Source organism: Solanum verrucosum, unplaced genomic scaffold, assembly GCF_900185275.1.
Source record: "Solanum verrucosum unplaced genomic scaffold, falcon-dt-bn FXZP01000268.1, whole genome shotgun sequence".
NCBI classification, from domain to species: domain Eukaryota; kingdom Viridiplantae; phylum Streptophyta; class Magnoliopsida; order Solanales; family Solanaceae; genus Solanum; species Solanum verrucosum.
The window spans coordinates 2,195,958-2,268,046 of record NW_026019957.1 but is presented as its reverse complement, the minus strand read 5'-3'; the positions used below and the strand labels follow the sequence as shown (position 1 = coordinate 2,268,046).

The 72,089-nt window shown below is 30.5% G+C and overlaps 5 protein-coding genes across 5 annotated transcripts; all 5 read right to left on the bottom strand.

Annotated features, from left to right (window-relative positions):
- Positions 1-43,915: 43,915 nt before the first annotated feature.
- On the bottom strand, positions 43,916-44,700 carry LOC125814751 (glycine-rich protein A3-like). Its single transcript, XM_049494212.1, has 2 exons — positions 44,622-44,700; positions 43,916-44,124 (listed from the first exon to the last, which is right to left on the bottom strand). Exons 1-2 carry the CDS (start codon positions 44,698-44,700, stop codon positions 43,916-43,918), a joined length of 288 nt encoding a protein of 95 aa, XP_049350169.1.
- Positions 44,701-46,254: 1,554 nt separating this feature from the next.
- LOC125814700 (F-box protein SKIP31-like) lies at positions 46,255-53,507 on the bottom strand. Its single transcript, XM_049494173.1, is given in 10 exon segments — positions 46,255-46,526; positions 46,609-46,669; positions 47,347-47,468; positions 47,580-47,602; positions 47,604-47,751; positions 48,646-48,763; positions 49,174-49,249; positions 50,951-51,024; positions 51,176-51,595; positions 53,325-53,507. Coding segments are annotated over 10 exon segments (1,263 nt in total). The 5' UTR covers positions 53,475-53,507; the 3' UTR covers positions 46,255-46,455.
- A 703-nt stretch (positions 53,508-54,210) lies between these two features.
- On the bottom strand, positions 54,211-57,014 carry LOC125814693 (upstream activation factor subunit UAF30-like). The gene is made up of 2 exons (XM_049494165.1): positions 56,664-57,014; positions 54,211-54,584 (listed from the first exon to the last, which is right to left on the bottom strand). The coding sequence occupies exons 1-2, from the start codon at positions 56,904-56,906 to the stop codon at positions 54,459-54,461; spliced, it is 369 nt and encodes a 122-aa protein (XP_049350122.1). The 5' UTR covers positions 56,907-57,014; the 3' UTR covers positions 54,211-54,458.
- An 865-nt stretch (positions 57,015-57,879) lies between these two features.
- LOC125814698 (ABC transporter G family member 14-like) lies at positions 57,880-61,032 on the bottom strand. Its single transcript, XM_049494170.1, has 5 exons — positions 60,784-61,032; positions 59,441-60,233; positions 59,088-59,264; positions 58,802-58,989; positions 57,880-58,620 (listed from the first exon to the last, which is right to left on the bottom strand). Exons 1-5 carry the CDS (start codon positions 60,958-60,960, stop codon positions 57,976-57,978), a joined length of 1,980 nt encoding a protein of 659 aa, XP_049350127.1. The 5' UTR covers positions 60,961-61,032; the 3' UTR covers positions 57,880-57,975.
- An 8,680-nt stretch (positions 61,033-69,712) lies between these two features.
- On the bottom strand, positions 69,713-70,278 carry LOC125814750 (uncharacterized). Its single transcript, XM_049494211.1, has 2 exons — positions 69,877-70,278; positions 69,713-69,802 (listed from the first exon to the last, which is right to left on the bottom strand). Exons 1-2 carry the CDS (start codon positions 70,276-70,278, stop codon positions 69,713-69,715), a joined length of 492 nt encoding a protein of 163 aa, XP_049350168.1.
- Positions 70,279-72,089: the final 1,811 nt, after the last annotated feature.

The window sequence follows — 72,089 nt, the reverse complement described above, 5'->3', positions numbered from 1 at the left end:
CATGGAATTTTATTGATCCGATATTCTGGCGCGTTTTTGATCGAAATTTTTCGTGGACATCCGTTAAATCCTTAGTAATAGAGCCAGTTGGTCCCGACGGGCAAACTGGCATATTTTCAAGTTCAAACGAGCCCTGAGCAGGTAAATCCCCATTTTGTCGATTTTTGTTTGCTATAATCCATGAATTTTTGGTGATCCGTAATTTGGGCGTGTTTTTGTTCGAAATATTTTGTAGACGTTCGTTAAGACCTTAGTAATGGAGTCAATTGGTCCCGACGAGCAAACCAACCCATTATCAAATTTAAACGAGCCTAGAGCATGTAAACCCCTAGTTCGACGATTTCGTGTGCTATAGTGCATGGACTTTTGGTGATTCGAAATTTCGGTGTGATTTTGGCAGAAATTTTTCATGAACGTCTGTTAAAACCTTAGTAATAGAGATAGTTTGTTCCGACAGGCAAACTGGCCCATTTTAAAGTTTAAACGAGCCTTAAAATAGGTAAACCCCAATTTTACCAATTTTCGTGTGATGTAATCTATGGATTTTTGGTGATCCTTAATTATGGCGTGTTTTTGGCTGACATATTTCATGGACGTCCGTTAGGACCTTAGTAATGGAGCCAATTGGTCCCGACGAGAAAACCGACCCATTTTCAAATTCAAACAATCCCTAAAACAGGTAAGCCCTTATTTTGCCGATTTTCGTGTGATAGAGTCTATAGATTTTTGGTGATCCATAATACGTCATTTTTTGGTAGAAATTTTTCATGGACATCCCTTAAGACCTTACTAATAGAGCCAATTGGTCTCGACAGGCAAACCGTCTCATTTTCAAGTTCATACGAGCCCAGAGCAGGTAAACCCCTATTTTGTCGATTTTTATGTGTTATAGTCCATGGATTTTGGTGATTCAAACTTTTTTTTTGCACTGAAATTTTTCATGGATGTCCGTTAAAGACCTTAGTAATGTAACCAGGTGGTTTTGACGGGCAAACCAACCCATTTTCAAGTTCAAACATGCCCCTAGAGCAAGTAAACCCCCATTTTGCCGATTCTTGTGTGCTATTAGTCCATGTATTTTTGGTGATCTAGGATTCGGCGTGTTTTTGGCCGAAGTTTTTTATGGACGTCCGTTAAGACCTTAGTAATGGAGCCAGTTGGTTCTAACGGACAAATTTTCCCATTTTCAAGTTCAAACTAGCCTAAAGCAGGTAAATTCCCATTTTGTTGATTTTCGTGTGCTATAGTCCATGAAATTTTGGTGATCCAAAGTTTTCGGCATGTTTTTGGCTGAAAGTTTTCATGGACGTCCATTAAGACCTTAGTAATGTTGACAATTGGTTTTGACGAGTAAACCGACCCATTTTAGAGTTCAAACGAGCTCCAGAGCAAGTAAATCCCAATTTTGTCGATTTTCATATTTTATAGTCCATGTATTTTTGGTGATCCGGAATTCCAGCGTGTTTTTGGCTGAAATTTTTCATAGACATCCGCTAAAACCTTAGTTATGGAGCGAGTTGGACTCGATGGGCGAATCGACTTATTTTCAAGTTCAAACGAGCCCAGAGTAGGGAAACCCCAATTTTGCCGATTTTCGTGTGCATAGTCCATGGATTTTTTGTTATCCAAAATTCTGGTGTGTTTTTGGCCGAAATGCTTCAAGGATGTCCGTTAAGACCTTAGTAATGGAGTCAGTTTGTCCTGACGGGCAAACAGTCCGATTTTAAAGTTCAAACGAGCCCCAGAGTAGGTAAACCCCATTTTGTCAATTTTCATGTGTTATAGTCCATGAATTTTTTGTGATCCTAAATTACAGAGTGTTTTTGGCCAAAAAATTTTCATGGACGTTCGTTAAGACCTTAGTAATAGAGTCAGTTGGTCCCGACGGGCAAACTGGCCCATTCTCAAGTTTAAACGAGCCCAAATCTGGTAAACCCTAATTTGCCGATTTTCGTGCGCTATAGTCCATGAATTTTTATTGATCCAAAATTTTGGTGTGATATTGTCCGAAATTTTTCATGGACATCCCGTTGAAACCTTAGAAATTGAGCCAGTTGGTCTCGACGGGTAAACCATCCCATTTTCAAGTTCAAACGAACCCAAATAACGTAAACCCCTATTTTGTCGATTTTCGTGTGCTATAGTCCATGGATTTTCAGTGATCTATAATTACGGCGTGTTTTTGGCCAAAATTTTTCATGTATGTCCACTAAGACCTTAGTAATGGAGCCAGTTGGTTCCGACGGGCAAACCAACATATTTTCAAGTTCACACGAGCCCCAAAGCAAGTAAACCCCATTTTATTGATTTTCGTGCGCTATAGTTCATGAATTTTAATTTATCTGAAATTTCGGCGTGTTTTTGCCTGAAATTTCTCATGGACGTCCATTAAGACCTTAGTAATAGAGCTAGTTGGTCCCGACGGGTAAATCGACTCATTTTCAAGTTCAAACGAGCTCTAGAGCAAGCAAATCCCCATTTAGCTGATTTGTGTGTGCTATAATACATGGATTTTTAGTGATTCGAAATACGCCGTGTATTTGGCTGAAAATTTTTATAGACGTCAGTTAAAACCTTAGTAATTGAGTCAGTTGGTCTCGACGGGCAAATCGTCATATTTTCAAGTTCAAATGAGTCCAAAGTAGGTAAACCCCTATTTTGCTGATTTTCATGTGCTATAGACAATGAATTTTTAATGATTCGGAATTCCGACATGTTTTTGACTGATTTTTTTCATGGACGTCCGTTAAGACCTTAGTAATAGAGCCAGTTGGTCCCAACGAGAAAATCAGCCAATTTTCAAGTTCAAACGAGCCCAAAGCAGGTAAACCCTCATTTTGCCAATATTCGTGTGCTATATAGTCCATGAATTTTTGGTGATCCAAAATTCTAAGGTTTTTTTGGTCAAAAAATTTTCATGGACGTTCGTTAAGACCTTAGTAATGGAGCCAGTTGGTCCCGACGGGTAAACCGGCCCATTTCAAGTTCAAACGAGCCCTAGAGAAGGTAAACCCCTATTTTGCCAATTTTTGTGTGCTATAATCTATGGGTTTTTGGTGATCCATAATTCTGGCATGTTTTTGGCCAAAACTTTTCATGGAGGTTCGTTAAGACCTTAGTAAGGGAGACAGTTGGTCTCGACAGGCAAACCGACCCATTTTCAAAGCAGGTAAACCCCTATTTTTCTGATTTTCGTGTGTTATATAGTCCATAGATTTTTGGTGATCCGGAATTCCGGTCTATAACACACAAAAATAGGCAAAATGGGGGTTTACCTGCTCTGGGGCTCGATTGAACTTGAAAATGGGCTGGTTTGCCTGTTAGGACCAACTGGCTTCTTTACTTAGGTCTTAACGGACGTCCATGAAAAAATTTGGCCAAAAACACACCAAAATTCCGAATCACCAAATATTCATGAACTATAGCACATGAAAATCGATAAAATTGGTGTTTACTTGCTCTGGGGCTCGTTTGAACTTGAAAATGGGTTGGTTTTCCCGTCGGAACCAACTGGCTCTATTACTAAGGTCTTAACGGACGTCCATGAAAATATGATTTCAAATTGAGTTTTTTTAGAGTTACTAATATTTATGAACTATAACCTTTATTAGACCATTCAAAATTTTAAGTCTCAAAATCTTGAAAAAGTATGTCAAAAAGATAAAAATTATGAAAACGTATAAGTAATATTTAGAAATAACATCAAAGTAAATTTTATGTATAAAGTAAATTTTAAAAATTATATATATAATGTCGGGTTGGTTTGGTCTCGGGTAGACTTTTTTTATTTAAAACCAAACCAACCCAAATATAGTCGGATTTTTTCCAATATCAAACCAAGTCAAACCAAGCCAAACCATTAGTCGGATTTTTTCGGTGTGACTAATTTGCAGTTTGATTCAGTTTTCGGTTCGATTTTGTACACCCCTAATTGAGATTGTTGATGTTTTTTTTAAATCTTCTATCATGTTTATCACTTGCGAGGAATGAGTTTAAGTCACCACAAAAATCTTGGTGAGAGCATTTTGCATCGAAGTGTATCACATCAAATCATTAATTGACATTTTGCGACGACGACGTGTCAGTCAAAATTTTGATGAAAAGTCATCCATCTCACATTAATTAACAATATAAATGCGCCTTAAGGTGCTAAATAGTGTAAGGAGAGAAAGAGAGAGCGTGATTTATCGTACATGTGTACATCTTTCTTGACTAGAACAAAAAAGATAAGATAGAAGTATAACAAAAAGTACTTCTAATTTATAAAGACATTGGAATTTAAATGTAATAAATCCCTAACGTTTACAACCAAGTATAGACAAATCTGAAGTCACTAGGTGAAGGATTTTTCATACGAGAAAAATATATAGCAGAAGAATTCACCAACCAATTACAATAAATATCTGTCTTAAAGACCTTATGAAATCTACAAGGGCTCTTACGTTTATAAAAAACATCAAATTGAGTATACATTTGACCCCATGTAAACCTGCAATAAAAATGAGTAGTGCCCCAGAAATTCTCATGGAATGAGAAATTATATTTGTCACCTGGTTTAAGAGTGTGAACTCCAAGATCATCATCTCTAGAGTGACAATGAATATTAAATAGAAGAGTATTTTGAGAGAAAGCACTGATAAAACGTTCAGTAACGAATGGATTTAAACTCGAAGCATTTGTCATCACCATGATGTTGATGACAAATGAAATAAATAATGAAAGTTGGACTTTGGTGTAAGGATAATAAGCCATTTTAAGTGTGAACATGAAGTTGATTTCTTCACTAAATATATACAGAGAGATTTAACATTAAAAGTATTGAGTAATTAAACTAACAATATTACATTAATCTGATTTTGTTATTAAATAAGTGTAGTTTGACTTAAATTTTGTTGATAATTGATTTTGTAGATGAGTGCTTAAATTTTTATTGTATCTAAGAATTAAATTAGTTTGTAATAAAAGTTAACTCATGTTTGGTCAAATATTACAATGAGTTGCTGAACTATTTTTTTTTATATAGTTAAAACAAAAAATGGTTTAAAATACTCTCAAAATATGAAAACAAGTTCACATTTACCATTCGTTTGATTTTTATATCAAAAATATATTTCCGTTAATTTTTTGGACCACAAATACACTTACAAGTCTACGACATTTGCCTTGCCACATAAGTCATTTAAATACTAACATGTGAGCTTTTTTGAATAATTCGAAGGTTATTTTTACCTTTTTCGCGGTTAAAAAATCACTAATCACAATAAGGAGTAATTTCCCTGGATAGTCACCCATGTTTGGGAAATTACCTAGGAATATCACTTATGTTTGTTTTAGGACCACAATATCACCCAACTTTACCTCTTTTCCTCAATATATACTTGACACAAGAAAAATATTATCTCTCTCCTAATAGGATGCCATGTCACATTATTCCTTTTTTATTATTAACATTTTTTTAATTCCTTTTTCATTATTAACATTTTTTAAAATTCTTTAAAAACATTATATCATTTGTAGTTTGACAATATGGTTACCTTATTACTCTAATGAATTAAAATATCAACAAAACGGGAGTCTGAAGCTAAAAGGGTCACATTTTTCCTTCAAAAAACAAAAAGAGCACATCAAAAAAAAAAAATTAACCAAAAGGGCAAAATCCCTCCTGACGGATCGATTTTCTTCTGACAAAAATTGACGCCGTTCCGTTAAAAGAAATAAAAATTGCTGCATTTGGCAGCGATTTTCTCAAAAAAAATAATTATTATTTCTTTAAAATCGCTGCTATAGCAGGGTTTTTATTTTTTTTTAAAAAAGAAAAAGTGAAGGAATTAAAAAAAAACATAAAGAACAAGTTTTAAATTACATAAATTTCCGGCGGCAGCCATTTAAAAAAAATAATTTTTTTAAAGAAAAAATCGATGCCGAAGCAGCGATTTTCAATTTTAATTTTCATTTAAATCGCTGAAAGGGTAAAGATTTTTTTTTAAAAAAACTTTTTATGAAAATCGTTGGCAAGAGTTTTATTTATTTTTTTAATTTTTATTAAATTCTATGCAAGGGTAGAATTTTTTTTTAAAAAATAATTTCTTAAACAAAATCGCTGCTATAGCAGCGATTTAACTTCAGAACTTTTTTTTTAATTTCTTAAACAAAATCGCTGCAATAGCAGCAATTTTGCTTTTAATTTTTTTAATATAAAAACGCTGTTATAGCAGCGATTTTAAAGAAAATTTTTTTTTTTGAGAAAATTGGCAGAGATTTTTATTTCTTTTAGCGGAGCGGCTTCAATTTTTGTCAGAACAAAATCGCTCCGTCAAGAGCGATTTTCTCCTTTTGGTTAAATTTTTTTTTTGATGTGCCGTTTTTGTTTTTTAAAGAAAAAAAGCTACACTTTTGGCTCCGGACTCAACAAAAATGTGCCATTGCCCATTAGTGTCCGTATAAAAACATTATCTCGCTTGAAAAATCGGAGGTAGAAATTTTTGGGCTATGTAATTTTTTTTACTAGGTAATATGGGTTGTCTAAATTTTTTTAAAAAAAATGTTAATAATGAAAAAGGAATAATGTGACATGGCATCCTATTAGGAGAGAGATAATATTTTTTTTGTGTAAGTATATTTTGAGGAAAAGAGGTAAAGTTGGGTGATATTGTGGTCCTAAAATAAACATAAGTGATATTTCAAGGTAATTTCCCAAACATGGGTGACTATCCAGGGAAATTACTCTCACAATAAGTCATCTTTTTAACTTTTCTTTTAATAGTACACTTATATTGTAGAAATTTTCAATCCCCATTAGATCAACACTTTTTTATTATTATTTCTTATACTCTGCAAAATCATTTATTTTGGGAAAGGGACCATCCTCCAAATGTTGTTTTTTGGTCTATTATTTAACGTGAACTTTTAAGCTTGATTTTTACTGTTCTCAAGTATGTAGTGTTGAAAAACATAATTGTTGACCAAATAACTTGACAACAATGAATGCCCCTTTTTTCCTTTACATTTATATTATTTTAAAAATTCTAAATTCGGATTAAATTAAATTATATTTGCAATAAGGTGGAAAGAGCAACTCCAAAGTTTCATTACTTATTTCATGACTATTTCTAATCTCAAATTAAAATCTAAATATTCAAGATAATAAAGTGAGATGGAAGTATATGTTATAAAACATTTGACTCTAATTAAATAAAAAATGTATCACATCAATTAAAACAAAATCAATATCACTATCACTTTGATGCATTTGTATGTTTGTATAGGATAAAACAAGGATTGTGTCAATTAAAACATTAATTCAAAATCATCAATCTCACATTAAATAACAATATAAATTTCTCCCAGAATGCTAAATAGAGAGAATATATTATATATTAATATTTGTAATGTTTACAACCAAGGATAGACAAATCTGAAGTCACCAGGTGAAGGATTGGGATCACTAGTACGAGCAAAATAAAAACCAGATTCCTTCACCAACCAAGTACAATAAATATCTTTCATAGGAAACTTAAATCTACAAGGACTCTTTCTTTTAAAATAAACATCAAAAGCATTATTCTTCAAACCCCATGAAAAAGCGCAATAAAAATGAGTATTGCCCCAAAAATTCTGACGAAAAGAGAAATTAAAATTTTCTTTTCTTTGAAGTGTGCGAACTCCAAGATCGTCATCCTCAGATTGACAATGAACTCTGAGCGGAGCAGTATTATAAGGGACGTTACTGACAAAATTTTCAGTAACTTGTGGTTCAAAACTTTCAGTAACATTTGGTTCAAAACTAGAAGCATTTGTCATCATCACAAGATTGATGATAAATGAAATAAACAATAAAAGTTGAACTTTGGTGTAAGGATAATAAGCCATTTCAAGAGTGAAAAATGAAGTTGGTTTCTTCACTTTATAAAGATGATATATATAGAGAAATATTTTACATTGAAGCATTGAGTTTAATTTGGATTATTCAACTCACTGATGATTCTATTAATCTGATGTAATTATTAAGGAAATGTCATTTTTGGCTTATATTTTGACTGGTTGATTTCATAAATGATCACTAATTTTGACATAAATATTACTCAATTTTGGTCAAATATTATACAAGTTCTCTTAACTATTTCAGTAGTAAAAAAAATCACTCAATTTTGCAATCATAAGTCATTTTTTAATTAAATTATCTTTACCTCCCAATTATAAAGGGTTAAGTATAGACCCCTATATCATATTATTACATAAAATAAATAGTACACAAACAAAAGGTGGGGACATAAATATCTATAAAATTTAATAGGGGATAGTTTGATAAAATACTTATATTATTAATTATTATTTTTTAATGATGTGTCAAATCAAAATATGATAAGTAAAAGTAAACGGAGAGAGTATTATTTTTTGGGGGAAAGGGACCATCCTCCAAAGGTTGTTTTTTTTGTCTATTTTTTAACGTGGACATTTTAGCTTGATTTTTACTCCATCTGTTCAATAATAGTTGTCCACTATTGACTTGACACGCCTCTTAAGAAACAATAAACAATAGGGGTAATATTACTCTATTATCCTTTGACTTTATTAAATTTAATGCTTTGAAAAATGTGTTAGATGATAAATAATATTTAATAATAAGGGTAAAATAGACACAAAGTATAAATTATCACTTGATTTTCTAAATTGGACAAATATTGTTGGGCGACTATTTTTAATATAATGGATAAAAATATAATTGTTGACCAAATAATTTGGTCAACAATTAATGAACATTTTATTACTTTCTTTAATGGAACGCTCTTTGTATTTTAAAAATTCTACATTCGCATTATTTAAGAACTTTTTGTCAGTATTAATATTATATTATCGTTTGTAGTACTCTTCATTATTATTATTACTAGTATTCATGTTCGCGCGTTGCGCGGATTAAATATCATAATTTTTAAATTAAATGTAATATTAACTTATGCACGATTTAAAATATATTCCTGTTTTATTTAAATAAAGAATTTTAATTATTTTTTTAATTTTAAAATAGATCATTCAAATATTTAATTATTGATCTTTATCTTTATAAAAAAAATAAATTTAAAAAATGTTTATATCATGTTAATTTTAAGTAATTCTTTAACAAAAAAGTCACTTTTAAAATTTTAGTTTTGAATTTAATATACTACCTATTTATTTATATATATATTGTTAAACTGATTTCACTTACATGTTAATTACAATAAATATTTTAAATTTATGTTTTGTTTTTTTGTAATTAATCATTAAATAAAATTACATATTGCATAATTAATTTTGAATGTAGAAAAAATCAAAAAAATATGCTACAATGCAACTGTTGATAAATTGTTTAAATTAATGGATTTTTCAAAAATAATTTGTATAGATTGGTTGTGATTTGTATCCCTTGAAATAGTTTAAAAGTTCAACTGATAATAAAAGGTATTTCATTACTAATAGGATTGTAAGTTGTAACAATTAGAGAAAAATTAAATAATTTAATCACGACAAAAATTGACCTTAGAACTACTATTAAAAGGGAGTAAAAAAAACATGTTACTAACTTACTATTTTGTATAACCATATTTCGTGAGTTTGCAAATAGATTTTAATTTTTAATGAAATTTTGATACATTTATTAATTTTTTATTAATCAGTTTTTAGAATTTGTGTATAAGTGGAAATGTAATGGGATGTTTAAAACTCACTATTTAAATTTTAGTTATAATTAAAAATTTAATTTAAAAAAATGGTAATATTAAAATTTAATATTTTAAAACAGGTCAATTTTTTTAAAAAAAGTTTAAATTTTTATCTTTAAATTTCAAATTTCAATTTTTTTTATTTTTAAAATGGTTGTATACAGTTAATTTTAATTGATCATTTGATGAGAATTAATTTTAAAATATTTTAAATTTTAAAAAATAATATGTAATTATTATTATTACTATTATTATTATTATTATTACTATTATTATTATTATTATTATTATTATTATTATTATTATTATTATTATTATTACCTTTATTATTATTGTTATTGTTGTTATAATTATTATGATAATGCTAAACATAAAATTAATAAACTACAAAAATTTAGGCACGTAAATATCAAATTGTTGGGATGCTATTCAAAATTTTAAATGTAGTCTTTCAATTTTTCTAAAAAAGCATATATCAATTATATGATATTTATAAAATTATATAATTACATGGTACTTTAGTACTATATAATTCTTACAATCGGATTATATTATTATAAATTTATGTTGCAAAAAGGTAATTATTTATAATTTTCTTCTCAACTTAGAATTCAAAATTTAAAATTATTTATTTATGTTATTATTAATTTAAGGGTTATCAAAAAGTAATTTAGTGTTTGTATATTTTAACTTTTATAGACATACTTTATGAAATAACACGATATGTTATGTTATTTATATTATTACTTAATGTAGAATTCATGCATGCTTCTTTCTATGATAATTGCTAGTACAATGAGAGTAATAATTAATTAAACTCTAGCAAGCATATCATTATCACAATATAAGTAAATCTCACTAAAAAAATCAAGAAACACTATTAGTTTGATTCAAAAAGAAAAAATAACGACCAAAATTATTTAACATTATTTTTAAGATATCTTTTCTTGCAAAATTCTTGCTTTGATAAAATATAACAAAATATATTTCACCTCTAACTCTTCATAAACACAACAAATACCACTTTTTAAAAATTGAAAATTATTTATTTGGTTTAAGATGACTATGGATAAAATAAAATGTTATTAACATAGTTTTTCATTGTTTATAGGATTGTGCAACAATGGATGGGTAATGGGAAGTTATGAAACTTTTTTTTCATTAACATATTCATTATAGTAAAAATTTAAAGAGACTTGTAAAATTCATAATAACTAAAATTAATAATTAATAATTATGCATAAACAAATCTCTTTGAAACAGATTTTATTTTTACGTAAATTTCAAAATAAATTAGATTATTGTAATTTCGAATTGGTAAAATATCTATACACAAATAAATAGTAATGTACACAATTTTTTTATCTCCAATTTGTGGAACAAAACTACACCTCCATTCATGTAAATTACAAAAGAAAAAAGGACACCTTCAATGGTCATGTTCTTTACACAAACTCACTGTGTATCAGTAGAGTGTCATCCAATAATGTTTCCTAAGATGCATACACAGAATTTCACTTTGATAGATATTGTTCTTCTTCTTCTTGACTTTCACTTTTTCTTTGCAAATATATTCAATTTTTCTTCGGCTAATCAGAAAATAATCTATCAATTCATCCCAAAAGAAGATAAAGATAAGAAGAATGAAACTAATTCAACAAATAACTTTCCACATTGAAGAAGAATAGATCCATTCTTTATTTAATTGAATTTAGTTATGTATATATAGAGAGAATAGAGATAATGGGTGGAGCAATTTTAGATAACCACTTTAAATTCAAATTCAAAAAGTAACTATTTTAAATTAATATTACGTGTGTTGTTTAATTTGAAAAAAAAAAACATTTAAAATCATTTTTTTTAAAAAATATTGAAGTATGTCTTCATTTAACCGTTTCTTGTTAATTACTGGATAATTTTGTTATTTATTTATTTAAAATGGCTTATGGATAATGTTTTTAAATTTATTTATTATTTTTCTTCAGTTAACAGTTTTTTGTTAATTCATGGACGGTTTTGGTAATTTAAAAAAAAATTAAAATGGCAGATGGACAATGCTTTTTTTAATTTTATTTAGTCTTTTCTACCTTTTATAAAAATATAAAGCAATACTATTTAAATAATAAAAGATAAAATAAATCAATACTATTCTTTTAATAGAAGATAATTAGAAAATTTTAGAGATATAATTAATGTGGCAATATTTTTTCCCTTTTTAAATTAATGTTAATGTTAATTTACGTATGTTTTTTTTTCCTTTTTAAAATTGTTATTCTTTTAATAAAAGATAATAATTAGAGAAATTTAGCAATATAATTTAAAAGTTTTTGAGGACATATGGAACTGCAGATTTTTATTTTTTGTAAATGTATTTTTTTTTAAATTATTGAATCAATTATATGATATTTATAAAATTATATAATTACATGGTACTTTAGTACTATATAATTCTTACAATCGGATTATATTATTATAAATTTGTGTTGCAAAAAGGTAATTTTTTATAATTTTCTTCTCAACTTAGAATTCAAAATTTAAAATTATTTATTATTATTTATTTATGTTATTATTGATTTAAGGGTCTATCAAAAAGTAATTTAGTATTTGTACATTTTAGCTTTTGTAGACATACTTTATGAAATTACACGAAATATATTGTTATTTATATTATTACTTAATGTAGAATTCATGCATGCCTCTTTCTATGATAATTGCTAGTACAATGAAAGTAATAATTAGTTAAACTCTAGCAAACATATCATTATCACAATATAAGTAAATCTCACTAAAAAAAATCAAGAAACACTATTAATTTGATTCAAAAAGAAAAAATAACGACCAAAATAAAAATGATACTATTTAACATTATTTTTAAGATAGCTTTTCTTGCAAAATTCTTGCTTTGATAAAATATAACAAAATATATTTCAACGCTTACTCTTCATAAACACAACAAATACCACTTTTTAAAAATTGAAAATTATTTATTTGGTTTAAGATGACTATGGATAAAATAAAATGTTATTAACATAGTTTTTCATTGTTTATAGGATTGTGCAACAATGGATGGGTAATGGAAAGTTATGAAACTTTTTTTTTCATTAACATATTCATTATAGTAAAAATTTAAGAGACTTGTAAAATTCATAATAATTAAAATTAATAATTATGCATAAACAAATCTCTTTGAAACAGATTTTATTTTTACGGAAATTTCAAAATAAATTAGATTATTGTAATTTCGAAGTGGTAAAATAGCTATACACAAATAAATAGTAATGTACACAATTTTTTTATCTCCTAATTGTGGAATAAAACTACACCTCCATTCATGTAAATTACAAAAGAAAAAAGGACACATTCAATGGTCATGTTCTCAACACGAATTCATTGTATATCAGTAGAGTGTCACCCAATAATGTTTCCTAAGATGCACATACAAAATTTCACTTTGATAGATATTGTTCTTCTTCTTCTTGACTTTCACTTTTTTCTTTGCAAATATATTCAAATTTTCTTCGGCTAATCAAAAAATAATCTATCAATTCACCCCAAAAGAATATAAAGATAAGAAGAATGAAACTAATTCAACAAATAACTTTCCACATTTGAAGATGAATAGATCCATTAATTATTTAATTGAATTTAGTTATGTATATATAGATATATATATAGAGAGAGAGAGAATAGAGATAATGGGTGGAGCAGTTTTAGGTAACCACTTTAAATTCAAATTCAAAAAGTAACTATTTTAAATTAATATTGCGTGTGTTGTTTATATAATTTGAAAAAAAAAATACATTTAAAATCATTTAAAAAAATATATATTGAAGTATATCTTCATTTAACCGTTTCTTGTTAATTAGTGGATAATTTTGTTATTTATTTATTTAAAATGGCTTATGGATAATGTTTTTAAAATTTATTTATTATTTTTCTTCATTTAACAGTTTTTTGTTAATTCATGGACGGTTTTGTTTTTTTTTTTAAAAAAATTTTAAAATGGCAGATGGACAATGCTTTTTTTAATTTTATTTAGTCTTTTCTACTTTTTATAAAAATATAAAGCAATACTATTTAAATAATAAAAGATAAAATAAATCAATACTATTCTTTTAATAGAAGATAATTAGAAAATTTTAGAGATATAATTAAAGTGGCAATATTTTTTCCCTTTTTAAATTAATGTTAATTTACGTATGTTTTGTTTTTCCTTTTTAAAATTGTTATTCTTTTAATAAAAGATAATTAGAAAAATTTAGCGATATAATTTAAAAGTTTTTGAGGACATATGGACTGTAGTTTTTTTTTTTTTTAATGTATTTTTTTTAAAATTATTGAATCTATTGTATACTAAAAAAAATCAATTTTTTACTAATTTATAAATTGTATTTTAAATAAAAGTTAAATTTATTTTTAGAAATACTAACATTTGTCAGTATTTGTGTAAGTTGATGACATGTGTCTATTTTTATTTAATTTTTTTTATTTATAGATAGATAATAGTTATATAATAATTAATTAATTATTTAAAATTCCAAAAATTTATGGCGCTGACATGTGGCATTTTTCTTCTCCTATTATATATAGATAGATTATTATTATTACTATATTTTTATTTTTATTTTTTTAAAAAAAAGATCTATCTCCGGAGGTTAATTTTTTTGGTCTTTTTTCTTTTACTATTCTTTTAGTAATGTCCGTAATTATATTTTTTTTACCAAACGACTTGGGTGGGCACTAGGCACCTTGATATTAAATTACCATTTTTTTTTTCATTAACCTTACACATAATTGAATTAATATTTGCAATAAGGTGAAAGGAGAGACTAAGTTTCATTACTTATTCATGGCTATTTCTAATCTCAAATTAAAATCTTAATATTCACAATTTAGATAATAGTGAGATGGAATTATTTGTTATAAAGCATTTGATTCGAATAAAAAAAATGTATTACATCGATTAAGACAAAATCAATATCACTAGCACATAAATTCAGAATCATCAATCTCACATTAAATAACAAATATAATTTTCTCCCCAAAATTGCTAAATAAAGAGAATGTGCACGTTCGTGTTTCTTGAGTAGAAAAAAAAGGACGGGCCACAAGTATAACATAAATTAAGTAATATATTATATATTATATATTCGTAATTTACAACCAAGGATAGACAAATCTGAAGTCACTAGGTGAAGGATTCAGGTTTTTAATACGAGCAAAATATATATCAGAATCTTTCACCAACCAAGTACAATAAATATCTTGTTTAAAAAACTTAAATCTACAAAGACTTTTTCCTCTTAAAAAAATATCAGAAGTATTATTCTTCGAACCCCATCCAAAAGCACAATAAAAATGAACAGTGCCCCAAATTTTTTGATGAGATGAGAAATCAAATTTTTCATTCACTTTAAGTGTGTGAATTCTAAGATCGTCATCCTTATATTGACAATGAACTTTGAGTGGAGAAGTATTTTGAGGTAGGTCATTGACAAAAATTTCACTAATTGTTGGATTAAAACTAAAAGCATTTGTCATCATCAAAAGATTGATGATAAATGAAATAATATAAAAGTTGGACTTTAGTGCAATGATAATAGGCCATTTCAAGAGTGAAAAATGAAGCCGGTATATATATATTTTTTTTTTTAATTTTTTTTTACATTTGAGGCATTGAGTTTAATTTGGATTCAACTCACTCATGATTCTGATGTAGTTATTAAGGAAATGTCATTTTTGACTTATATTTTGACTGATTGATTTCGTAGATGATCACTCAGTTTAATATAGTGATACATTTTTATATTTAGTAAAAAATTACTCCTAATAAAATAATTTTTAAAATTTTATTTATTTCTAATAAAATAATTTATAGCTATACATAGATTTATAACTTATTTTAGACAACATCTTTCTTAAACTTATGTCAAGTCGAACTACATCATATAAATATGAACAAAAATTAAATGTTTACTAAATATAGAAATGTGTCATCAAAAAATAAATTATTACTAAATATAAAAATATTTATTATAGTGTAGAAATTTCTACTATCATTTTGCTTTTGTGTGTGTAATTGTGTGAAATATGACATTGTATTATGAGGAATTCCTTATATTTGTTCTTTTGTCGATCAAGTAATTATTAAAACATTAATTTAAAATCATCAATCTCACAATAAATAACAGCATAAATTTCTCCCCAGATGCTAAATAGAGAAAATATATTATATATTATTATTGGTGTTGTTTACAACCAAGGATAGACAAATCTAAAATCACCAGGTGAAGGATTGGGATCTCTAGTACGAGCAAAATATATACCAGAATCCTTCGCCAACCAAGTACAATAAATATCTTTCATAGGAATCTGAAATCTACAAGGACTTTTTCTTTTAAAAAAAACATCAAAAGCATTATTATTCAAACCCCATAAAAAAGCGCAATAAAAATGAGTATCGCCCCAAAAATTTAGACGGAATGAGAAATCAAATGTTTCATTCATTTTAAGTGTGCGAACTCCAAGGTCGTCATCATCAGATTGACAATGAACTTTGAGCGGAACAGTATTTTGAGGGAGGTTACTGACAAAAATTTCAGTAACTTTTGGTTCAAAACTTTCAGTAACATTTGGTTCAAAACTAGAAGCATTTGTCATCATCATAAGATTGATGAAAAATAAAATAAGCAATAAAAGTTGAACTTTGGTGTAAGGATAATAAGCCATTTCAAGAGAGAAAAAAATGAAGTTGGTTACTTTCACTTTATAAAGATGATATATATAGAGAAATATTTTACATTGAAGCATTGAGTTTAGTTTGGATTATTCAACTCACTGATGATTCTATTAATCTGATGTAATTATTAAGGAAATGTCATTTTTGACTTATATTTTGACCGGTTGATTTCATAAATGATCACTGATTTTTTAATTATACAAAAGAACTAAACTAATTTATGATATAAAAATTACTCAATTTTGCTCAAATATTATAAAAAGTCTCTTAGCTATTTCAGTTGTTAAAAAAATCACTCAATTTTGCAATCATAATAAGTCATTTTTTAATTAAATTATCTTTACCTCTCAATTATAGAGGGTTTAGTATAGACCTCTATACCATATTATTACAATAAAATAAATTGTGGGGACATAAATACTAATATCATTTAATAAGGAATGATTTGGTAAAATTCCTATATCATTAATTATTTTTTTAATGGATATGTTCAGTCAAAATATGATTAGTAAAAGTAAACTTGACACATTTCTTAAAAAATAATAAATGATAGGGGTAATATTATTTATTATCCTTTAACTTTATTAAATTTAATACTTTGAAAAATGTGTTAGATGATAAATAATATTTAATAGTAAGGGTAAAATAGACACAAAGTATAAATTATCACTTGATTTTCTAAATTGGACAAGTATTATTGGGCAACTATTTTTAATATAATGGACAAAAATATAATTGTTGACCAAGTTAAACAATTAATGAACATTTTTTTACTTTCTTTAACGGTACCCTCTTTGTATTTTAAAAATTCTAAATTCGCATTAAAGATTTAAGACTTTTTTGTTAGTATTAATGAGTATTCTATTATCGTTTGTAGTACTCTTCAAAATTATTATTATTATTTTACTATTTTTTTTTTTTTTTTTTTTAAAAGATCTATCTCCTGAGGTTAATTTTTTGGTCTTTTTTTCTTTTATTATTCTTTTAGTAATGTCCGTAATTTTATTTTATTTTTACCAAACGACTTGGGTGGGCACTAGGCACCTTCATATTAAATTACCATTTTTTTTTATCATTAACCTTATACATAATTGAATTAATATTTGCGGTAAGGTGAAAGGAGAGACTCCTAAGTTTCATTACTTATTCATGACTATTTCTAATCTCAAATTAAAATCTTAATATTCACAATTTAGATAATAGTGAGACAAATTATATGTTATAAAGCAATATTTGATTCGAATAAAAAAATGTATTACATCAATTAAGATAAAATCAATATCACTAGCACTTAAATTCTGAATCATCAATTTCACATTAAATAACAAATATAAATTTCTCTCCAAAATGTTAAATAAAGAGAATGTGCACGTTCATGTTTCTTGAGTAGAAAAAAAAAGGATGGGCCACAAGTATAACATAAATTAAGTAATATATTATATATTATATATTCATAATGTTTACCACCAAGGATAGACAAATCTGAAATCACTAGGTGAAGGATTCGGATTTTTAGTACGAGCAAAATATATACTAAAATCTTTCACCAACCAAGTACAATAAATATCTTGTTTAAAAAACTTAAATCTACAAGGATTCTTTCCTCTTAAAAAAACATCAAAATCATTATTCTTCGAACCCCATGCAAAAGCGCAATTAAAATGAGTAGTGCTTCAAAAATTTTGATGAAATGGGAAATCAAAATTTTCTTTCACTTTAAGTGTGTGAATTCCAAGATCGTCATTCTCAGATTGACAATGAACTTTGAGTGGAGAAGTATTTTGAGGTAGGTCACTGACAAAAATTTCAGTAATTGTTGGATTAAAACTAAAAGCATTTGTCATCATCATAAGATTGATGATAAATGAAATAAGCAATAAAAGTTGAGTTCTAAAAAGAAGAGAGTTCAATCGTGCAAGCTGGCTAATTCCCCTTTTTTTAGTTTAAACCTGTCTTTCACTCATAAAAATCTATTTTGAGAATTCTCGGGAAAAGGTAGCAATCCTGGGAACTTTGGTGCAATGATAATAAGCCATTTCAAGAGTGAATATATAATATGCGTTTAAATTAATAATAAGATGTAAATAAATAAGAGTAAGAATTTAGATTTAAACAAAAGAGGATAGCTTCTGTCAAGATGATGTAAGCTGCGGTTGTAAAATTTGTTGTAAAATCCTACTCAGTACTCCCTCTTCCTGTTCCATTATCTAGTATTAGTAGTTTTTTGTTGCTGAATCCATGTAATTTCTCCCAAAATTACTCTTTTTTTTTTTTTTTTTTTTTTTTTTTTTTTTTTTTACTGTTCATCTCTTTACCTTACTCCTTTCATCTCTTTTCTTTACCCATTTTCTTAGCACCTGCTTCTTTAACCACACCCTGGGATTCACAGTCCTTTTGGTTTTCTGACCATGGCGGACTTTCAAAATCCCTAGGTATTTACAGGTTAATCTATCGGGGTTACTAAGAGGATAGAGAACTAACCATTTACTAAGAATAAATCAAAGAGTGAACATGTTAACGAAAATCATAATAGCATATCATAATAATATGAACATAACATACACATAATAACATAGTACATACACTTAGGGAGAAGATTACTAGGATCTAGAAAACAGATAACTACTTACATGATAATGGTCGGAATGAGGTTTCCCTTTTGGGAGTCCCCGAAGTGACCTTGCAGGTACTTGTAGGAAAATAAACACTCACACTCTTTGTACAAACACAACAAACACTTACTCACTTTTTATTTTGAAAGGGAAGGGGAATATGTAAACTATTACTTAGAAATATTTAAGCTTTTGCTCTCTGCTCTGCACTTCGCTCTATCTCTTTTCTTGTAATATGGTTCTATTTATAGAAGTCCATCCGGATTTGAAATTCGGATTTCAATTTCTAAAAATTTTCTTCACCTGCCGGGTGCTCTTTGGGCCCCATCGTCACATGGCTTTGTGAAACCTTTGTTGAAATTGAGTGTCCTTCTTTGTCTTCTTGTGATAGTGGAGTGGTGTCCTTCTTTTGTCTTCTTGTGATAGTGGAGTAGTGGACATGTAGTGGAGTTTCTTTATCATAATGGACTTGTAGTGGAGTCTTGTAGTGGAGTCTTGTAGTTGATGAAGGCTTGTGATGTCACTGCTTACCTATTTGTAGTGGAGTCTTGTAGTTGATGAAGGCTTGTGATGTCACTGATTACCTATTTGTTTGTCTTCTTGTGTTGATGTTATTGCTACGTATTTCTCTAGGTATCCAGGTTGTGTAGTGTTACAGAATCAAAACTCATCCCTGAATCATTGTCGTCATTTGGATCATAATGTTGATTAAACTGGTCTGATAAATTATTTTCGTCACTGCTACTCTCGTGGTCAGAATTTGCTGGATCTGGCTTTGGATTTTCTCGTATGATTTTTTCTTGTACTTCTTTAGTCTTTTCTGTGAGAAATTTGTAAAGGGAACTTTTTATTATTTTTTCTATTCTTTTATTTTTTTTTCTTTTTTGGAGGAATCCTTTTGTCCTTTTACTTGTCTCTGCCATTGTATTGAAGCTTGCCGGCAGAATTCTTACACTTTTTGGTAAAGTGTCAACCATCAACGGATTTGATGAGTCTTTACCCGCTACCGTTTGAACGGGACTAGCTGTACCTTTAGCTGGTACAATAGTTTTTTCTACATTCGTTGGGGAATGTACACCCGTCTTATCCATTTTGTGGGGAGATGGAGAACTCTTATTTTGATCGGTATTTCCAAGTAAAAATCTTATCCTCTCTTGTAATGAGTGGATATGTTGTGTCATTTTCCCTTTTTCTGTTTCTAGTCTTTCGATTGTCTGATTTAGCCTTTTGAATCCTTCCGTCATTGAGGAACAATGATCGCAGAAAATGATTCTGTTTGTGTCTTTCTGAATATTGTATTGCAAAGACGGTCTTGAAATTTGTCTCAAAGCTGGACTGATGAAATAATTAGGCCCGAGAGTTCCTCTAGCATAGTCTAGTGCTTCATTCAAATCATTGAATCCCTTAAAGAGTGGGGTAGGGAAGTCTTTAATTGAATCTACTACTTCTATCCATGTCTGGAACACGCCCTGTAATTTTCCTTGAATTACTACATAAAATCTGAATTTTTTGTCTTCATTTTTGTCTGTAAAATAATGGCTTAATGAATTTACTACGGACACGAAATAACTGTTGTCTCGAGGAATCTTGTTGTATGCTATCCATAGGTTGTCTATTAAGCATCTTTGAGGTCTATCTATCTTCGTTTCTGGCTTCACCCTGAAACTTAGATTGGATGGAGGATAGAAAATTAAATTTTGTTTTCCAAAATATATTCTTTCCATGCTCGTTGTATTTTGTCTTGTTTGTGGTTGAAATGAAGTATTTCCTAAGAGAGTCTGCAACAAGTCTTTGTCTTTTTGCCCACTTGAATTTGAACTAGATGCTCCGTCTTTATCTGTACTCATGCTGAAAACAAACAGTTAGTTTTCATAAGTCTGCTTAGTTGATCTGCTAAAGAATTATCTTTCCCCTTTATATGCTCTAAAGATATATTGTATATTGATGTAGCGTCTAAAAAATTTAACCATCTTCTTTTACTACTATTTTTCCTTCTATTTTTTGGTGAAATTTTACAATAGCCTCGCAATCCGTTCTTACCAGAATTTCTTGTTTATTAATAATGTATAACTTAAAACTATTTAATCCGTATATAACTGCCAAAATTTCTGCATCTATGCTACTCATATTTCCCTTTTCTTTGTATTTTCCGCTGTGATAAGCGCACATTTTTTCGTCTTTTTTATCTCCATATTTATTGTTTTTTGTTTTCAAAACTGCTCCCCACCCTTCGAGACTTCCGTCTGTTTCTACTATTGGGTAATCTGTTTCTAGTGGGAGGGCTAAATCTGGTATATCTTTAACCATTTGTTTGAGTTTTTGTACTAGTTTTATGTCTTCTACATTAAATGTCTTTTGTCCATGACTTCCTGTTTTAGAGTATAGGGGTCCTGCTACTTTCCCTAGATCTTTGATGAAACTCCGTGCATAATTTAGTATTCCTAGAAATTTTTGCAAGTCTTTAGTATTGTCTAATTTATCAGGCATATCTAGGACCTTTTTTGCTATATGGGGTTGTAGTTTTATCTTTCCATTTCCAATTTCTACCCCTAGGAATTTTATAAGAGTCTTACATAATTCCATTTTCTTTTTGCTAATTATAATTCCATTGTCTACAAATAGTTTAAATACCGTTTGCAAATGTCCTAGATGTTCATTTGTATTATTACTAAAAACTAAAATATCGTCTACATAAACTAAAATAAAGTTTTTATAGTCTCTAAATATATTATCCATCTTTCTTTGAAAAATTGGAGGGGCTGTTTTTAAACCGAAGGGCATTACCAACCATTCGAAATGTCCTTCTGGGCAGGTAAAGGCTGTCCATTCTATGCTATCTTCATGCATTTTGACTTGCCAATATCCGGACTTACAGTCAAACTTACTAAAAAATTTTCTTCCTTGTATTCGATTTATTAGTTCTGATTTGTCTGGCAATTTATATCCATCCATTCTAGTATTGTCATTAAGTCTTTTATAGTTTATTACCATCCTAGCTTTTCCTCTTAGTATTTCATTGTGATTTCTTACCATAAATGCGGCTGACCTATGTTTTGAAGTTGACCTTCTTATTACCCCTAGATTTAATAATTCTTTTATTTGATCTTCAAATTCCCTCAGGTCTTCATTCGTAGATTCTATTGAAGCAGTTTTAACCGTATATTCTGGGTTAATAATATCAAGTCTGCAGGTTATATGATTGGCTTCCCAGTGCTTCAGGGGTCTTTCTCCAATTATTTCTAGTTTATCTAAGATAGAAATTACTTCGTCTAGGTCTTTCTGGTTTTTTATAACTCCTATATGTTGTAATCCTTTCTTAAAATTATAAAGTTCAGTATTTATTTCTATTAAATTATAGTTTTTCTCTATTTGTATATCAGATAAACTTAATTCTAATAATTCAATTTCTTTAATGTCCTCCTCTTCTGTACTAACATGTAATTTAGTACAATTACATTCTTTCCCTTTATTACATTTTGATGTATTTGTATTATCAGTATTCTTAACATACCTTGATTTTGTAGGAACTGGTTCTGTTGTTATGGAGGTTTGAGTCATATTTTTAGAAAATATTACTCCATCTCTAGTGAGAAGACAACTTCCGTTATTATGTAATAAGAAATCTAAGCCTAAAACAAAGTCTATCCTAATATTTAAATCTCTAACCCATATTTTTTCTAGTTTATAAGTAGGTTTATAGAAATCTGCACATGTGTTTAAAAAACTTATTTGAGCATTACTAACATAATGTTTGTATATATTTGAAGATCCGTCCATTTGCATGGCGCTTTGTGGTTCGGAAAATTCCTTTATTATTTCTATAGGCAGGATATTTCTATTTATTATACTCTTTGTACACCCTGAGTCTACTAAAGCTAAAGTTTCTATTTCATAGTTTTGAATTCTTATTCTCGTTAATATTTTGATAGTATTGATCTTTTTGTCTTCATTACAAATTAATCCTTCAAACGATTTGTATTCCTCTTTTCATTTAAGAGCTCAATTCCTTCCTTTTCTTCTACCTCTTCTTCTACTTTTTCTTTTCCCTTTTCTAATTTATTCATTCTGTCTTCTAAACTATCAATCCTTTTTTCTAGGGACATTAATGTTTTTTCTTTTATGCTTATGGTCTGGTCTATAACTTTAATGTTAAATATTTTATTGATGCACATGAGGCATCCTTCTATATAGCAATTCGTACATTTAGCTCTTCTGTCTTTACTGGGATATCCTGTACAATTAAAACATTTTTGGCTATCTAGACCTTTCCCTTTTAAAAATTGGTGATCACAATGTAGATTGACAAATGTAAAATCCTTGATGTCCAATTTTTCTAATCCTATCTCATTTATTAAAGTTTCTTCTTCTGAATCAGATGAGTCGTGTTGTCTTCCTTCTAAAGCATCTATACTTATTACTGAATATATACTTTCATTATCTGACATGTATTCATCTACATTTATCAGGGTTTCTTGGAAATCTTCTATGAGTTGGGAGTTTCTCGTTCTACTATTATTTCTTCCTGGACAAGTGTTAGCAAGATGTTCTTCACTTCCGCATGTAAAACAAGATAGTCTATTTTTATAGATTCTATTATTATTATGTTTTCTTACATGTCTATCTTTATTTAGGTAAGACTTTTTTGCCGTAGATTTTCGTAGATAATATTTTTTCCTTGGTCTGTAGTCTTGGTTATTTTGATATATGCCGTAAAATTAGAGTAAGAATTTAGTTGTAATGAAGACAAAAAGATCAATACTATCAAAAAGGAAGGAATTGAGCTCTTAAATGAAAAAGAGGAATACAAATCGTTTGAAGGATTAATTTGTAATGAAGACAAAAAGATCAATACTATCAAAATATTAACGAGAATAAGAATTCAAAACTATGAAATAGAAACTTTAGCTCTAGTAGACTCAGGGTGTACAAAGAGTATAATAAATAGAAATATCCTGCCTATAGAAATAATAAAGGAATTTTCCGAACCACAAAGCGCCATGCAAATGGACGGATCTTCAAATATATACAAACATTATGTTAGTAATGCTCAAATAAGTTTTTTAAACACATGTGTAGATTTCTATAAACCTACTTATAAACTAGAAAAAATATGGGTTAGAGATTTAAATATTAGGATAGACTTTGTTTTAGGCTTAGATTTCTTATTACATAATAACGGAAGTTGTCTTCTCACTAGAGATGGAGTAATATTTTCTAAAAATATGACTCAAACCTCCATAACAACAGAACCAGTTCCTACAAAATCAAGGTATGTTAAGAATACTGATAATACAAATACATCAAAATGTAATAAAGGGAAAGAATGTAATTGTACTAAATTACATGTTAGTACAGAAGAGGAGGACATTAAAGAAATTGAATTATTAGAATTAAGTTTATCTGATATACAAATAGAGAAAAACTATAATTTAATAGAAATAAATACTGAACTTTATAATTTTAAGAAAGGATTACAACATATAGGAGTTATAAAAAACCAGAAAGACCTAGACGAAGTAATTTCTATCTTAGATAAACTAGAAATAATTGGAGAAAGACCCCTGAAGCACTGAGAAGCCAATCATATAACCTGCAGACTTGATATTATTAACCCAGAATATACGGTTAAAACTGCTTCAATAGAATCCACGAATGAAGACCTGAGGGAATTTGAAGATCAAATAAAAGAATTATTAAATCTAGGGGTAATAAGAAGGTCAACTTCAAAACATAGGTCAGCCGCATTTATGGTAAGAAATCACAATGAAATACTAAGAGGAAAAGTTAGGATGGTAATAAACTATAAAAGACTTAATGACAATACTAGAATGGATGGATATAAATTGCCAGACAAATCAGAACTAATAAATCGAATACAAGGAAGAAATTTTTTTAGTAAGTTTGTAAATTAATAATAGGATAGCTTAAGGCATTGAGTTTAATTTGGATTCAACTCACTGATGATTCTAATAATTGTTGACACCCAATTTTGACCCTCCCCAATATAAATTAATCATCGAGATTCCTAAAATCTAAACGATTTGAAATAATTAGCTTCATAAAATTCAAAATAATTTTCAAGTCGTTTTAAGTAGTTTTGTCATTTTTATAAATTTTAAAATAATAAATATGATATTTTATATAATTATGTGTCAAATTAGTATATTTTATAAATATTCGAAAATTGTCTCAAAACGATTTTAGTTTTATTTAAATATTTGGCTATTTGGTTTAAATTAATTAATAACTTATATTTCGAGTTAATTAGTTTATAATTAAGTTAATTATTATATAATTATGTGTCTAATTAGTATATTTTATAAATATTTGAAAATTATATCAAAAGATTTTTATTTCTTTTTAGCTAAGTGTTTTACTAACCTAGTTTAATTTAAATCATAATTATGAGTTTGAATTAATCAGTTCATGTTTAAATTAGTTATATTATTATCAAGTTAATTATTTTATTTCGTCGAGATTAAGAAGCTCGTTAGTTAATTATGTTAATTCATCTTATTTAATTACTTGCCGAATTAACTAAGAGAATTCAATTTGGCTAGATTGTAATTCATTTGCCTAACCTTTTTATTGCAATTTTAGCAATTTATTTCCTCACCCAACTCAATTTGCAAGACCATTTTGGGGCCTTTTCAATTCAACCCAAAAAGAATAACAATACAAAGAAACCCATTCCAAACATTACCCATCAGCAACCCATTTTTCCCATATCAATACAATACACACAACAAGCCAAACGTACAGCAGCCCACCATAATTCCCCAACCTGGCCCATTATCCATACAAAACTCATTTCAATACCCACTAATACAATAACAACAACGTGCAAAACCCATTACAGCAACGGGCAATATAACCGACAACAACAGCATATTGTACTGTTTTTCTTCCTCCCGTCCCTATCCCCATTAATATCGTAGCAGCAAAGGCAGCACGCCTTTTCTCCCCTTGTCTTTTTTAGGAATGGGTTGAAATTGCAAGGAAAAGGGTGTTTCCCTTAATGGTGAAAGGATTTTGAAATTTTGAATTTGGAATTGGCCCTTGTTGCTATCCGAATTTCAGCTCTTCCCTCCAAAACTCGAAACCCTAATTCCTTGCTATATAATTGCTTTTGTTCACTGTGAAGGGGGGAGATTTTTTTTTGGAGTTGAAAAAAGGGGTTTGAGAAAAATTGAATTGGTGCAAGTGAAAGAATATATAGGAACACAAAGTTTTTTTTCCAAAGAAAAAGACAGAGAAAAGTCTAAAAATATTATAGAGAGTGTTTAGGTTCGGGTTTCTTTTTTTTTTCCAAGTGCGACATCTTTACTGTTCATCGGAGTCATCGAAGTCCCGTTGTGGTGGTAAAGTCGTTGTTGCCCTGTTCATAGCCCCTGTTCGCTGCACTTGGGAAGGTAATACTCATTTTTTTTAATTTCAAGCATTTCGCTTTAAACATGTTGTTTGTTTGGTTCTCTACTATGTGAACTGTCTATGTATTAACATTCGGGATTGTTCTTGACTCACTGTCGATTGCTAACCAATCTGCATTTGGTTTGTTTGCTCAATATGATTCTTCTCGATTTTTCTTTTGCTCAAAGTCGGGTTGATTTCATTTCAATTTCCATACAAGTTTTCCCCCTGTTAAAGTCCCCTTACTCCAAAGCATGACCCCTCTTGTCACTTATAACTTGTGTGTGAGTTTGGAGTCCTAAAAATTTAGTTTTTTTTTCTAAAGATAGGTCGTGTAGGCCGAGCTTCGCTTTTTTCGTGCGTCTTGACTGGTGCCACAGTGTATAGCGAATGGTGTCCTATTTTTCTCCTTTATTTTTCCTTCTCCTCGTTATGATGTTTGGTTGGTTCCATTTGTTCGGGTCTTGATTTCGTCGGGTGTATGTCTCTTCAATTTCGGAATCATGCTTGTGTTGATTTCATATAGTTTAGCAAAGAATCGTGTATACGATGTTTATTATTTTGCCTGCTTCTGATTTCTTAGAGTTCAAAAAGTCTTGATGTATGTTGAGTAGTCAAGTCTCTAGGATTGAATGCATGTCATATAGAAGTTGGTTTGGTGTATAGAGTTCACGTAGTAGATGTGATTCATGAAAATGTATTACGTTCGAATTTTTTTTTAATAAAATTTGTAGTAGCCTAAATAAGTTTCTTAGCATTATATATCAGTACATGTATTTATTTGTGGCTTGCATTAGTGAAGCCTTCATAAAGATGCTTCAAATTTCAAGTATATGTATTATTTATGTATGCCCGTAAGATCTAAGTATGTGTCCGTCAAGCTTCTGTAGCCTTAAGGCATGTAATTTGCTTATTTTGCATACACTGTAGGAGATAGTTCCTTTTTGTTGAAATTGTTAAAACAATAGCTCATTTGTTTCTTGGATCAAATTGTCATGGTTTAGCTTACTTTACATTTGTTTAAAAGTTAGGCTTATTATCCTTAAAATTAGAAGGTACAAGTTTGCTTTGGTTTGATAATACGACTATTCAATACTAATTTATAATTAGTTTGCTCTCCTTATGTGGTAGATGTAAATCTTGTCTAGAACTTTCTTTAAAACCAATCAAACTTGGAGAAAAATTCCCAACACTTTTGTTATTTTTCTCTATTGCTTTTAGTTTATGTTGAAAGAATGACACCCAAATTAGCGTTCATGTGTTTTTCACTAGTTGTCCTCTATTTGTATATGTGGACATACGGTCCATTTTCCTTTTTGTGTATGCTGAAAATAGTTTTAGTTATGTCTTATTGTATTTTCACTAAAGATGTTATTCTTGTGAATTTATTGAAGTGTGAATGCTAATCTTCTCTCTCTTTATTTGCATGTGAAACTCCATCCGAGTCCATTCGGACTCATCCCTTGCATATCGTTGAGTTGTCCCGAGTCAGCCCTGGTTATTGTTGAAAAATTAGAAGCAAAATACTGGCCTGGAAAGCTAAGATCAGGCTGTATACAGCCGTATTCGTTGATATACATGGAAAAAAAACACCGATATACAGGTCCAAAAATTGAAACAGGTGTTCCGGAAGTTGAATTAGGTTGTATACATTTGGTATACAGTCTCATATACAAAAAAATGGGCTGGATTCATACGATATACACTGGTATACAACCAGTGTATACAAAAACGGGAATTGAGCCTAAGTCCCAAATTTCAGCGAATTTGGCCCAAAAGGAGGCCCAAATTCAATTTCTCCCTACTCTTTAATTATTTAATTATGATTATTTATTGTCTATTGCGTGTTGACTCTAATTTTTAAATTGTTAACTAACCTAATTAAATTCCCCAAACGATAAGTTAATTTCTTTACATTGGCTTACCTTTAATACATTCTTATATTTGTTTTTGTATTCATTTTATCTTACTAATCAAATATATTGGCCATATTTCATTTTAATTAAATCTTTGTTTTTAAAGGGACATGTTTTGAATGCCTCTTCCTTTAATCATTTTGCTTATTTAAATGGTTTTAAGTTAACACTTTTCTCAAATGAACTAAAATAAAATAAAATTGTGTTTGTTCTCTTTTTATCAATTGATTTAAAATGGTCTCATGCTTTAATTGGTTCAAATTATTATCCTAAAAAAAATGAATTAAATAAATTTTATTAATCTAGTTTTATTGAAATTCTAATTACTTGTATCACAAGTCCAATGTGTCATTTTGAATTCTTTTCTCTAAAAAAAAAAAAGAAAAATGTGTCGTTTATCTAATTATTTTCTCAAAATTAATTAAATATTGTAATTTATTTAAATATTCCTATGTTAAAATTTCAAAATTAGTCAAAATCATTTTGGTCAAATCGCCGGTCAACCGCGAGTTAGCGGGCATTCCGAGGGCCTAACACCTTCTCGGAATGTACATTTGAACTCGAACCCTTTTTTTTCAATTGATTTTATCTGTTTAAGTCTTTTGAAAAATCTTGTATTTTTTCTTGATTTTTTACTAAAAAATTAAGTGGCGACTTTGTTCTTTTGGAAATTCGATTTCTCTTAAATCATAAGTTTAATCGATTTTTCGAAAACTCAGTCATTTTTCCTTTTATATATATTTTAAATAAAACAATAATCTGATGTAGTTATAAGGAAATGTCATTTTTGACTTATATTTTGACTGATTGATTTCGTAGATGATCACTGAATTTAATATAGTGATATATTTCTAAATTTAGTAAAAAAATTATTCCTAATAAAATAATTTCAAAATTTTTATTTTACTCCTAATAAAATAATTTATAGCTATACAAATATTTATGACTTATTTTAGACCATCTCTTTCTTAAACTTGTGTCAAGTCAAACTATATCATATAAATATGAATGAAAATTAAATGTTTACTAAATATAGAAATGTGTCATCAAAAAATAAATTTTTACCAAGTATAAAAATGTCTCATTCTTTTTGAGATTGACTGAAATGAAAGTGAGTCATATAATTTGGACAAAGTAATTTTTTCGGACCATGTGACATATTAGGAGGTAAGTTTAAAAAATTCATGTTTGAGGGAATAATTAGTATCAGTTAAGCAAAATTATCAACCTTAATGAAATCAATACAGTATATGATATTGATTTAGTATCAGTAAAGCGAAACTTATCAACCTTAATGAATGGAGGGTATGAGCTGTAATTATTTTTATTGAGAGAATAAGCAATTGAGGTATGAACATGTAATTATGTTGAATTTTATGGTTCATTTATGTAGTTTTTCCTTAGAAATCTATCTCTCTCTCTATATATATATAAATGAAGGAGAAACATATAGAAGGTGATGTGGCACCTCTCTATGATCTCCATTGCCATTTTTCTTTTTTCTCCTTTTTTGGCCCTTTTTCATATTTAAAATAATTATTTTATTGTTAAAGTATTATTTAATTTATTATAAATAAATATTATATTAATGAATGAACATTTATGTATAACAAAGACTCTTCACATGCCGATTTATAAGAAATATTTTTTTATTATATCAAAAAGAAAAATGACAATTACTACTCCTCCATTATTTTATTCTTTAATTTACAAAGTTGAATGTCTAAAAATTTACTACTCCACTCAATTTTCATAATTTGAAAACCTAAAAGTCTCAAAATTGAATGTCTAAAAATTTACTACTCCACTAAATTTCCTTAATTTAGAAAACTAAAAGTCTATCAGTTTTTTATTTGTTGTGGGTACTAGTTTATATATAAGAAATAGGGGAAAAAAATTACTCTATGCTTGTTTTGATGGAATGATGTACAAATATAAAAAAGGTTGGAGGAAAGGAAATAGATCAATGGAAGATGAGGAAGAATCGTAATCCTCTTGACTGATCGGTAAGTAAAATTATGTGGAACAAATATTTATTTTTAGTTTTTAATATTATTTTCTTGGTGTAAGCAAATGTACATATTCATTAGAGTTTAATTACCAAAATATTACTCTATGCTTGCTTTGATGATATGATATACAAATATAAGAAAGGTTGAAGGAAAAGAAATAGATCAATGGAAGATGAGGAAAAATCTTAATCCTCTTGACTGATCGGTAAGTAAAATTATGTTGAGTAAATGTTTATTTTTAGTTTTTGATTTATTTTTTTGGTGTAAGCAAATGTACATATTCATTAGAGTTTAATTACCATGTTTGATTTCATAATTATCTTTTGAAAAGGTAAGAATTTGATCATGGACATTTTGCTCTAACTTTTAGTTTTTCTTGATTTCTAGATTCAAAAGATAGGATTTACTATTTTATTTATGAGTATGATTTATCTATTAATTTACTTTAATCATACATATATTAATTGAATATGTCATATTTTCTTAATCTGTTTAACATAATTTTAGTGATAAATAATTATTTATTATTCTTTAGCTTTTTTCATTTTTACGTCATAAGAGTAATTTATTTTCATATTGTGGATGGAATAGTTTGAATTTTTTATTTCTTGAAATGTCTTAAATATTGCTTTTATATGTAATTTTTCGTGATTTTTGAGTTATCCTCTTTTTATTTTTTATATATATGACGAATTCATAGGAAAGAATGATATCGTGTTGAAAAGAATGAGAAACTATTTCAAGCAAAATGCAGAATTATGAAGACTTATTTGGTTACTTTGAATGAGGGGTGAGATTGAATAAGATAAGATAAAAATAAAGAAAAAAATATTGCATACATGAATTTTATATTTTAATTCATCACGTGTGTATAGTACTAATTTTTTTTCTTATTTCTAATATTTCCTTTTTTAAAATAAGAAATAAAAAAAATATCAGCTAGCTAGCTACAAAATAAGTCAAGCTAAAAAAAATGGTGGAATTAAATATATCCAAAAATAGAGAAGTTACTCAATATATATATTATTTATTACTAAAACTAAAGATTTCTAAAATTTGTATTAGAATAATGAAATATATCTTTTTTTTACTATCTTCTTTTATAATGAAATAAAGTGACCACACAAAAATAAACTAAAGTCCTATATTTCGGTCATACTACATTGAATTATAAGAATGAATTTGTGTAAAAATTAAAAAAAATTATAATAATTTCGATATAATATTCTTTTTCTCTTTTCTTTTCTTCTATTTTTTTTGTCATCATTTTAAAATTTTGATTCTCTCTCTAAATAATTACACCTTTAATGATTTTTGTAATTCCTCAAGAGTTTAAGGATATTCATTATATTTAAAATAATTCAGAAATGATGACACAATTTTGTATCGAGTTGTTTGTTGAAATATTAATATCAATGCTTTTCAATTTTATTATAATCAATTTGTAGGTTTATTTTTATTTGATTTAAAAAATAGTTAGTTATTCTTTCCTCTGCATTACTATTGACATTTTTTCCTGGTATTTTTCATATTTTAACTTGCACAAAATTTAAAAACAAAATGAAGACTTTTAAAAGAATACTATGTGTCTAACATGTATGATCTTTTGTTATCATATCGAAAAACAATATGAAAGAAAATTTAAGTTTAGTAGTTCCTCATATAAAATAATCATCGCTTATTTTAAAAAAAGAGGAGGACAAATTATTTACATTTCATTTGATAGTTAACGGTGGATAAAAAAGTAAACAAAAAAATTATTTAAGTTAGTTTTTTTTTTTCCAAATATAAAACATCTTTATCCCTACAAAATAATTAGATTTGTATCTTACAAACTGAAACAAATAAGATGATTGATGTTCTTAAGTTTTAATTTAAATATTAATATATTTTTTTTCTTTTTTTAATATGAACTAATTAATTAATTACAAAGAAAATTGCATAATGAAAATGTAACATAAGCACTAACTCCAAATGAATTAATGCAACATAATGACACTAATTATGTCAATATAATGAGACTCTAAATGAGAGTAAAGAATGCCATATAATGCCCATGAACGGACAAAAAATATTATTGAAGTGGCAACGTAGAGATGCATATTATTATAATATTAAAATGACATACTAATTTTGTGTCTCTCCTAACTTTGTACTCCAAAACATAGAGAAAACGAAAAGAAAATAACTTTTTTTTGTTTGATTTATTGGATTAGGATAGATGGATCCTGTTTAATTTGTGCTTTATTCATACTTAAGTAAAAAATGATAAAAGTACAAAAATATAAATCAACAATGACAAAAATATATATTGTAAATTATATACACTGCATTAATTTTTCTTCAAGTTTATTTCTCTCTTTACATACTTTTTAAAGAAAAAATAGTTTTTAGACTAATTTTTCTCACCTCTACTTTATTAATTAATATAATAAAACTCAAAAAATAAAGAAACACATCCAATTAAGGATTTGCTCTAATCCATTTAAATTTGAAAAATGATTAAAGTGTTTTAAATATTCAAAATTTTAAAAGATCTCTTACTCTAATCTTATATATATTTAATGAGGTTTTATTACCGTGCGAAGCACGGACCTATTAACTAATTTTTTATAATTTAGGTTTGCATTTAATAAAGTATGCCAAATTAAAAAAATTTAAAACAATTAACTCTTTTATTAAATAAATCTTTTGTAACAAAAAGGTGAACTGATAAAGTATCTAATATTACATTAAATCTATAATATGTAGTCTTATTCTTTTCTTTTTTTTGTCTGTAATAAACTGTGAAATATTACCTTTCTGTTGGTAATAAACTTGCCAAATTTCCCCTTGTCATAGTTGTATGGGGTACAAGTATAACATAAATTACGTAATATATTATATATTTATAATGTTTACAACCATGGATAGACAAATCTGAAGTCACTAGGTGAAGGATTCGGGTTGTTAGAACGAGCAAAATATATACCAGAATCCTTCGCTAACCACGTACAGTAAATATCTTCCTTAAAAAATGGAAATCTACAAGGACTCTTTTGTAAATAAAAAACATCAAAAAGATTATTCTTCAAACCCCATGCAAAAGCGCAATAAAAATGAGTAATGCCTAAAAAATTCTGATGAAATGAAAAATCAAATTTTTTATTCACTTCAAGTGTGTGAACTCCAAGATCATTATCTTCAGATTGACAATGAACTTTGAGTGGAGAAGTGTTTTCAGGAAGGCCATTAACAAAAATTTCAGTAATTTTTGGATTAAAAGTAATAGCATTTGTCAACATCATAAGATTAATGATAAATAAAATAAGCAATGAAAGTTGAACTTGGGTGCAAGGGTAATAAGCCATTTTAAGAGTGAAAATAAAGTTGGTTTCTTCACTTTATAAAGATGATTCCATTAATCTCTGATGTTGTTATTTAATAAATGTCATTTTTGACTTATATTTTGACTGGTTGATTTCGTAGATGGTCAATTAAGTTTTTATTATACCAAAGAACTAAATTAATTCATGACATAAAAGTTACTCAATTTTGTCCACGTATTATAAAAGTCTCTTAACAATTTTAGTAGTTAAAGAAAAAATACTTAAAATTCTCCTTAATTTGACATATTTTATCAAAGAGAAAATTGTATGAAATAGTAAACTATTAATTCAAATTAAATTTTATAGGCATAGTTTATTTTATTTGTAATTCGCAGCAAACATCCCATTTTTTTGTCATCTGATTCGGTATACAATTAGCCATTTCCGGTATACAATTACCCATTCGGTAGACAAATGTATAAAATGTGTTTGTATAAAGCGAGAGAAAAGTGTATATACAAATACAAATACATATATTTTCGTCCTATACACTTATAATTATAAAAATACAGATCATATTATACAAATTACAATGTATAAATAAATTTATACAAAACTGAACAATTTGTATAAAATTGGATGTATCTAGCGAATTATACAAATCAAAAGTTCCCTAGCAAACATAAAATTTGTTATGGAGCGCAATTATGCAAACTATAGTTATAACATACAAATATGAATTTTATGTTTGTTATATGTGAAAGTTGCTCTTATTAAATATATATTTAAATTATGGATGTCTAATTAGTTATCCCTTCGAATATGGATTTTTGAAACTATTTACTCTCTAATATGTCATATGGTACAAAAATACCTTTCGTCATACTTTCCGTTCATTAGTGTCCCTGCCGACCAAAAATCAATGCACATTTTGCCCCTCACACTAACAGAAGAATTATTTGATACATGTGGCGCAATCCCACGGCTCAACCCGATTTGACTAATTATTTAACCCAAAATTTGAATACCCGCCCATTACTCATTTGACCCACCCGATACACCCATTACCCACATTTGTTAACAATGGTGGTTTCTTTTTTCTTCATCTTCTTCCTTTGTTTTTCACCTCAATACTACTACTTATCATTTGCCATCACCACCGCCGGCGTCTAAGGCAACAATCGTCATGTTCACCATGAACCATTTTTCCTATTAGACTCACCACCACCTTCTTCTCAACCACTTGTACCTCCTCTGGCCCTATAGAGTACCCATTTCAAGGTTCTACTACTCATGATAACAGTGATAATAACCCATTTTTCCCTACTTATTCTTCTCTTCCACCTTCCCCTGTTTCCCCTGCTGATTTTGTTCCCAAAAATGTCTCTTCTATTATCCTTCCAAATACCTCCAAATCTAACCCCGTTTCAACTAAATTCATTGTCACTGTTGTTATCTCTGTTGTTGTTGCTGTCATTGTTCTATCTATTGCTATTTTTTTACATATACGAAAGCGAAGGAAACAAAGTGACCAGAAAACTCAAAGATCTGATAGTAATAGCAATGGGCTGAGTCGGGATGGTGCTAAGAATGATGCTAATAATGATATTCATAAGCTTTAAAGACTGTCTCAGACTAGTTCTGAGTTTCTCTATTTGGGTACTCTTGCCAACTCACATGGCGGGGTTGAAACACATAACACGTAGAATAGCTATGCTCCTTCTTCGAGAAAAATGAACTTGTCGGTGCTCCGTACGTTGCCGCCGTTACATGGACGGAATTTGAGACAGAGTTGTGGGAATATCAGTTTTTTCTCCGGTACTACTGAAAATGACGTGGATTTTTACTCTTATGCAGGATCTATGGGTAGTAGAGAGAGCTTTATTGTCATCGTCTGCCGAATTTTTCTTTACTTTTTTAGATAGATTATTTGTGTGGGTAATGGGTGTATCGGGTGGGTTAAATGGGTAATGGGTGGGTATTCGAATTTTGGGTTAAATAATTGGTCAAATCGGGTTGAGCCGTAGGATTGTGCCACGTGTACAAAATAATTCATCCGTTAGTGTGAGGGACAAATGTGCACTGATTTTTGGACAGAAGGGGCACTAATGAACAGAAAGTATAACGGAGGGTATTTATATACCATTAACGATAGTTCGAGGGTATATTTGTCCTTCTTCCCTAATTTATATTGACTCATTTCTTTTTATTCAATTCCAAAAAGAATGACATATTTTTATATTTAGTAAAAAATTAACTTTAAATTTTTTATTTTATTTTTAATAAAATGAATTTTAACCACACAAATATTATAACTTATTTTAGACCACATATTTCTTAAACTTTATGTCAAGTCAAACTACATTATATAAATAAGAACGAAGATTAATTTTTTTACTAAATATAGATGTGTCATCGAAAATTAAATTTTTTACTAAATATAAAAATGTGTCATTCTTTTTTAAATTGACTAAACAAGAAAGTAAGTCATATAAATTGAAAGGAGTAATTTTTTTATGTCACGTGGCATATTAGGAGGTAAGTTTCAAAAATCCATATTTGAGGCGGGGGGGGGGGGGGGAATTAAGACTTTTCATAGTTTAAGGTGGTAAATAGTTCCAAAAAACCATATTTGAGGAGGTAATTAAGATTTCGCATAGTTTAGGTGTGCATTTTTAATAAAGTATGTCAAGTTTACGATTTTATTTTTTAACTATTAACTCTATATTAAATAGCTCTTTTGTAACATTAAGGTCACCTGATCTAGAAGACTCTTATGAGTAATTTCCCTGGATAGTCACCCATGTTTGGGAAATTACCTAGGAATATCACTTATGTTTGTTTTAGGACCACAATATCACCCAACTTTACCTCTTTTCCTCAAAATATACTTGACACAAGAAAAATATTATCTCTCTCCTAATAGGATGCCATGTCACATTATTCCTTTTTTATTATTAACATTTTTTTAATTCCTTTTTCATTATTAACATTTTTTAAAATTCTTTAAAAACATTATATCCTTTGTAGTTTGACAATATGGTTACCTTATTACTCTAATGAATTAAAATATCAACAAAACGGGAGTCCGAAGCTAAAAGGGTCACATTTTTCCTTCAAAAAACAAAAAGAGCACATCAAAAAAAAATTTAACCAAAAGGACAAAATCCCTCCTGACGGATCGATTTTCTTCTGACAAAAATTGACGCCGTTCCATTAAAAGAAATAAAAATTGTTGCATTTGGCAGCGATTTTCTCAAAAAAAATAATTATTATTTCTTTAAAATCGCTGCTATAGCAGGGTTTTTATTTTTTTTAAAAAAAGAAAAAGTGAAGGAATTAAAAAAAAACATAAAGAACAAGTTTTAAATTACATAAATTTCCGGCGGCAGCCATTTAAAAAAAATAAATTTTTTAAAGAAAAAATCGATGCCGAAGCAGCGATTTTCAATTTTAATTTTTTTTTTAATTTTCATTTAAATCACTGAAAGGGTAAAGATTTTTTTAAAAAAAACTTTTTATGAAAATCGTTGGCTTCAGTTTTATTTATTTTTTTAATTTTTATTAAATTCTATGCAAGGGTAGAATTTTTTTAAAAAAAATAATTTCTTAAACAAAATCGCTGCTATAGCAGCGATTTAACTTCAGAACTTTTTTTTTTAATTTCTTAAACAAAATCGCTGCAATAGCAGCAATTTTGCTTTTAATTTTTTAAATATAAAAACGCTGTTATAGCAGCGATTTTAAAGAAAAAATATTTTTTTGAGAAAATTGGCAGAGATTTTTATTTCTTTTAGCGGAGCGGCTTCAATTTTTGTCAGAACAAAATCGCTCCGTCAAGAGAGATTTTCTCCTTTTGGTTAAAAAATTTTTTTGATGTGCCGTTTTTGTTTTTTAAAGAAAAAAAGCTACACTTTTGGCTCCGGACTCAACAAAAAGGTGCCATTGCCCATTAGTGTCCGTATAAAAACATTATCTCGCTTGAAAAATCGGAGGAAGCCACATATTTTCTTGAAGAATCGGAGGAGCTCATATTTGGATTTGCCGCCTAATCCCCTAGAACTAGGGTAGAAATTTTTCGGCTATGTAATTTTTTTTACTAGGTAATATGGGTTGTCTAAATTTTTTTTTAAAAAATGTTAATAATGAAAAAGGAATAATGTGACATGGCATCCTATTAGGAGAGAGATAATATTTTTTTTGTGTAAGTATATTTTGAGGAAAAGAGGTAAAGTTGGGTGATATTGTGGTCCTAAAATAAACATAAGTGATATTTCAAGGTAATTTCCCAAACATGGGTGACTATCCAGGGAAATTACTCAGACTCTTATACTTATTCCTATTTGTTATCTCGATTTCTATATTTCAAAGCTTTTCATCTATATTTGATATTATGTGTATGAAAACGACTATAAATATAATACTACATTGAATCTATTTTATGTGGTCTTATCTTTTTTTCATTTAAAAAAAAAATAAATTATAAAATTTATATATAATATAAAGCTAGATGTTAGAAAAGTGAGGTGGCACCTCTCTTTGGCCAAGAATGACATTTATCTTTTTTTTTTCTCAATTTTTTGGTCTGAAAAATCTGCAAAATAAAAAATAAAAAATTACCCCATTAAACAAACCTCATAAATATTTTTTTAATACTACAACCTTTCACATTTCAACTACCCTATCTTTTCCTATTCTTATAATGTTATTTATGCCCCTATAGGTTATATTATTAATAAGAATAAATATCTTTTAATTGTGAGCATGCAACGGTTTTTCATTTAATTAGGCGTAACATTATAAAAATAAATTTCTTAATTGTGAAACATCCAATTGTTCTTTCATCAACTTTCCTCCATTTTGAGTTGAAAGTTTTAGTTCTTTAACTTTAAGCAAAAGAGAGAAAATACATAGGAAAAAAAACAAAAATGGTCTTTAGATGGTAATGTAGTTATATGCAAAGGTTATGGATTTTCATCATATTGAGAGATGTGATCATTCTTCTTTTTATTCTAATGACTTATTTATCTTTTCGATGTAACTTTTATATTTGGATTATAAATTTTCAATTTCATTTTATTTCTTTTTTGCCTTTATATATATTTATTTAGTGAAATTTTTTGCTTGAAGCTGTATTTTCTTATTGCAGAAGTGAATTGTCATCACAGCTAGATACATGCACATAATTTTTTTTAATTTTTTTTTAGCTATTTCTTGATTATATATTATTCTTGGTTCAACATTTATTTTTTTATTCATGTGTTTACCGCCCATGTTCACTCACTATTTTAGATTATTAATTTTACTAACTCTGGTTATATTATAGTATGTTTTGATTTTATTTTTTTTAAATTGTTGATTCATTTTAAAGATAAGTTTGATGAATTAACACGTTGAATGGGTATCAAACTTATTATATTATTTATAATGGATATAATGTAGCGATGCAATAAGATCTTTCAAGAAGGATACTTTAATAACAAACATTTTTATTTCATTGAAGACGTTCAAGCTAATAATTATTTTATAACTTTTAAAGTTATTTTTTGAATTAAGTTTAATTTTAGTTGTTACAAGAGATTCAATTAATATTTGGACACCTGTTTAGCCATCTTTTTATTACACCATAATTTCATAATTTTATACTTTAGCAATTGTTTGTATGTTATTGAAGCACCTGAAACAGAAGCATTAACATGTGTTGAGGTTCGGAACAAGTTACTCTTTTCTTCATCAAGTTTTATCATAACGAATAAATTGGTAAATATCAAATGTAAAAAAACTTATTACTAATCAAGATCGTTTTAATTTTTGTGCATAATTTACTCACACAAATAATGTTACACATAAATAATCATTTGATTCCAAAAACAAAAATGTATACGCAACATTTAGCACTTTCAAAAAAAAAAATTACAAAATTAAATGAAAAGGAGAGTATTATGTGTTGTAATAACATGTCTGTGTTAATAGTGATGTCAATAAGAATTGTTATTAATAATTGATTTGTTGACTGCAGAAATAACTAACAAAACTAAAAATAAAGTGAAGAACAAAAATAAAATGATAAAAAAAAATAAAATTTGTACTTTATTTTTATTTATCGAACGTCAGGTGGACAATAGAAAAAGATGTGGGCATATTGATACTTTATTTATTTCTTATGTTATACTGTAATTAGGGGTCGTTTGGTTTGAATATGAGTTATGATGGGATAAGTTATGTTGGGATAAGTTATGTTGGGATTAGTTATGATGGGATAAGTTGTCCTGGGATTATTTCTTATTGAGTGTTTGGTTTGTTATATTCAAAATAATATATATTGATAAATTTTAAGAACAAGTTGTTTGTTTACAAAATTACCCTTCACTTTATTTAAACTTTTTAAATTTTTCTTTGTGAGCTTTAGTTATTCATTTTTTAAAATAAAACTTTTATTTTTTTTAACTTAAATATTTTTGTTTATGTATTCCCATGATAAGTACCATGTGTATTTAAAAATATAACTTTTTTCTTATTTAGCTTAAAAATAGAACTTTCCTCTTAAGTTTATTAAAGAGAAGAAAATTTATGAGAAATCAAAATAAAATAAACATAAGAATTAGTCAAATAAATTCATAAATAAAAATTATATTTATATAGTATAATTTTTTAATAGAAAAATATGTATAATTATCATAAAAATAAGGAGTAGTAAATATTATTATACATGGTATTAAAAAAAATGTAAATATACATAAATGTAAAAAATGATATATAAAAAGGATTTAAAGGGACATATTTGTCATTTACCTATTCTATCTCGGGATAAGTTATCCCGGGATTACTATACCACCCATGGGGAGGGATAACTTATCCCGGTACTAATTATTAATCCCGGGATAAGTTATCCCGGACTTGCCAACCAAACAACATAATTTTTTTTTTATCCCATCACTATTTCCTTATCCCATCACTATTATTTCTAATCCCTCACACCAAACGAGCCCTAAGCATGTTATCTAAGAGGTTTAGTGATAACAAAAATAAAGAGCACATTATTTAGCATTTGAAAAGGCTTTAACATATGGATGAAAGAAGAACTCAATAAATAGTTATCATTTACATTTTTAATAATGTTTTCGACTCATCTAAATATCGAGTTTAATTTTGTATGAAAGTCATCATGTTATTTTTTATCAAATACAATTTTTGTTATTGATAGTTTATTTTGGTTAAAACATATTCATGTATATTTAGGTGATGAACGAAAATTAAAACAATTAATCATTTTTTAATATTTTATAATATTTAAAAATTCTTAAAAGAACTATAGTAGTAAAAATAAGTTTCAATTTTTTAATTAATAACAAATTTATTAAATAATTATTCATTGCGCGAAGCACAGACAAATTCACTAATATTATAATAAACTAGATTTAATACACCTAAAAGAGCACTCACCCCTTTAACCACTAAAATAATTACATAATTGTGTAAATACTATATATCGTTATGTATTCAATATGTATATATATTAATAAACATTGTCTATACAATATTTATATATTATAATGTACAATTCATCTTTGTCGAAATTCAGCTTAAACGTTCTCTAACAGTTTTAATTTTAGTTATGCCAAAATTTTCATTAAAGGGTGTCAGTGTTTGTGGTAAAAATAAGTATTATGAGCCTAGTACATTGGGCTTGAACTCGCAGCCACAAGGAATTTTCGCAACTTCTTAACCATTAAAGTAAACTTTCAACTTATTCTAAAAGATATCAATACTTATATATATATATATATATATATATATATATATATATATATATCTTTACACCCCTTGGAAAAGGGTGACTCCGCCTCTGAGCTCCTCTTTATATTTTGAGTCTTTTAATATGTTAATCACTCAAAAACATGTGTTAGTTGTGCAGCAAACATGTGTTTCCCACGGGTGTTACTTTACATCTAGAACCTTGCAGCTAAACCAAAAGGGCTTCTTACATTATTGTGCAAGTAATAAAAAATTCAACAAAATAATTATATGAATATGTAATGTATCGATATAAAAAAAACAGTTGTGTATTGTGTTAATATTGTATAAATAGTTATGTAATGTATTGATATTGTATAAATAGTATATATGATATAAAATTATTTATTAGAGATGTATATACATTCATAAACACTATTTATACATTACAACAATTTATATTGTTGAACGAGCTGATTAATTTTATTTTTTCAATCAAGACTAACTAAAATATCTTCTAAATAGTTTTAAAATTTAGATTTGTGCTCTCACGATTTAAAATATTATACTCAAAACAATTCACATTTACCTGCACTTTTTTTTTTGGTTTTCCACCCGGTGTCCGGAGCCCACATTGGAGCTCCGACTAAATTCGAATCGCGCTTTGCAGGGCCCATTCGGAGGTGACGCTCCCAACAAGATTTTCTCCATACCCAAGGCTCGAACCCGAGACCTCTGATTAAAGATGAAGCACTCTCACCAGTGCATCACAACCTATGTTGGTCAACTTTGCTAAGAAGAATGTTGACCGACCATATTTTATATAATAAATGTTGATTGGATCCTTTTAAATAAAGAGGTTTGACTCAATGAATAGTTTTATTTAATTTTTTCAAAATAAAACTCCTTTTAAATGATAAAAGTCAATTCAAGTAGTACTTATCAGATTACACATATTTTTCTTGAAAGAAACTAAATTGACTCAATTTTTAGAAGAATCCAAATCCAAATACAAATTTTAATATTGGTTGAATCAATTATTGTATCATTTTATAAATAGTGCAACCAACTTCATTTGCATTTCTGAAACACCATGTCTCTCAAAATGGATTTTTACTCTTACTCAAAAATTCTACTTTCATTATTTATTTTATCACTCATCAACATCAACGCTAAGCCAATAACAAATTCTCCCATTCGTTTAAATCCAACAATTTTCCAACGTTTTACGAGTGACCTCCCTGAAAATACACCTTTACTGAACATTCATTGTAAATCTAAAGATGATGATCTTGGAATTCAAACACTTAAACCGGGTGATCTATATCATTTCAAATTCCATATGAATTTCTGGGGCACTACTCTTTTTTATTGTTACTTTTCCTGGGGTTCAAAGCATAATAATTTTGATGTCTTTAAACAACATGGTGGCATTTGCTCAGATCATGGTGAGCTGCTCAAAGATTACTATTGCAATTGGTTGCTGAAGGACTCTGGTATTTTTTTGGCTTATGGTCCTAATCCTACACTTGACGAATACCAATTTGTCCATCCTTGGTTATCATAAAAAATATTTCTTTGTTATGTACATCTTTATATATAAGAAGTAATTTTTTTTATAATATACTTGTGCACCCCCTCCTACCCTCATCCCCGAACATTAAAAGAAATGACAAATTTTATAGTAAGAAGATCTTGCATCGGATTAATAAATCGATACGATTTTAATTATCTTAGTTATGTGATTAAAAACATTTTTAGTTTCAGATATATCAAATGCTTAATTAATATCTGATTAATTATGCGTAGATTGTGATTTGTGAATATGATAGATGTTTATTTGAGATTAAATTAGCATCAACAACAAATGTGTGGTTGAAACTTCAGATTGAAATTAGGCAAAAAGAAACATCTAGAATTCCTAGTATGAAAGTAGAATTATAACTTTTTGGATTTTATAGTAGCAAATAATTTAGAGAACAATAAAATATTTGCGGTAGAAAGATCATTGTTTAATTAACTAGCACTTAATCATATAGAAAGCAAATTAGAGTAGAAATTTAACACAGATTTAATAGGGTTCGGTTAAACCATAACTCTAAACAGAAATCGATTTAATTTTTTTCACTATGGAAAAAAAGAAGAAGGGTACAAAATAATGAATCCCCTAACTATACATCAAGAAGTCACAAACCTACAAAAGAAAGGTTTTCTCAATCAAGTTCAAGACATAATTGACAATTTTTTCTACTCACAACACTAACATGTAAAAATACTATATGCAATCTTACTTTACATTTCTATATGAGGTTGTTTTCATAGGCTGAGCTTAAATATGTAAGACCTTTTGGTCACACGAGGGAAACTATGGGGTCATTTGGGTGTGAACAAGTTATCTCAGGATCAATTATCCCGGGATCATATGCGATAACTTATCTCATCACTTATCATGCCTATCATGAAGTTGAAGTAGTTAGACTAGTTAGTTACTTCCACTTCTTGAATTTGCCTTGTTTGAATTTGCCTTTCCCCTTTCCTTGCTTAAACTTGCCATGCCCGTTGCCATGCTTTCCATGATCATAATGTCCATAATGAGCGGTACCTGGTGCAGGGTAATGACCTCCGCCGTGTCCCATATGATGAGCACCATACGCGGCTGCTCCAGCCGCTGCAACTCCCGCCATCATTCCATGTGCTACTTACAGATACAGATTCAGAATTTAAACTTTGATTAATGGACAAGTTGAATGAAAAGAAGTTAAAATTACCTTCTTATCCTTAATGAATTAAACACAAATGGTCAAAAAGTGTTTACCCCACAATTTTCGGAAATCTTTTTTTATTTTTTCTTGAACTTTGTACCAAATCTAAGATCACTTAAATTGAGACGAAGGAAAGTAATTGTGAGCACTTGTTATCTTTTATATATTCCTTCTTTTACCTTTTACTTTTGTCATTTTTTTGTCTTTTAAAAGTGTTTTGTTACAATAATCGTATATCAAGACACATCTAAAAGTAATCAAGCAATGGTACCTGCATGGTGTGGAGCGGGTTGACCAGGATAACCCGCCTGTGGATACCCTTGTGGAGGATATCCCTGTGCTGGAGGATAACCTTGTGGCAGATACCCTTGTTGAGGAGGGTAACCCCCTTGCTAAGGAGGGTATCCTCCGGATGCTGGAGGATATTGACCTCCAGGAGGAAACTGCCCTCCGGGAGGATACTGTCCTCCAGGAGGATATTGTGCATGTTTATCCTTTCCACCTCCCATTCTTCACAAGTACCTCGAAGTGTCAAAAAAAGGCAAAATGGAATTAACTTTCAATATCATAGAATTGATCAAGAACCACATGAAATCAAATTGTTGCACTTGCAATACTAACACTAAGTAGGCCAACAAATAAGTGAAAATTAAACGATAGCATGAAGTAATGTATATATGTGACCTCTTTGCATGTGACAAAGTTATACTCTAGCTAGAAATTGTTAAAACTAATATGTTACATATGTTTAAGCAAGTGAATTGGGAAAGAATTGTAACAAGACAAATGATTATTAATTACTCTTATTATCACAATATTCTCAAAGGTCAAATTCAAGACCAAACGATCCCTCAATTCTTGATGAAATTTAGAGATTACATAATAAATTCCTAAATAAGAAAAGTTTCAAACATAATAAAAAACCAGCAAATGTCACAAAAAATTCCTAACATACAATCGAGAACATTATATTGCTTACTATACAAAAAAAATAAAAATACGAACTTCGAAAATTCATATACACTAATCACAACAACAACGAAATCAATGTAATTGCACCGGTGAAGTCCGACGAAAATTCATATAAACTAACAATAAATAAATAAAATAAGAAAAATTCATGAAGTGGAGAGGGTCCTTACAGATTTCCTTATGAAGATAAAAAAAAAGAAAAAAAAAAGTGTATATTAATTAATTGAAGGAAGAATTTGAGAAGAGTGGATATGGATGAGTATTTATAGGCCATTTTACTCTTTTAAATATTTTCCAAGTGTTAATTACACCATATATGACGTGATTAATTAATTAATTAATTACTACTAATTGAGGTGTTCAATATTTTTCTCCTCTAGAATTTCTAGTTTTTCAAATTTTTATATAAATATATTACCTAGAAGGCAAAATTAAATGACACTTTTGATCTCTTAATTATTGGTGAATTCAAATTTAATCCTTGTGAAAAAACGCATTTAACCTTTTATTAATTGAAGTGTGTGTTTTTGGTCCTTTTATATAGGAACATGTTAATGTTTGAAATATTTTTAGAACTATATTATTGTCGGAATAGAGTTAAGGGTCAAAAATACAATTAAAGTATTTCAACTTTTTGAGTTTTATACCTCAACTATCACTAAATGTTTATTAACCCTATACCTAGTACTATTTATTATTACAAAAGAGTATTTATGGTCAACCTTTTTCATAGTAAATTGACTTTTGTTGTCTTTGTTATCTATACTATTTTCTAGCCTTGTTTTCTTCTTTTCCTCATTAATTCTAATGTTAATTACATAACATAGGCTTTTGACTTGTTCCCCAAATAAATCTTTTATTTTTATTTTCAACCTTTGAGTTTTGAACACCTCTCCACAATTCAAGCCTATACCTTATACTAAATAGAAATTAAACTTTATGTTTCTTTCTCTAATGATAGGTCATTAGAGAAAAGCAACAACCAGATGCAGGAGAATATTAAGTGCAAAACTATATAAGCCTAGTAACAACTTAAATTAATTAATCTATACTACATAAAATTATATAATCTACAATTACATGATAGACTAAACTGTAATCATTCCATCTTTGAACATGGAGAAAATCCAGCAGACTAACCCGAGCGTGCTGGAAAGGCACGCTAGGAGGGGAGTAAAGTGCCTCCTACCAAGACGTTCCATGTTTCCAAAACTCGAGTTTGAGACCTCTAGTTCAAGGTGGAAGGAACCTTACCAACCCACCACAGCCTTCAATGGTGATAAAAAGTTAAATCAGCAAAAGCGCAAAGCAGCTTTCAGTTCCTTCTCATCATTGCAGTTATATCCCAGTAAATAGGCTCGAGCTGAAGCAGTATAAGCAGAAAAAGAAGGTGAAAAGGAGTTGAGTGATTAATAAACTAGAAGACAGAATTACAACTAACATACCAAAAAGACCCGAGCCCATGAACGGTTCTGCTTCGTCTGTCGTACCAGCTTGTTGTTGGTCCTATATTTCAACAAACAAAAGGGAAAAATTGGCTAAAGTTCATTATAATGATTTATATGGATGCAAATATAGCATAAGTAGTGAGATGCTACTAGATGTTTTTCGAGACTCATTATACAAGCATCAGGTGTAAGCCAACCCTCAAAACATATATTTTGACATAAAACTATACTGCCAGATGTATTAGATCCTCATCTATTAAAACTAGTTATTAACAACCTATGTGTACACTAAGACGTTACATAATCCTAGCTGCTGCAAATGATAAATAAGAGATTCCTGGATGGATGGACATGGAGATATCACTCCTATAGTTAGGATCTAAGGGTAAAGGCCACTAACAAAACACAATCCAACAAACAATTGACTGATTGTTTATACCTTTTCTCTAACTCAGATTATATCAAAGTGAAAAAGATATACCATACATCTACATATAGACACGATTTTCATTTTAGAATTGCAACACTTCTTTTTAGAAGAATAGCATACTTTATCACCTTCAGAAACAAGTGAACTTTAGCACGTCAGTATAATCATTGTCTACTTATTCTCAGAAAATAGAAGTCCAAAAATTGGCACACATAAGCTTTTCATGTGTCCTTAAGTTGACCGTGCACACTGTTTTAATAAATAGTGAATTCCAGAATCGCTGTAAGCTACCACTAGGTTCTTACCACATCTGGTTCCATTTCATCTGGTGATAACAAAATACTATCAAAACAGTGGCCTGAAATAATGCACACCAGCAGACCATTTGTAGGATCCAGTACAACTTCCCTGCATGTGTCATCACAAAATGCACCCACACACACAAGAGAAAACCAATAAGCACAAAGCAATCACCCACAGGGATCCATCTTTCGAATTATCGAATGACTGGTTTGCACTGTTGCAAACATTTTCTTACCATGAACGTTTCCAGTTTTTTCAGGCAAATACATTGCCAATTTGATGGTAAGCGCATGTCTCTCTAGAGCAGGCATGACCATTGACCACATTATCACCAAGACCTTTGCTTTTTTTCCAAATAGAGACTTGATCAGCAACGGTCTTATCGAGAATCATACGGTCATCATTATCTGTATATTAAAGGTAGAAGGTAAGACGAATACCATAGAAAATTATTTTTTTGATAAGTAATACCATATTAGATTCTTGCCGTATGCACCAAAATGCAAATTTAAGGACGTGGGATGGATCGGTTCCCAATACTTATATTTTTATCTTTTGTTTGGTACTTATTTTCACGAAAAACATTGAGATAAGTAAATGTGCATACTCAAGGATACAGGAAAAGTCCCCTCAATCTACTGCATTCACTCAACTTCTAGTGGAGTTTCTCAAATATACAAATAGCATAAACTACTTCTCAGCTGGCTAAAAATAACCTAGAATCCTTCCTTCCCTTTGGTATTTTCAATTGTCATATACTCCAATAGGTTTGCAACTTTGTTTGAGATATTTTTTAGGTCCTAGTACCATCTATTCCCCAATCCCTTCTGTGTTTTAAATTTCAGTTTCTATTTTGGATATTTCTAAGGAAAATCAACAGGTATCCACTGCCTTGTTTAAGAGGACTGGTTGATGCATGAAAGAAAATATTCCACCCAAACAAGATTTCTACAAAAAAGAAAACAAGAAAGCCCAAAAAATGAAATTCAGAAAGTTCCCACAAGAAACACTAGAAAATGTTAATAAAAATCTCAATCAGTGAGTCATTCCTCAAGAAAACACATATCTAAATATCAGAGATGCAACATCCAATTCTCACAACGCCCTTTCCTTACACATCCATAACCTTGGGCCTCACCTTACCCCCAAGTTTAAAAAAGAAAGGAGCAAAATACATCCATCCAAATATAATTTATCGGGTAAAAACTTTATCCCATAAATCCAGTCAATAAATTCAGGATTATTTGTGATTATATTCAGGTTTGGATGAAGCAACTAGAAGATTCAAATACAGAGAAAACTAATCACCTGAGAAGGAAGAGGGGTTTGGCTTCTTTTAGCAGCTTGCATTTGGATGTAATACTCCTTCAATTCCGTTGGGCAATTCCTGACGAACTCCACCATGTCATCTGCATCACGCTACAGAGAATCCATTTCTTTTTATCTAAAGTAAACTTAATCTACAAGATGCATACACCATTTCACAACTAAAGAAAAATTTCAAGAAGCCAATTGCTCACTTTGCAGCTTGCTCTCTCCATTTCTTTCAAGATCCCATTAATTGACCATTTTCTCCGAATAAGAAAAATATCATTTTTTTGGGGGGTTAAATCCAGCCATTCTTGGTGACAGAAATGAGAAATTACAGCCAAATGCCACCCAAACATTCAACTTACACTGGGATCAACTATAAAATTATAAGTTTTTAACTTCCAATTAACACTATGATGTAGAGAATACAATTTCCGAGTTAGATGTAAAAGATAATTAGGTTAGCTGAATTGCTTGGTCGATGACAAGTGAGAATTTCACATTCGAATAAAAGACACCTTGATGTAAAACTTTTTCCAAGCACACTCCCGTGGCTTTTTTGTTGGGAGCACCAAACCCCATCGCAAGCAATACCTGTACCAAAATTTTATCAAGAAACACCAAAGTCAAATGGATGAGAAAGATATTCTGAACTTCTAATTTTTACCAAAGTATGAATCAGTAAAAGAATAAGAAGGGTTAACACATTAGGTCGTCAAAAAGTTGAGCAAATAATTTGAATGAATGAGGAGTTTAGGGCATGGAAAAGGTATAAGACTCAATACAAATAGATAAGTGTGAAAATACTAAGTCAACCCTCTTTTTTAGCGAATTAAAGCTAAATGTTTGCAAAGTAAATCACATTTTGTCAATTTAAATTACTCGTGAAGAATGATCGATTTGCAAGAAAGTATCTCCTTTGAAATATCAATTTGCAAGAAAGTAGTGATAGTGGGATTATTCCTAGATGGCACATTGTTGATGGTCTAGACCCATAGCTGTCGAAGGGATCATACCCCGGGGGGAGAATGGATCAGATATCGAGACTTGAGAGAATGAGGATCGGATACTTGTGATCTCAGAAAACCTAGAATGGATGTTGGTGGCTCTTGGCCATTGGCCCAGGCTTACCACAATTGTGCCATAACATGTCTCAGCATCTGATTTTCCTCGACACTGGCTGACTCTATTGCTGTCAATTCAGCTGGAGTTTCTAGCTGGCTCACCACAGATTCGGTATTGGTTGTCATTGGTGCTCTTCCCTGTGGTGAGCCTAGTAGAATCTCCAGCTGAATTAACAGCAAGAGAGTCGGCCAGTGTCTAGGAAAATCAGACGTTGAGACATGTTAAGGCACAATTGTGGCAAGCTTGGGCCAATGGCTGAGAGCCGCCAACATCCATTTCAGGTTTTCCTGAGATCACAAGTAGTATTTTATCCTTATCCTCTCAAGTCTCAATATTTGATCTGTTTTTTCCTGGTCTTCTATAATTTCTTACCCGGTCTTTTATTTTCGCAGACCAAAAAATAAAGTCATTTCTTTTTTATTAGATATTCATAAGGTGACTTAGAACAACAAAAAAAGACAATCAATTTTGTAAAATAAGCGGCTGACGCAATATTGTTTTGTCCAAAAATTATTTTTAGCCAAATAAAATTCAATGAAGCAATCTTACTAAAACCATGGGAGACTCAAGGGTGACTCACACATTCCCCGATCAACAAAATTACTTACCCGGTCACTAGACCAAAAAAAAAAGTCATTCCTTTTGATTAGGGATTCATAAGGTGACTTTGAACATTAAAAAACTCAATTCCAAGTGCAGACTCTAAATAAATAAATAAACCCTTTTTCAAAACCATCACTTCAAATGAAAAAACCCTCAATCGAATAAATAGGGGTGTGACAGTATGAATACTATTACAAGCAACCAAGTGTAAGGCATAGTAATACTAAAGTGGGTTAAAACTTTGGAGACTTGGTTCAACTCTCAAGAGAGACAAAACCTACTAGATAGTTTCTTCCTGTTTATATACAGTTTGGTGGTCAGAGTTACTTGGTACATGCACTTTCAATACCTATGTTGGTGTAAGAGATAGCACGTACCTGAAAGAACAATCGAGGTACGCAAAGTTGGCGTGAACACCACCCTTTTCAAGAAAATAAAGTAAAAAGAATACTAGTACAACCTATAACGCCAAGACACACAGATAATAGATAAGCATATGCAGCATGAATGAAGAGACTATGAAAAAGGAGGAGTTGAAGGGGGAAATGCAAGATGCATTGTACTTACAGCTGACGCCATAAGGATTCATCAGAAGCAACACCATTTAGAAACTTACAGACCAATGAACATGCAACAAGATCCTGCACATTGCCATAAAAAAAAATTATCAATATGAAATAACCATGGGCACACAAAAGCATAAAAATGACTCTTATTATCCTTTCTTTTTCAGTCCTTCTCTGTATAGGTTATAATATGATATGCAAAAAAAACTGAAACAACATGAATTACCTCTGAGGAAAGGAACTTGAGAATGTGATGGAGCAACTCAGGAGGGATTTTGCTGAGAATACTAGTTTCTATTGACCTTGGAGCACGTCTTATGTTGTTGGTACTAGCACCATTACACTTGCCCATACGAGTCTCACACATTTTTGCAGGTGAAGATGCACATTCACCTGCATCTTTAAATTCAATTGGCAATGCAAGAGATTGAGATGATAATAATGCATTTACCTTTTTCTCCCCCCGTTTTTCCTCAAATTTCATCCACTTTGCTCCTCTATTTTCCTCCTCCTCCTCTCGCGCCGCCTCTTTCCCCTCATCCTTCACATCTCTTAATTTCTCAGTCACATGATCCTCTTCTACGCCAAACTTATCATTATCGTCCTCAACTTCCAGTTGCTTCCATTCATCCTGAACCATATCAACCTAATTACTAAACTTCAATTAAATCCATCCCCAAATACAGCAAACAGTACCATCTCGTGCCCAGTAACACAGTCAGAAATATCAATAACTACTCTGTACACTCATAGAGACGCGGATTTTAAGATTATGGGTTACAGATTGCAATCATACTGGCTCTTGTTCTTTTTTATGTGGCGCCTACTACAATTTGGAGCAAAAAAAATTACCAATTATCTTTTATTACAATTCTGTGGTGCATATTTCAATATCACTCTCACCATCCCATTGTTTGTATTTGACTGAAAATGGAATTTAATATGTTAATCTTACTTCTATATTATGGTAGTGATAAAGGAAATATCAAATTAGTTGTTGAAAATTCAGTTTGACAGAGAAAACATAACATTGAAGTTTATATTTTGAATAGTTCAATGAATTTGAATTCTTGAAAGTTGTAAAAGTTAAATAGGAATGGAAATGTATCGAACATTTTGTGTCAGTACAAGAAGAAAAGATTGTCATATAAATTAGGAAGGATGAGTAATCTACTGTAAGAAGAATGTGACTTATAGTAATCTTTTATGCCGTATAAAAATATATAAATCTTAGTTCAACAAAAATAAAAGGTCAATGCTCAAGTCCATGAGTAAAAGTAAATGCATTAATCCTCCTAATTTGATCAAACATTCTTTTTATGAAAGAGAGTAAAAAATATATTGGCACATGATAACCTTTTGCCTTCACTTCGTTTTATAACCCAGAAATTCCCAAACACCAGGGGTGTTCAAGGTTCAAAACTCGGTGAATAATGGGCCCGCCGCTCTAAACTTCTCCACTTAGATACCAAACTTTTGTCTAAAGCAGGGGTCAAACACGTAACAACGACCATCTCTCCAATGGCGGAGCCAGAATTTTCAATAAAGGGGTTCAAAATCTGAAAAAATAGACACACAAAATAGCCGAAGGGGGTTCGACATCTACTATATATAACTAAAAAATTATTTTAACCATGTATAAATAATATAATTTTCCGCCAAGGGGGTTCGGATGAACCCCTAACTGTAAGGTGGCTCCGCCACTGCATCTCACACATATCGGCAATCGCATTGCGCTCTTAGCACTAGACCATATCCCCAAGGGTAACCTTTTGCCCATTTCTTTTCGTAGAAATGAATTGTACTACCCTCGTAAAAAATAACAATATCCCATAATCCATCACAGCGGCAAGAGAGGAAACAAAATGTAGCAGTATCTTAAAGCAAAAGATGGAACACACAGGACATTAGGTAAGAGCTGTTTAGACAACTTTCCAAAAGTGTGTTTTGAAAAATAAAAATGTGCCAAAAGATAAGATGGTGTTTGAAATAAAATTATTCAAATTGTTGTATTCTTTTCTTTACTATTCAGTGAAAAAATGAGTGCAAACCACTTCAAAAAGAAAAAGCTTTTTGAAAAATCATTTTTTGCAAAAAAATTCTCAAGAGAAGTTGTTTCCGGTTACTCATACCAAGGAAAAACAGATAGTAGCAGCACAAAAACTATAATACTACAATACAACAATTGAGGTACAAACAAAAAAAAAACATTAACACCAATATTAGCCGAGCATAGCCAATCCAAAACCCAGCTAAAAGAGTAAGTACAGTAAATTTGAATTCACCTAATGGATATAGCAGAATAGTTACATAGTATTCATAAATCTTCCCAAAATCATTGAGATTTATCGAGCGAAGTAAATATTATAAATTACCTGATCGGAGAAAGCGAGAACTTCGGATTCAAGGAATTGAGCGAGTGATTCATCCTCATCGTCAGAGATTACCAGACTGTAGCCTAAAAGGTCGAATATATAAGTGCTGGTTTGGCCGGTAACTGAACGCCGGCGACCGGATAATGACATCGGCGAATCTAAGCGGTGGATTAAATCGGAGAGTCATTGATAGAAAAGGAGAGAGGGGTGTTCAGCTGTTTGGGTAGCTTAAGAGTCCTGAGAAAGGTATCGGGTCGGGTTGGATGGATCCGGGTATACGGGCCAGATGAGGAGTGATTTTTATGGACAAAATTATCAAAATGATCCTTAATATATGGAATTTGGTCCTTAAGTTGTATATCTATGTATGTGTTTGTGTGATTAATTATATGTGAATGTACGTGTTTTCAAAGCAAAAGTTGGATATATGTAATTGTATATAAAGATATATCAACTATATATGTGGCGAACTGGATCCAATATATGTGTTTTCAAATCGTATGTGCACAGCATTAGCCAACTGTATGAAAGATAGGTAAAGGGTCTGTAAAGTGTGTGTGAAGATGGCGATCTCTGGCTAAGCAAACCTCGATTTTTCAACGGGCTAGGCTTTTTAGATACACATGTGTGTATAAGTGTAATTATGCTATATAATTACCTAATCAAGAACCTAAATACATGTCCTTCAATTGTATCTTCTACATCAACACTAACAATTCATCCTTCCTCTCCACTAGAGGGTTTTAGTAAATAACCAAATAGGCCAAGAAGTTGTACTGATAATGTATTTGATTTAACGCAAAAAAAAAATATCCAAGAACCTAGTAATAATAAGGAACAACTATAACTATTAACACGCATCAATCCTGAGAAAGTTAGAATCAGCTATATGAACTGTGGATGTCACTTGATTAAATCCGGCTCAGTCGAAAATACAGCAAGGAACAAAGTGAATAACAGGAAAAAGAAAATGTGGATCATAGCAGGCATAAAACACTGCAAGCTTCCAATTTCAGATCTGTGCACCACAACGCACAACCAGAGTGAAGGGATACAAAAAGGAGAAGTTACTAACTACAATGTTCAGTACCAAGAAAAGCCCCTAATGTTTACAGGAACTGCAAATTGGGAAACTTAAGAAGCCTTTTGAAAATGAAAGGATAGCAGCTTTGCAATTTCTAGAAACCCAACTTTGTCCTTGCCAGCAAATATCGTCTTCAACATGTCATCGCAATTTATCTCCTTCTTGTTTGCAGGGTTCTGCAGATCATGAATTTTACTTGTCAAAAGAAACTAAAGGGTGTATATATTGTATATGAGTATACAACCTACTTCACACATTTGTTCAAGTGGATTAAACATTTGTCGACTCAGATTAGATAATAACTATTAACTAAAGAAAACTTTTTTTTCTCAAACATCAGAAGGATGTGGATTGTCCTCAACCTGAGAAGAAACTAAAAAAATCACTAATTATGATAGTTTGAAGAAATCAATGACAATCATCTTGCTATAACAACACTCACAATAAATCTATGCCTCAAACAACTAGTAGAAGGAATGCTAAATGATTATAAATCATCATCTCAAAGGCCACAAGTGTAATATTTTTCCTAGAACCCCAAGTGTTGGTGATTGTTGATCCGTCACATGTTAACTACATTACTGTATTTTGATGAAACAATACCAAATTTCAATATGAACAAGCGAACAAAACTCTGCCCTAAAAATTGTTGTTGTTCTTTGCATCTAATTGTATCTCAAACAAATGAACTAACATGAAAAGGCATCTTTTACAAGAAAACTAACATAGAAAAATGGTAGCAGGGTAAGTTACCAATTTCCAAAAAAGAAAATAGTAGGAGTGTAAGCAAATGGGCAATATAGAGAATCATGATTGGCTACATTGTGTTTTGCTTTTCCATCAAATACACTTTTAAGGAGTATCTTATATATATCCACAACGAAATTATACTTTCAAGTCTTAATATTGGCATAGGTTGTTAAACATGCTTGAACTGCTGGTTTGTTATATCAGCAATTATTTTCAGCTTGGCTTTATAAAGGATGCCCCAGCTGGTAATACAAAGTGTTGACGTAGCTTGAGAATAAAAGCTCATGCATTATTCAGCACACGGCAATCAAATCTATTCCAGGGACCCAAGCAATGAGCATCCTACTTCTTCATATAAAGTGCCGCAAAGTCAATACTTGTCAAATTATCGTACATTTTGAAATAGCAGAAGACGATATCCTACCAACCAGTTTATTCATTACCATGTAGTGTGCTAATTCTATTCTGGACCAGCCACTAATCACCCAAGAGCTATAATGACCAACCAAAATAAGCCCAACTCTTAGTATATGTGCAGCCTTCAGGAAGTCCCGTAGGGCAGAAAGTAAAATAACAGAGAGGGAGAGAGAATTGATCATTTGATATCACATGTCAATCAGTAGCCTAACTCGTCACAGAGGTCTTACAACCTCAATGCCAAAATGTCAAGAGCCCTTTGGATCCCTCACCCTCTTGTAGTCTACTTTCACAGGGTCCTTTGTTCCACTATCAACCAGTCTACTAGATAGGAAAAACAACAATATCTTTTAATCCGGTGCATATTTTCAAATCATTTGTAAGACTTCCTAATCTCGCAGAAACAACTAGACTTTCCAAGAATGTTAAAATTTTCATCTAATATGTGATTGAGCAAAAAGATTCAACTATCTTATAACCAAGAAAGCTAGTCAAAGGACCAGACAACAGACTGATCGTTAATTGCATCTGACATTCTAGAGCAGTCACTACTGTATTGTTAATTGTTGATACATCTTCCAGAAGCACAAGGAAAAACAATCATCCCTGTGAAAATTGTTTCATTAAAAGAAAACGCAATATCTTCCCATACCATGTTAACTATACACGTCATTTTTAGCACCTCGAATCGTCATACTGTCACACCTACAAACCTGTGCATTTGGCTTTCTGCTAGGATATGGTAAACCATCTTAAATTACTTCTTTTATTTTATCATCTAATGTGCTAGTTACTATATATCTATACTAACATTTGCATTTTACGACATTGTAGTTGATATAGCTGATACAAACACCAGGTATCCATACTTGGCATAGCTCAAGCAAAAACCCTCATTTCAGCAAAGAGTCTATTTTCACACCTCGAATCCTTCAAAAAGTTTCCAAATTAGTAATTTCATAGTACTATATCTTAACAACTTCCCAGTAACATTTCTACAAAAAAGGCTACGCCATAGAACAATACTATCAACATGCAAAGGTTTATTCTCTATCATAAGTAACATAAAGAGGAAATGGAAAGTGGACCTGAAGATTATTGGTTTTGATGTAATCCCAGATTTTCTTAACAGCATCAGTACGTGAGATTTCAGAAGTACCGACAAATTTTTGTAGAGCAGGTGAAATCGGTTGAGGTTTCAGTATGCCTTTAGAACGACCTTTTCCAGCCGCGGTTGTTGTGGTGGCCGGAGGTGTCTTTCCGGCGGAGGTCTTTGCAGCAGCCATCAGAGTTCGGCAATAGTTTCCGAAAACCCTAGAAGATGATGCCATGGTTTTCCTTGGATTCTGCAAAACCCTAAAAGCTAACAATGGAGAAATGGTGAACTCGAGGTTTTTGGTACGAAGGAATGGCAAATTCGTAGTTTAAAGTGGAAAATTTTGCTTTTTCGGGTTTTACTGTGTTTTTTGAAAAACTTTGACCTGTTGGGCTGATTTAGTGGGAAGAAGGCCTTCGGGTCGGGTCACTCAAAATTTAATTGGGCTCTCCCCCGTTACTTATTGAAAAATTTATTTAAATGTACTCTTGGATTATCTAGTTTATAATTATAATGATATGGTCGAAGACTCGAAATATATAGCATTTACTCTATTATTTATGTGTTTCGCTTATATATATTGTGTATAGTATATGTATATTATAAAGATGATGGTCAAAAGCACATTTGAATGATCATTTTTTACGAGGTTCATACTTGAACTATTAGGTGTTCGTATTTTCTATCTAAACTCAAGGCCAACTCGACTATAAAGCTACTAAAGCATTATTTTGGGCCCTAATTTTTTGGGATCCTCACTTTTCTTTAAAATGTTCTATATATATTTAAAAAATTCTCATGGTTAAATTTGAAATGAAAGGTAGAAATATATGTAAGGATCGTTATATTGATAAATGGAATAGTTTTTATGTAATTGTAGTATCCTTTTTTATGTGGTTATTTATCTTATTTTCTCATTTATATCATGACGATTAACATGAACATACATTATTATTTCTATATTTACATTTTTCATTCTCCTTTCTCTATTCTTGTTCTCTTATTGTTGAATATTCTAAACCCTCTCACACGGTCAAACCTTCTGCATTATACAAAATCTATTATTGTCTGTTTACTCAGTATACTCAAAAGAGGGGCAAAGATTTATTCTCCAAAGCATTTCAATTTTCCCAAGTTAGTTGTATGCAAAAATATTGCCAAGAGTAGTAGTAGTAGCACATCAAAATTTGTGTTACATGATCAAAATCTAAATCTAACATCCTTACTTCCTTTGTTGCAGAAAAATTGAACTCTTTCAACTTTGCTCCTAAATTATGTGATCTTCCTCTTTGATTTTCGAATCATCATCGTACACGAGTGAGTGCTAGATAAGCCACAACTCTGTAGCCTATCAACATCACAGCCATGACCGAGACATCGATCCACATATTGTTTAAGCCTACTGATTCAATGGCAGGTAAGTTTGCAACTTGGCAGTAGACTCCTTTTGAACATTCATAGTAGTCATTGTCATTGTATTGAACCCCTAGAAGCAACTTGTAGCTATAGTAACTATAACTCAAGTATTTTAACCAAACGATGAACGGAGGAATCTGTTGAATGTAGTATCCTCCAGCAATTAGGAATACTAATGTTGTTACTGATGCTAATGTAGTGGCTTGTTTAACATCCATTAGTAAGGCACCAAAAGCTAGTCCGAGGCTTTGTGAAACGAGGACGTTGTAGAGGACTACTAGGAGAGATAGGATGAAGGTAGTTGGATCAGGTTTGAGCCCTCCCATCCAGTAAAGGATGAACGTAAATGCTGTTGGTAATGCTAGTTCTAAAGGCAAATCTCCCACGGTTTTGGCTAGAAAGTATGACGAGAGACGATACATTCCTGATGATCTCTCTTTGATTAGCATTCTTCTTTCTTGTGGAAATGTGAAAACTGCATTGTAGAGTGGATAGAACCCCCAAAATACCGCGAAAAAGAACAACATTGCAATCTGCAAAACAGGAAATCAAGTGTCATTGTTATTATTAGGACATTGTAACATGTAACAAGGCCTGATTGTTGAAATGGCAAAAGATTAGCTCTGTTTACTTGACCAACCTAGCGTAAAGATTATAGTAAATTATATGTTTTCGTATGTGCAAATGACATAAGGTGAACGGATAATTTCTTACTCGATCTTCAATGTGGGATGTTGGAGTATTCCACCACAATAGTCCTGCAAGAAATGCTACACTTATAACTTGAAAGATCCTAAGCCTGTTGAAGCTCTCGTGTCTTCGCTCCCTTAACCCTCTCATAAGTAGTACTTTGAATTGATGCATCCAACTTGTGCACCATTGCTCTAATTTCACACCATTTCCTGCATCGATAGACCCAACGATAGCTATTGTTAGGCACTGAATAAAGGCGATGAACGGTTTGAAGTTACTTTTTTTTCATTGTAAATTGTAAACTTACTTGTAGAAACATCCTTTGTGTAGCTGTAACTACTGTTATCTAAACTGCATACTTCAGTTTTCAACCTTGTAGAAATGTTCTTTTCATACGCGGAGATGAGAGCTTCTCTCACCGACTTCTTTTCCTGTGCAATACTGTCACCTTGATCGTTGGCATTCTTGTTATCCGGTCCAATTCCTGAAAGACCAATAATAGATTTTAAGAAGCCAAAAATACCGTAATGAAAGGAACACAGGAGTTTGTCCCTAGGTATTTGACCAAATTGGATCCTTCAAGTTTAATTTTGTCAGAATTTGGCATTTATGTGGAAACATGTTCATTTCAAGTGTGTTAAAGTGGAATGTTTTAATTACCATTCGCGAGATCAAGCAAGAGATCAGCTGGATTGATAGTGATGGATATGGAAAAACCAATAGAGGAGAAGTATTCCAAGGCAGTTGATGCAGGACCATAGTAGATAGGACATCCCTCAGAGAGCAACACTACCTTATCAAACATATAATAAAGTCGACTAGACGGCTGATGGATCGTTGTGATCACAGTACGACCACCACTTGCTAGTCGTTTAACTGTGTTAATGATCCGGAGTGCTGTTGTCGAATCAAGTCCTGAAGTTGGCTCGTCTAAAAGTAGTAAACTCGGGTTGATCAGCATTTCTTGTCCTATACTAACTCTTTTTTTCTCTCCACCTGATATCCCTCTAAACAATGACCCTCCAATCATACTGTTTCTACACTTGTTTAATCCAAGTTCTGCAATAACATGCTCTACATGTCTCACTTTTTCGTCCCTATCGAGGCTTTGTGGCAGCCTAAGCAGAGCTGTGAACAGAAGTGTTTCAATTACTGTTAAATGAGGATACAGGGCATCATCTTGTGACACGAATCCTGTTCTACGTTTGATTGAACCCGAGAATGGCTGGCTGTTGTATGTAATCTTCCCGGATAATTTGCCCGAAAGACGCCCTCCTAGTGCTGTTAGGAGGGTGGTTTTGCCACTACCTGATGGGCCTAACATAGCTAGCATCTCTCCTGGATACACAGTGCCTGTCACTCCATTTAGTATAGTCTTTTCTTTTGTGTTTGATGGTCCTCCACAACACATTCCTTTGTTTTCTTGACTAATTTTGTAAACAATCTCTTCAAACTGCACATTTAAAATGAAGACATAAGCAAAGATTATATTGAACCTATGTTGCTCGGACTTTTCAAAAATACATCAGGGTGTCTGTGTGTCGGATCCTCCAAAACCTATACATTTTGCGATGATCTAGCTAGTGCCAGTGCCAGGATTTTCACTAAGGGGTTTTAAAAAATATGAAAAAGTAAACTCTAGATAAAAAAGTAATTTAAACCATGTATAAACATGGCAATTTTCCATCAAAGAAGGTGCATCCAAACCACCCCTTCAGTCTTACCTAGCTCCGCCCCTAGATCATGCACGGGGCCTACAACACTTTTGGGAAAGTTCGAGCAACATAACATTGAACCACTAAAGAATTACAATAAGAGCAGAGTCAGAAAACTTCTATTACTCTATTTATACAGTAGAATTTTCCGACAAAAAATGTTCAGTTACCCCTTTAAACTACATGTAGCTCTGCCTCTAGATCAGAGCACATAACTGACACAATCTACTTGTTACATGTAAAGCAACAAGTAAGTACTAAAAGGTTAACAAGAGAAAAAAAATTGACCTTCAAAGTTATAGGGTACATGGCCTTTTGTAAAAAAGATTGTTGTGACTTGATCTGGACAGGGAAAGCAAGACATGACTTGTCATATTGCTTCGACGAATTAGGCGAATTCGTCGAAGCTTCCATCAAGTCTGTGCCACCATTTTCTGGTTTTGGTGTTACACAATGAAGATGCATATTGCCAAATATACTTGAAACAACTTGGACTATATATGTTTGGTTTTTTTTTAGTATTTGTGTTTTGGCTAGAAAAAAAGAACACTTAGAAAGGACAAGTTAAAGAGTTGGTTTTAACTTGAGATTGTTAAGTTGAATTGGACAACCATATATATAAATATATATATAAAGAAAGAAAGACGCACAAAGGAGTATGACTATTTCACTTTCTTTTTCTTGTGGGCTGTCACCTCTTTCTTAAAGTATTGTAACACAATCAATTTATTATACTAATATTCTTCATGTTAGTTTTCGTCTTAGGTGTGTTTGGTACGAAAAAAAATATTTTTTGGTAAAATATTGTTTGAGGAAATAAGTGAGTTTTTTGCTTATTATTTTGTGTTTGGTATCAATTATCATAACTACTAAATAGTCATTATTTTCCCACCGGACATTTTTCAGTAATGGCTATATATGTTTTGATTGAATCAGTGAGGAAAAAAAATGTTCATTGGCTATTTTCAATATTTTAATGAAAATGTGTTGTCCATCATGCATTTTTCTAGTGAACTGATTCGATGAGAATAAGATGGAAAAATCATATTTTATAACACAAAATTTTCCATGATTTGAGGTGGAATTTTTTTTGTTTCTAATGATTTATGTAAGCAAAAATAATATTATGATAAGCACAATATAATTTTTTGATGGCAGATGTTTAACTGACCCTTCAACCTATGATGACGTGGCTCCGCACTAGTAACAATTCATGGGCGGAGTGATTTGATTATCACATTTTTTGCTAAAAACTTATATCGTATACATGGAGGTTAAATGCTAGCTATCATTAGTGTCTGTTTAATCTTTTACATCCTTAATATAACTGAGAAAAAAAAATTGAACACATGATTAAGGATGTGTTTGGTATGAAGGAAAATGTTTTCCTCGAAAACAAGTAGAGTTTTGACTTATTTTCTCATGTTTGGTTGGTGAGTAGAAAATATTTTCGGAAAAGATTTTTAGTGTTTGATTTATGAATGAATTTTTTTTTGAGAAATATATTTTATTTTTACTAGAATAGAAAATAATTTTTGCAATTGAAAATATTTTTTAAAACCAAACTTAATTTTTTTTAGGGGGGGGGGGGGGGGGGGGATCGAGGGTAGGGGTGAAAAAATAAAAATTTGAAGTTGAAAATATTTTTTAAAAACAAACTTAAATTTGTGTGGAGCGGGGGGGTGGGCTAGTAGGGGTGAAACAATGAAATTTTGAAGTTAAAATATTTATTAAAAACAAAGTTAAATTTTTTTTTTGGAGGTGGGGGGAGGGTCGAGGGTATGGGTGGAAAAATGAAATTTTGAAGTTGAAAATATTTTTTAAAAACAAACTCAATTTTTTTTGGAGGGGGGGGGGGGTAGGGGGGTCGAGGATCGGGATGAAAAAATAAAATTTTGAAGTTGAAAATATTTTTTAAATCAATTAATTATTTTGTCCCTACCCTCAACAAAAAAATTGTAATTTGAAATTGGAAGGGCGTTTTGGAAAATGTTTTCCTTGAGTTTTGAAGGGAAGTCATCTTCCTTAAATTTGAGGAAAATGAGTTGATTTAGAAAACATTTAACCCAACCAAACATGAGAAAATTAGTAAATATTTTCCGGAAAATGTTTTCCTTCATACCAAACACACCCTAAATCTCTGACTCTGATTATGACACTATGATACGCCTTTAACATAAACTTGTCATTAGATATTAATTATCTATGATTATGAGTTTAAAGTTGGATATACGAAAATGAAACCAAAACTAATTGGTGCATTACCCTAGTAATTAGGGATATATAGGCAATTATTGTCGTTTTTTTTCCAATTGCATTCATTTATACGGCTACTTTTTAAATTTATTTGAATCATGACTAATAGACAATGATACTGCTTCCCAACTTTTTAACTTAATAAAGCTCTCTTTAAAAAAAAAAAAACGAAATGGTCCGATAGATCCTTCTACTTGTATGTGTTTGTATTGTGGACCCTTCTACTTGACTATTTGTCTACCGAACTCTTAAACTCAATGAAACTCTATATTTTAAGCCTTTTTTATCGTTGATCAAGCTTATGTGACAATTTAATTATTGAATTGGCACAAATGTGTGATGTCACACATAGAAGGAGCGTGAAAGATCAAATTTTAGACTACAAATAAATTTTTTTTCTTTTTAAAAATAGAATAAAAAGATCAAAAATAAGAAAATTAACTTTTTTCAGTTCTTTCTTCTTTTCCCACCCACCCATCCCCATTTCTTTTTTTTTCTTTCTACTCTCAAACCCCCATTTTTCTTCTTTCTCCCCTTTCCGACCCTTTCCAATTTCTTGTTTCTCTTCTTCTTCTTTTCACATTTTCTTCCTCCCGGGAATAGAAATGAAATTGTATTGTTGTTGTAGATATGTATTTTCCTTTTATTTTCGGGGTAATTTATAACTCATAAAGTGATAACGATTCAACAATCTTGAAAGATGAAAAGTGATTGTTGAATGTCTTGGTGAAATTAGGTGAAATGCGCTATGTAAAATTGTGTACAAATATTAGAGTATATTGATGTATTTTAATGGCTATTCGTTAACACCAATGAGGAAAATAGATTTATGGTGGTTCAAGTAGTAGATGTAAATGTTGGTAAAAGAAATACGATTAAAAGTTGTGAATGAAAGAAATTTCGAAAAAAAAAAAAAGAATGATAATTGTTAGTTATTTAGGAATATAATGATACTAGTGAGAATGGAAGGTTGTGATGTATCTCTAATGTAAAAAAAATAAAATGGAGAGAGGTGAAGGGATGAAGAAGGAATGAAGTGAAAAAGAAAGAAAAAATAGATTTTTTAAAAAATAAATAATAATACGTGATATATGTCATTTAAAATGTGATGTGGATGATGATATGTCATTTTTGTCAAGTGTTTTGAAGTTCACACAGCGAAAGGGGTTTAAAATGCTTAGTTTCACCGAGTTTAAGGGTTCAGTTGACAAATGATCAAGTAGAATAGTTCAGAATACAAACTCATACAAGTATAAGGGTCTATCAGACCATTCCGCATAAAAAAAAACTTGTAAATGAATGCAAAATTGTACATACCACCCATGGGAAGCATTTTACATTTATGCTTCTCACAAGTTGTTCCACAATATATATGTAGCGAATAAAAAAAAAATTGACCATTAAGTAACGTGATGAGATGAATACGATTTTCTTTTTTCATTATATATTTTCGATTTGAGTTTTGGAAATATATAGTTATTACTAAAAAAACTCAAAATTTGCGATGGACCACCTTTTCATATGAAACAATTGCAACAAGTAAAATTCCGATGAATTTCTAATGAAAATTTCGTTGAAAATCTCAATTTCTTTAGTATTAAGAGAAACGTATTATAGGAATCACGTCCTCCTTAATGTGCCTTGCATAACATTAGAAAGTTGAATTAATCAGACTAGTACATTTTGAAAATCACCTAATAAACCAAAAAAAAGATGAATATCCAATGTATTGTAATTGATAGTAAGATATGTAATTATATTGGGTGATTTTTTCTTTGTATATTGTTAGGCAAAAGAATAAAAAAAGATAAGGCTCTTTTCCTTGTTTTTGAAAATTTATTCTAAATATATTCCCCAACCATCACCACCCTCCAGTTTATTCTTGAAACTTAAATATCAACATTATTTGTATCATCTTGTTGGTATAATTCTTCTAATATTCATTAGAAAGTTGATGAAGTTGAATTGATTCTAAACAAATTGTTTTAATTGTTAGTTTAATATATATATATATATATATATATATATATATATTATTATTATTATTATAAGTTATCGTATTATTTGTTATTGCTATTATTCTCTTCTTCATTATTTTCAGTATAACTTTTCACTATTATTTTTGCTTTAGAATTTCTATCACCATAAAGAAAGAATAAGACTGCATACAATTCACCTTTCATATTTGTACTTATGAAATTACACTATCATGTGATTAGTGGCATAGCCACATGGTGGTCAGGTGTCCAATTGGACACTCTTCGTCGGAAAGAAATATTGTATATACAAGTAAAATAATACACGGAATGATTAAATAACATATTTTGGACACCCTTAACATAACAAGTTGATATAGCTCAGTGTTTTCACTCCTTAGAATGAAGAAGTGCTCGTGTGTTCGAATTTCATTAGTTTTACTTTTTGAGAAATTCCTGGCGCTGCCACTGCATGTGATTCTAATTTATCACACCAATAGATAATTGCATTTTGGAATCTAATCTTTTCCAACATAATGAATATTCTTAGATGCTTAAAAAATCCTCTTATAATTCAAATTCTGGATAAGTCGATTGACTTGTGTGAAAACAACCACAAAAATAAAAATAAAACTTTACATTGTTAGGGATATTTTTATCAAGTAATTTAAAAAATATTTTCTGAATTTGTTTTTCAATATATATATATTGATATTTGGTTGGTCATTATTCTGAAAATATCTTTGGTAAGAAAATATATTGCTTAAAAATCAAAATAATAACAAATTACCTCGAGAAACTGTGAAAAATAAATCATATAAATGACATTCGAAATTAATTATCAACACCGCACCTCACCTCACCCACCCCGACCACCATCACCTTTATAGTGCTTATCCAAATGGCTAAATTATATATAAATATTTTTAAAAATAATATTTTATTTTCGTTTGTACCAAACAAACCCTTAAAATAAAAAATATAAAAAAAAAAGGAAAGAGCTCCACCTCTTGGTTCTTCCTTGTTTTTTTGTTTACAAAATGGATCGTGAGTCTAACTCAAATTATATTCAAAAACTAGTTCAAGAGAAGAAAATTTTCAAGACCATATGAGGAGGAGACCATCATCTCATTAAACATCGATGTATGACTATATCACACCCTCCTTCACGATAAAAAATTGGACATTTAATGTGTGTGTTATTTCAATAAGGCGACCCATTATCGGGTAGAATCACCTTTAGTTTGATATCATATTAAAGAAATGGACCTTAGTTAGAGTGTAACTAAACCTTAAAAACTGAATTGTTCAAAATCATATTATAAAGAAATCACTCATTTCATTAACAACACACTTTTTCTCTTTCTTTTTGTTTTTTGAGAAAAGACATAAAGACACAATTAAAGTTGTCCCGTATTTGCATAAAGACATCTTAACTTTCAAAGTGTCCTATCACCCCTACAGAACTATTTAATATCGTTGTAAATGGGCCATTTTGACTCATTCCTTCGTCTGGGTTGTTACCCGCACATGAGGCGCGTCATTCAGTGTTTTCACTGCCATGGACCAGTTTAAAAGTGCCGCGTGTCATTTTCTTTCTTTATTATTAATTATTTATTCAATTTATGTCATCTTCCCCAATTTTAAACCTAAAATAGCCATTGGTAGCCCTAATTTTTCGATTTCATGGTTTTTTCCATAGCAAGATCAACGTTGGTTCTCTCTGTTTGACGACTTCATCATCTTTCCCAAGAAAATAAGGTAGGAATTCATTTTATCTTTTAATTTCCAGTATAAAATGTTAATTTAAAGTTTTTTATGGTTTAGTTTCTTCTGAATTTTGTGATTAGGTTTTGATTGAAAATTTCAAATGCAATGTTGAATCGTATTTGTAATGATGAGAATGATCCGATGTTGCGAGTGAAATTGATGCAAACATGGTGACTTACTATCAATGCAAACTTCATGGTCGGAGCATAATCCAGCTCGAAGATTTTGGTCTTGTCCACGCTATCGTGTATGTTTCCTAATTCTTTTATGGAGATCTTTTGTTTATGTATTTTTCTTTAACGTTGGTTCTCTCTGTTTGACGACTTCATCATCTTTCCCAAGAAAATAAGGTAGGAATTCATTTTATCTTTTAATTTCCAATATAAAACGTTAATTTAAAGTTTTTTATGGTTTAGTTTCTTCTGAATTTTGTGATTAGGTTTTGATTGAAAATGTCAAATGCAATGTTGAATCGTATTTGTAATGATGAGAATGATCCGATGTTGCGAGTGAAATTACGATGCAAACATGGTGACTTACTATCAATGCAAACTTCATGGTCGGAGCATAATCTAGCTTGAAGATTTTGGTCTTGTCCACGCTATCGTGTATGTTTCCTAATTCTTTTATGGAGATCTTTTGTTTATGTATTTTTCTTTAATTTGTTTTTTGCATATTTTAGGAGGATGCGTGCAACTTCTTTAGATGGAGGGATCGTGAAGATGTTGATATACGATCCAAGTACGTAATTCCGAGATTAGCAAAGAGAATTAAGGAGTTGGAAGAAGTATTGGCATCTTATGAAAGTCGTGTTGAAAGTAACCAAGTCATGACGAAGGAGAAAAAGAAGAGCAAATGTTGTAACTTGAAGCTAATTGTCTTGATTATTATTGTGTGTTTTCTATTTTTAAGTCTAACCAAGAATGTGAAGGATGGAAGTCGTAGGTGTGTGCAACCAAAATTTCCATAGACATCTTTAGTTACTTTCAAGTTTTTGAAGTCGTAGGTGTGTGTAACTAGAAGCTAAGCTAATTGTCTTGATCTTACTAGTTGTAGGTGTGTGTAACCTGAAGGATGGAAGTTGTTGAATGCTCAAGTTATTGTTGGTCTTTGTTGTTGAAATAGTTATGATTTGAACAAGTTGTTAATGTATTTGGTTCTCTTGTCTATATTATTGTGGCAACCATTTGAGAAACTTTAAAAATATGTTCAACTACAAATAAAAAGGCAACAACAAAACTGATCAAAAAGAGGACTTCATTTCAACATAATCATTCAAGTTCTGTTTGGTTACACGTAAAATTGAGTTTGATTTCAACCAAAAACAGCACCAAAATATACATAATTAAATTTTGTTTTTCAAAATGAACAAGACAACATCAAGATGCCCTACTTCCATGGCACAAAAGTCATCCTACTTGAAGTTGTTTGGCTTTGGGTATTAGCAGTAGCAGCAGCTGCAGACTTAGTTTGGATAACCTTTTCAGCCCTCATTCTTTCTAGATTGCTACTGGTAATAGTTGTCTTCCCCTTCTATTTGAATCCACGTACTGGTGTGTAGCCAATATCACCAGTAACAACATCAACCCTCTTTGTCACTCTTGTACAATATTGATGACTTTTCTACTTGGCAATCCAGGCTGCTTAGTCAGATAAATACACATTCAAATATAAGATATTTAGGCTTGCATTGACAATTGTAAACTTACATTGAGAGTTGTAAGCTTACATTGAGAGTTGTAAATCCATCTTCAGCTTGGTATATGCCAACACCTACCATTTTTGGCCTTTTAAAAGGTCTTGTTTGTCCTCCACTAGTGTCCTCATGTTCTATTGATCTCTTCTCTCTTTCTAGGCCTCTTCCACTGCAGGTTGCTTCAGAACTAGTTTGAATATGTTGAGTCATTCCCCTTCCTCTACTTAGTCCTTCATTCACATTTCTTTCTTGAGGTATTCCTCTTTCTCTACATGTTCCTGATCCTCTACATGTACCTCTCCATCTACCATTTACAGTCTGTACTTTGAAATTAAAATATTAAAGCATATCTATGTTGTCTAAAAATGATATAATAATTAGATATATTACCTCTGTGTTCGTAGCAGTTCCTTGTGATTAAGTTGAAACACCTATAGAACTTGAAACTCTCATGTGCCTCTTCCTCTACCACTTTCATTATTTGTGGTGGCCTATTAAGAGGCTCTAGGTGGTTGAGTTGAACTACTAGCCCTTGCTCTGCCTCCTGCTACTCTTCTTGCGCTTCTTCCTCTACCACTTTCAGTAGCCTGTATATTAATTTATCAATACATCTACATATAACTTACATTTGAAAGTAACAAATAAAAGTACATGTGCCTGAGAAAATGGTTTAGTTGATTGACTTGGACCAACTTGGTTTCTTGTAGGACATCCTCTTTTATTGTGTCCTTATGTATCACATTTGCTACGAGTCATAACAACACCTCTTTTGCTAAGTTTTCTAGTTTTTCTGCTTTCATCTGCCTCATTTCTTCTAACCTTACCTAGTCTTCCATGCAACTTCTTGATCTTTGGTGGCTTTACAATTGGATTATTTGATGTTGGCCATATTTTCATCTTATTCATTGGCTGAATAAAATGGGCATATGTGCTGAGGTACGTTTCCTTGCTATAACAACTAGCCACATAATAGATTGATTCCAACTCCTTGTAATGAAGGGCAGCAACACCATGAGGACAAGGAATGCCCCTGAGCTGCCAGGATCCGCAACTACAGCTCCTACTAACAATGTCCACAGTATGTGTAAATCCATGATGTTTAATCTCAAAACCTCTTTCTCCATTCCAAGTCAAGTTATTGCATAGACTTTTCAATATTTTCTTGCAAAATCTTCAAAGACATAGGAGATATATTAGTGATCCAAGTGTTTGAGAACTCTCTCAAATCACTAATTCTTTTCATCATCTTCACCCTTATCTCCTCAAGCATTGTGATTATTGTTTTATACCTTGCAGGTAGTATCCAAGCATTAAAGTTTTTTGCCATATTGTTGTCCACAACATCACATTTGCTATAGTCTTGAAAATACTTCTTGCACCATGTATTCAAGTTGTACCATAAAAGATCATCCAAACATTTTTGTCCTAATTTCTTCATTGCATGTATATTATCCTTCATCTCAGCTTCAAATGTAGATTTAGCAATCCTCCAAAACACTCTTCTTCTTTCAACTCCTTTTCAGTTTTTACACCAATTTACAAGAACATGTCTTGCACATTTTCTGTGTTCAACCAGTGGCAATACATTTTCAACAGCAATTTCTAGTCCCTAACAAACCAACATAACATAAAAAGAATAATTAAAATGCAAAACTCAACAACAAAGATCAGTAAGATAATTACCTTTTGCATATCAGTAATGATGGATAGTTGATGCCCTTCTCCAAGGTCAAGATCATTCTTCACTAGTTTAAGAAACCATGTCCAGGTAAACTGATTCTCAACCTCAACAACTGCCCAAGCAATAGGCAACATTTGGTTGTTTCCATCTCTACAAACTGCCACTAACAACTGGCCTTTACACACACCTTTGAGAAAACACCCATCAAAACCAATCAACCTCCTAGCACCTCCAAAAAATGCTTTATTTAAAGCATTGAAGCAAACATAAAATCCTTCAAAAAATTTATGTCCAGTTTCATCTTCTTCTCCAACCTTCACTACACAAGTACTACCTGAATTACTCCTTAAAATTTCATCTTTATAATAAAAAATCTTACCATACTCCACAATGTGATCACCCATGATCTCTTGTAACACTCTACTCCTAGTTCTTCTCACTGTTGTCCTACCAACATTAATATCCAACTCATTTCTAATAATGTCCTTCAACAACACAATGCTGATGTTTAGCTATTGAGTTATTCTTTCTTTGTATTTGGTGGCCAAAAACTTTGAGTTGCAAAGATAGTTATAAGTTGATGTCAAACATTTATGGACAGGGTTGTATGTTTTAACAATGACATCTCCAATAGTTTTATCCTTACTTGCACACAACAACCAAGGACAAGTCTTTTTACAACATCTCACTCTAACTCTGCCAGACTCATTCACATATTTTTCAATTTGAATGTGTTCTTGGACTGCATATCTTGTCACTGCCACTCTAAATTTTTCAATAGTTCCAAAAACCAGTCCTAATTCCTAAACAATCTTTTCAGAAGTTGCATCAAACACAACTCTATTTGGGGTTTTCTTCCTCCTAACAAGTTTATGCACTACTTGATCAACCTCTTCACTATCTCCCCAACCTGTTTCATCATCTATTTCAAAGCTAGCAGCTTCATCACTTAGATAGTAATGTTCATCACCTCTTAGCTTACCAACTAAGTTTTCCCTAATACCAATATTTGTCTCATCATACCCTATATCTGAACCTTTTTCATCAACATTAATATGATCTGAATTAGTACCTCTACTTCTCATTTGTGACCTTTTGAAATGCCTCTTGGATGCCCTTATATCTACATACTCTTGATGGACATCACTGTCAACCTCAGTATCTTCATTAGTATCCCCTTCGGATCTTGATTCATCTTCTACTTCATCATCAGTTGGATCATTATCTATTATAGGATCGGATGAAGGTACAGAAGAAGGAGGAGACACAGTAGTATGAGAGGGTGGAGGCACGGTGGAAGGAGGAGGTACAGTGGAAGAACAAGACACAGTAGAAGGAGATGGTGAAGGCACAGTCTACTACTGGTCTTCAAATGGAGTGCTGGAAGTTTCAGAAGGACCAGTTGTAGGGATGGAAGGAAAAGTAGAAGTATGAGGCTGATTATTTGGGTTAGAAGCCTCATTAAAAGATCTCTCACCTACCCCACTATCGCTCACATTGGGGACAAACCCCAATTAAATGGGGGCCTGATTGGCTTCACTAACCCCATGAAAAACATACACCTCCAATGTATCCCCATCATTTATCATATTGAAAAGGTCAAATATAACCTTATCATTATCAACAAGGACGAATAACCCATCCCACTTGATGAAAAAATCACAATTTACTGTATATCCTAGTTCCTTTATGTAGTCCCTCAACTCAAAATAAGACATCATATCCACATCTACATCTAGGAATTTTGTCATATGCCCCTCAATATATTTAGGTGGGGGACCAAATTCTATTTACCCCCCCCCCCCCATGATACCATCTTAGAGTTATCAAAGAAAAAGTCATCCTGAAAAAGCATGTAACCAAGACAAACACAATTCAAACACACATTTCAAGAACAAACTCTAACAAGCAACAGTAGCAGTAGCACTAACATTTAGCCCCATCACTAACAGAACAAAAGACTGTTTACAAATGTATAATGTACAAATTGAAGTCTACAAATGTATAAGCCCCCAACACTAACATTTAGCCCTAACAGTAACAACGAATGTATAAGAGACTAACAGTACTAACATTTAGCCCCATCACTAACAGGATAAAAGCACTAACAGTAACAGTCAATAATGTACAAATTGAAGTCTACAAATGTATAAGAGACAAATAATAAGATTCAAACTAAGTGGATAACATCAAACCCTAACCTAAAATACAATCA

Excerpts from the sequence above, each read along its gene's own strand:
- LOC125814750 (XM_049494211.1), bottom strand. The coding sequence starts at position 70,278 with ATGGGTGATCACATTGTGGAGTATGGTAAGATTTTTTATTATAAAGAT. Across the intron at positions 69,803-69,876 it reads TCATTACTGATATGCAAAAG|GGACTAGAAATTGCTGTTGA; the intron begins GTAATTATCTTA and ends TTGGTTTGTTAG.
- LOC125814693 (XM_049494165.1), bottom strand. The coding sequence starts at position 56,906 with ATGGCATCATCTTCTAGGGTTTTCGGAAACTATTGCCGAACTCTGATG. Across the intron at positions 54,585-56,663 it reads TCAAAACCAATAATCTTCAG|AACCCTGCAAACAAGAAGGA; the intron begins GTCCACTTTCCA and ends CATGATCTGCAG.
- LOC125814698 (XM_049494170.1), bottom strand. The coding sequence starts at position 60,960 with ATGCATCTTCATTGTGTAACACCAAAACCAGAAAATGGTGGCACAGAC. Across the intron at positions 60,234-60,783 it reads TGTACCCTATAACTTTGAAG|TTTGAAGAGATTGTTTACAA; the intron begins GTCAATTTTTTT and ends TTAAATGTGCAG. Across the intron at positions 58,990-59,087 it reads CACAAAGGATGTTTCTACAA|GAAATGGTGTGAAATTAGAG; the intron begins GTAAGTTTACAA and ends CTATCGATGCAG.
- LOC125814751 (XM_049494212.1), bottom strand. The coding sequence starts at position 44,700 with ATGGGAGGTGGAAAGGATAAACATGCACAATATCCTCCTGGAGGACAG. Across the intron at positions 44,125-44,621 it reads AGGGCAGTTTCCTCCTGGAG|CACATGGAATGATGGCGGGA; the intron begins GTCAATATCCTC and ends ATCTGTAAGTAG.